General features: G+C 45.5%; 5 protein-coding genes across 6 annotated transcripts; 3 read left to right on the plus strand and 2 right to left on the minus strand.

Annotated features, from left to right (window-relative positions):
- Positions 1-13,898: 13,898 nt before the first annotated feature.
- On the plus strand, positions 13,899-19,924 carry LOC123084908 (transcription factor-like protein DPB). Of its 2 annotated transcripts, none has more exons than XM_044506440.1 (9): positions 13,899-14,324; positions 14,909-14,988; positions 15,238-15,281; positions 16,140-16,217; positions 16,291-16,437; positions 16,523-16,591; positions 17,504-17,602; positions 17,703-17,773; positions 19,585-19,924. In XM_044506440.1, the coding sequence occupies exons 1-9, from the start codon at positions 14,017-14,019 to the stop codon at positions 19,592-19,594; spliced, it is 906 nt and encodes a 301-aa protein (XP_044362375.1). In that variant the 5' UTR covers positions 13,899-14,016; the 3' UTR covers positions 19,595-19,924. The 2 variants fall into 2 exon arrangements, with proteins under 2 accessions (XP_044362375.1, XP_044362373.1); XM_044506438.1 differs by lacking the exon at positions 19,585-19,924 and adding an exon at positions 18,274-18,831 and having other exon boundaries at positions 13,907-14,324.
- Positions 19,925-31,903: 11,979 nt separating this feature from the next.
- LOC123081658 (peroxidase 44) lies at positions 31,904-33,661 on the minus strand. Its single transcript, XM_044504209.1, has 2 exons — positions 33,386-33,661; positions 31,904-33,245 (listed from the first exon to the last, which is right to left on the minus strand). Exons 1-2 carry the CDS (start codon positions 33,593-33,595, stop codon positions 32,289-32,291), a joined length of 1,167 nt encoding a protein of 388 aa, XP_044360144.1. The 5' UTR covers positions 33,596-33,661; the 3' UTR covers positions 31,904-32,288.
- A 2,844-nt stretch (positions 33,662-36,505) lies between these two features.
- Positions 36,506-38,194, plus strand: LOC123081659 (uncharacterized). Its single transcript, XM_044504210.1, has 2 exons — positions 36,506-36,752; positions 36,850-38,194. Exons 1-2 carry the CDS (start codon positions 36,612-36,614, stop codon positions 37,036-37,038), a joined length of 330 nt encoding a protein of 109 aa, XP_044360145.1. The 5' UTR covers positions 36,506-36,611; the 3' UTR covers positions 37,039-38,194.
- A 2,016-nt stretch (positions 38,195-40,210) lies between these two features.
- On the plus strand, positions 40,211-42,214 carry LOC123084910 (uncharacterized). Its single transcript, XM_044506442.1, has 5 exons — positions 40,211-41,095; positions 41,253-41,429; positions 41,512-41,606; positions 41,739-41,944; positions 42,074-42,214. The coding sequence occupies exons 1-5, from the start codon at positions 40,766-40,768 to the stop codon at positions 42,154-42,156; spliced, it is 891 nt and encodes a 296-aa protein (XP_044362377.1). The 5' UTR covers positions 40,211-40,765; the 3' UTR covers positions 42,157-42,214.
- LOC123084909 (4-coumarate--CoA ligase-like 1) lies at positions 42,167-47,087 on the minus strand. The gene is made up of 6 exons (XM_044506441.1): positions 45,872-47,087; positions 44,638-44,830; positions 44,071-44,213; positions 42,947-43,014; positions 42,706-42,808; positions 42,167-42,501 (listed from the first exon to the last, which is right to left on the minus strand). Exons 1-6 carry the CDS (start codon positions 46,895-46,897, stop codon positions 42,385-42,387), a joined length of 1,650 nt encoding a protein of 549 aa, XP_044362376.1. The 5' UTR covers positions 46,898-47,087; the 3' UTR covers positions 42,167-42,384.
- Positions 47,088-70,729: the final 23,642 nt, after the last annotated feature.

Below are 70,729 nucleotides of genomic sequence, written 5' to 3' on the forward strand. Positions count from 1 at the left end.
AATCACAAACGGTCTGCAGCACTTGTATGTGTGCGAAGGGGCTCCTGAACCGTTTGTGATAGAACATTATCGCAGACGGTAATTGTTGGAAAACGTGTGAGATGGAGTCTAGCATGGCAGACGGGTTACGCAGAAAACTCGTGTGCAATAGGGCACACATCTCACACAGTTCATATGTTGGCCAGTGTGCCTTACATACTGTTTCCCAAACGGTTCATTACGACAGACCGTATGGTTTCACTATGTCATTAGAAACGCTTAATCACCGGTACCACACGTGCGAAAGAATTTAGTGTGTGTTGCATCGCACATGATTACATTTTGGAAGGCCTCTGGATCACTGTTCCATATCCCCGACGGTTTCTAGGTCGTGTGGGAAGGACCGCCTATCGCACACACTCACTTGGCGACGGTTCTGAAGGCCGTCGCGGAAAGGGGTTAAAACCGTTTGTTTAGGACCGACGCGCACCAGTATATGTACACTGTCTTCTCCCGCCTTAATTTTTTTACATAGGCAGATTAGACCAAATAGAAGTATCATGCTAAATTTTGAAATTATTGCGTTTTCGTTTTACCTTTTTATACATTAATTGAGTTTCTATGCATTTAATGTGTATAATTCAAGTTTGAACTACAAGCACGTGCTCCAGTGCACCAAAGTTGTTTGAAAAATCACATGTGTGTCCTTGGGTGAATTTCTAGGTCCCATGCAAAATATGGGAGTGAAATTCAAACATCTGGGCGTCGTGGCTCGGTCGGAAAGATTGAAATACTTGGTTTTTAATTCCTGTAATTCCAAAACACGCGTGAAAATCATGAAACTTGGCATGGTCTCATGACATTGCACCAACATAATGCGGTAATTTTTTTGGCTGAATTGGGACAAGCTTTGGTGCAAGCTTCTTGCAAACCGGAGCTTCCCTCAAGAAGGATCGTGGTTCCGAGAGGGAATGTGTCACCTGCGTGTGCGAAACGACATATGTACACTGCCTTCTCCCGCCTTCATTTTTTACACAGACAGATTAGACCAAATAGAAGTACCGTGCTAAATTTTGGAATTATTCCTGGTTCGTTTGGCCTTTTTTATACATCAATTGAATTTCTGGGCATTTAATGTGCGTAATTCAAATTTTTACTACAAGCACAGGCTCCAGTGCACCAAAGTTGTTTGAAAAATCACATCTGTGTCCTTGGGTGAATTTCTAGGTCCCATGCAAGAGATGGGGGTGAAATTCAAACATCTGGGCGTCGTGGCTCGGCCGGAAAGATTGAGAAACTTGATTTTTTAATTCCTGTAATTCCAAAACATGCCCGAAAATCATGAAACTTGGCATGGTCTCATGACATTGCACCAACATGCTGTGATAAATTTTTTGGCCGAATTGGGACAAGCTTTGGTGTAAGCTTCTTGCAAACCGGAGCTTCCCTCAAGAAGGTTGTGGTTCCGAGAAGGAACGTGTCACCTGCGTGTGCGAAACGACATACGTACACTGCCTTCTCCCGCCTTCATTTTTTTACACAGTCAGATTAGACCAAATAGAAGTATCGTGCTAAATTTTGGAATTATTCCGGGTTCTTTTGGCCTTTTTTATACATTAATTGAGTTTATGGGCATTTAATCTGCATAATTCAAATTTGAACTACAAGCACAGGCTCCAGTGCACCAAAGTTGTTTGAAAAATCACATGTGTGTCCTTGGATGAATTTCTAGGTCCCATGCAAGAGATTGGAGTGAAATTCAAACATCTGGGCGTCGTGGCTCGGACAGAAAGATTGAAAAACTTGGTTTTTTAATTCCTGTAATTCCAAAACAAGCCTAAAAATCATGGAACTTGGCATGGTGTCATGACATGGCACCAGCATGCTGCGGTAAATTTTTTGGCCGAATTGGGACAAGCTTTGGTGTAACCTTCTTGCAAACCGGAGCTTCCCTCAAGAAGGCTCGTGGTTCCGAGAGGGAATGTGTCACCTTCGTGTGCGAAACGACATACGTACACTGTCTTCTTCCGCCTTCATTTTTTACATAGCCATATTAGACCAAATAGAAGTACCATGCTAAATTTTCGAATTATTCCGGGTTTGTTTGGCCTTTTTTATACATCAATTGAGTTTCCGGGCATTTAATATGCGTAGTTCAAATTTGAACTACAAGCACATGCTCCAGTGCACCAAAGTTGTTTGAAAAATCACATGTGTGTCCTTGGATGAATTTCTAGGTCCCATGCAAGAGATGGGAGTGAAATTCAAACATTTGGGCGTCGTGGCTCGGCCGGAAAGATTGAGAAACTTGGTTTTTTAATTCCTGTAATTCCAAAACACGCCTGAAAATCATGAAACTTGGCATGGTCTCATGACATGGCACCAACATGATGTGGTAATTTTTCTGTCCGATTTGCGAAGGCGCACACATTAACAATCAACAAAGTCATTTTAAAACAAGTGTTGTCACGTTACAAATCGGAAACATGAGTATTACTGAAACCGTGGGCGTTTGATTTGCCAATTACGTGCGGCTACGTGTCCCCTTTTTTATTGGCTAGGAGGTGTCGTGCGGGGTAGCTATTTGAGTATGGGAGGCGTGCGATCAGACCCCTACGCGTGCTCATAGGAAGGAGAGCCATTTGACCGCTACCCGCCGCGCACCTCCCTCCCAACGTCTCCATTAATGGCGCTCGAGCACCTGTTCTATGGCGTGGCTATATGTCTCACTTGAATGAGATTTAAGAGAGAGAAATGAAAATCTGAAAAGAAAGTTTTGCACGGATCTTGATGTAAGATCTGACGGGCCTATATAGCATTGACTGCGACTTATAGCAAGCATGATGAATATAAGGACGATGACAGTGGATAATAATTGTCTTACATATTTAGAAACATAATTAAAAAAGCCACATGCGGCAACGCTTGAAATACACAAGGGCAAAAGAAGAAGGAAGACAATGATCTGGCTCGCTGATCTCTATTTTCTTGATGCGTTGCTGCAGGCCGCGGGAACGAGTCTCCGCGGCGAGCGGCGACGAACTCTTTCTTGTCCTCAAGATGCTAGTTGAGAGCATCCACGAATTCCTCCACCAGCCTTCTACGCTTGATGCGCAGCATGGCATTCTCGTCCATAAATTTCTCGACGATGACGCTGGTCCTCTTCAACAAGGCAATGGTCTACTCCTGCTGCTCCGCACTTTCGACGATCTTCGCCCTCAGCAGGTCGCGCTCGGCCCGGTGCTTCGCATTGCTCTCATTTAGTTGTCGGATGACGTCGGTACACTGTTCAAATGAGGCTTTCAGGTCATCCTGTAACCTCGCCCACCTGGAGATCTGATCCATCTGCCTAAGGACGAAGGCACGCATGCGCCTGTAAGAGTTCTCGCCTGCCCGCGATGCATTTTCCCAGGCCGCCGCGGCACGGGAGGACATATCTGCTGCATTCGCGGCGCGGCGGGACATCTCTTTCTCTTCTGCGGCACGGCTGGACTAGTCTGCTGCATCGATGGCGGGGCGGGTCCTCCGTGCTACTTTGGTGGCGCGGCGGGACCTCTCTGCTGCTACGGCCATGCGGCGGGACATGTTGCTTGCTTTTGCGGCGAGGCGGGACATCTGTCGTGCTCCCGCTTCCAGGCTCGCCTCTCCCTGGTGGCAATCTCTCGACCCAGAATTCACGCTGGCCATGGCGGGTGCAAGGGAACGATGATGAATGACTTGTTTGTTTTTGACTTTTTGTGGATGAGGAGTTGAGGAGGAACGTGAAGTCATCTTAGGGTAGTAGTATTTATAACCGCGTAGTAATACGCTCCTAAGTGGGAAACCGTTTAGGTTTTGATCGGTGTGAACAGGTTTGCATTTTGGAATATGATGGGACGCGGCCTCCCTGTTCTTGTAAAAAAATTGTGACGGGACACATGCTCAAAATTTACTGATGGTTATAAGTGCGGCACTACTCCCGGAAGGCGTACCATGGGCACATACGCCTTCTCGGCCGCGTACGTGGCGTTTGCACCATAGGGTGCACCGCAATAGGCAATGTCAGCACACGTCTTGTTCCAACAACCGTGCGCGCTCATTATTACCATCGCGCACGCTTTTTTTTAATTAGAATGGGTGTGCCTGTCTAGCACACACACGTTGATCTATCTAACTATTTCAGTTTGTTATGGCTAATCGCAAACAGTTCATCCATGTGAAGTATATGCCATCAATCGCTGACACTTTGGTCTGGCTTACCCGTTTCTGTTCTGTTGCCTAATCGCAAGCAGTTAATCCTTCTGAAGCATATGCCCTCAATCACACACACCTTGATCTGGCTGACCATTTCTTTTGTGTTGCCTAATCACAAACAGTTCATCCGAGTGAACCGTATGATGTATATCACACACACCTTCATCTGGCTACCCGTTTTTTTTGTGTTGCCTAATCACAAACAGTTCATCGAGTGAACCACATGCTCTATATCGCACACGCCTTCATCAGGCTGCCCGTTTCTTTTGTTCCGCCTCATCGCAAATAGTTCATTGGACTGAACCATATGCCCTGGATCACACACGCAACTAAAATCTGAACTGTGTTTGATGCATCCTCCATTGCAAATGTTTTGCATCTTTTTGACAGTTTTTACACCCTCGTTTGTGATTAATGCATCGCACACAATTTCGTGAAAGGGTCTCTGATCGTAGTGTCGCGTTAGCAGCATCCTGCAGTAGTGTATATTTCCTAGTTCTTAATCATGCTTGGTTCGGACAAATGGGTTTTCCATGTGGCTTGAATTAATCTGATGAATCTGCAATGTGCTTATTTTTCATCAACATATTTTACTGATAGCATGTGAACTCTTACGTAACCTGATGACTAACTGCCTTATATGTGTTGCAGGGAAACAATGGGAAGCACTGAGGTTTACAATCGAGGTTAGCACGTGCATGGTCCGTTGTCTAATAGCACATTCTTGGGCAATTGTAGGAACCATTCTAATATTTAGGTTTTTAACAATTTAGTCTTGCACATGTAGGTCCTGCTGTCAGAGGTTTTGACCCACTGTTCGACCCTTTTTGCATATGGGGAAATGAGTTTTCCATGAATATCAGTCAGGTAAAGAAACTCAGAAAGATTGTTAGGATAAAGAAATTACGACAAAAAACAACAAGATCTTTGTCTGCACAATGAAGAAGACATCAGTTCACTACAAGATGGTACTAACTATTATACCTTGCCTTTTTATTCCTTTGCCCCATTTCCAATATAGAGAAGATATTTATGCACATCCTTGTTTTCAGACCTTTCCAAAGCAGTTCACTGATGATTACCTCTCAAACCACCTGTATGGTGCTACCTCTTGAGCATGTGTTGGTTTTCCCTTGAAGAGGAAAGGGTGATGCAGCAAAGTAGTGTAAGTATTTCCCTCAGTTTTTGCGAACCAAGGTATCAATCCAGTAGGAGACTACACACAAGTCCCCTAGTACCTGCACAAACAAATAAGAACCTTGCAACCAACGTGATAAAGGGGTTGTCAATCCCTTCATGACCACTTGCAAAAGTGAGATCTGATAAAGATAATAAGATAAATATTTTTGGTACTTTTGTTTTATAGATTGGAAAGTAAAGATTGCTAAATGGCGATAGAAATGGCTAGTTGACGGGAAATTAATATGATGTAAAGTAGACCCGGGGGCCATAGGTTTCACTAGTGGCTTCTCTCAAGATAGCATACATTACGGTGGGTGAACAAATTATTGCCGAGCAATTGATAAAAAAACGCATAGTTATGAGAATATCTAGGCATGATCATAAACATAGGCATCACGTCTGTGTCAAGTAGACCGAAATGATTCTGCATCTACTAATATTACTCCACACATCGACCGCTATCCAGCATGCATCTAGAGTATTAAGTTCATAAGAATAGAGTAACGCATTAGGCAAGATGACATGATGTAGAGGGATAAACTCAAGCAATATGATATAAATCCCATCTTTTTATCCTCGATGGCAACAATACAATACGTGTTGGTTCCCTTTCTGTTACTGGGATCGAGCACTGCAAGATTGAACCCAAAGCTAAGCACCTCTCCCATTGCAAGAAAGATCAATCTAGTAGGCCAAACCAAACTGATAATTCGAAGAGACTTGCAAAGATATCAAATCATGCATATAAGAATTCAGGGAAGAATCAAATATTGTTCTTAGATAAACTTCATCATAAACCCACAATTCATCAGATCTCGGCAAACACACCACAAAAAGTATTACATCAAATAGATCTCCAAGAACATCAAGGAGAACTTTGTATTGAAGATCAAAGAGAGAGAAGAAACCATCTAGCTAATAACTATGGACCCGAAGGTCTGTGGTAAACTACTCACACATCATCGGAGAGGCTATGGTGTTGATGTAGAAGCCGTCCGTGATCGAATCCCCCTCCGGCAAATCACCGGAAAAGGTCCCCAGATGGGATCTCACGGGCACAGAAGGTTGCGGCGATGGAAAAGTGGTTTCATGGCTCCCCTGGATGTCTTCAGGGTATAAGAGTATATATAGGTGAAAGAAGTAGGTCGGTGGAGCTACGAGGGGCGCATGAGGGTGGGGGGCACGCCGCCCTACCTCGTGGCCACCTTGTTGTTTCCTTGACCTCCACTTCAAGTCTCCTAGATTGCGTTTGTTCCAAAAAAGATCCTCGCGAAGGTTTCGTTCCGTTTGGATTCCGTTTGATATTCCTTTTCTGCGAAACACTAAAATAGGCAAAAAACTGCAATTTGCACTGGGCCTTCGGTTAATTGGTTAGTCCAAAAAATAATATAAAAGTGCATATTAATGCCCATCAAACATCCAAAACAGATAATATAATAGCATGAAACAATCAAAAATTATAGATACGTTGGAGACGTATCATATGGTCAGGAGGCAAGGAAGGTATTCATACAACACTCACGGTTCAATATTAAAGTGTTCCTGAAGAGGACGAAGGATGGACGTCAATCATCCACATGCACTGGCCTAAAGTTACAAAGACCTTCAACATCAATGAAGGCTCAATATTCGCCTTCTGCTTCAGCAGTTTCCTAGATGAGATACATCCGGCTATGTACCGTCTATGATGATAATTTCGAAAGGTTATAGATGTTACATGTGAAACTTGGTCCTGGTGTAGTTGTGTAATGGGGTAGCTGAGTGCTGAAGCTATATGATGTTGTACTCTGATGTATTTCAATTATGAAAATGAAATATATTGTGTGCTTAATATGAAATGTCAATTAGATTAATAAATGGATTATGAATAATCGGATAATTAGCCTGCTAATTGGGTTTTGCTATTGCAAATGGTTGTTGAAAAAATACCATGGGTGATGACCTCAGGCAACGCTCAGAGTTTCTAGGAATAAAACCGTGTTGGATCAATGAACAGTTACACACAAATTTCTTTTGAAAACTGTTTGCGTTAGGCCACCTTGCACAAACATTTACCACATAAAAATTGTGTGTGATGGACAACCTTTACCACACATTATCTTCTACGGACCGTGTGTGATACATTCAATAACACAAACGATTTAACGAGAAATTTTTTGTGTGATGTACCTGTGAACGGAAACGTTTTCCTTGTAGCGACTATGTGAGATATACATACGAACCGAAACATTTAGCGGAGACTGACTGTGTGGGATGTACTTGCGACTGGAAACAATTTTGTCATATAATTGTATTTTTTAGCTCTATTGTACATCACTACAAAGAAAGACACATCCTTGACATTTTGGGTCGAACGAATTTTTTTCCTGTCATGCTTATGACATTTCTATGATGATAATTGTGACAAAACCGGTATCATCATAGATGTGGTGGGCTCCTACTTCTATGACAAAAAATCGTGACAGAAAATTGGCTTTTCATCCTGGGCGGGCAGGAGACGCAGCTGCATGACATTTTTTGGATCGTCCATGAGGAGAAAACCATGGTAGAAGCGAGGGCGAGGAAAATATCGGGCGAATTCCCGGTTATGGTGGGTGGTCGGGGGCCGAGCGATGCGCGTTTCTCTCGTACGTACGCGCGTGTGTGTGAGGCGTTGCGCTCTAACTGAACCTGAGCGAGGCGTTGCGCCTAACTGAACTTGAGCGAGGCGTTACGCTCTAACTGAACCCGAGCGATTGCACTGTAGGCTACACATTACTGAATCCGAGCGATGATCGATCCCTTGCTGTTAACTGAACCCAAGTGATTCCTTCGCTACTGCTGCTAACTAAAGCCGATCGATGTTGCCTCTTGATGAACATTGAGTGTTGTTGGGGGGTTTGGATGAATAGTTCCCAGTGGGGGGTTGGATGAACAGGACCCCGTGGTAGTAGAGGCCGTTGCCGCTGGATGAATAGTACCCCGATCGATCGAGCCGGTGGATGAACAGGACCCCGTGGTAGTAGAGGCCGTTGCCGCTGGATGAACAGTACCCCGATCGATCGAGCCGGTGGATGAACAGGACCCCGTGGAGGGCTGGATGAATAGGACTCCGTGGAGGGCTGGTTGAACAGTAGCCAATGGAGGCTGATTGAACAGTAGTCGTTGGATGGCTGGATGAACAGTAGCCCGTGGAGGGGTGGTTGAACAGGACCCCGTGGAGAGGGCTGGTTGAACAGTAGCCGATGGAGGCTGGATGAACAGGAGCCCGTGGATGAACAGTCGTATGTGGAGGCTGGAGGAGGTCGACGGTGGATGAATAGTAGCCCATGGAGGCCGGAGGAGGTTGACGGTGGAGATGAATAGTATCTCATGGAGTCCCGTTTTGCGGTAAGCCACACCCCTCGCGATGAACAGGACCCCCGTATCGACCGTAGCGCTCCAACACAAGTCCGTTTCCTCCGTTTTACGGTACGCCACACCTCCCCGATCAACAGGACCCTGTTTTGACCATAGGAGGTCTGTTTCCTCTGTTTTACGGTACGCCAAACCCCTCCTGATGAACAGGATCCCATTTAGACCATGGCCGATCGAACACAAGGTCGTTTCCTTCGTTTTACGATACACTAGGCCTCGTTTCCATCGGCTGTTCCGTCCAAGCCGGTTGGCTCCCGATGAATAGCACGCGTTCCGTTGCCTCCCGGTGAATACGACACATTCTATTACCTCCCCATGAACACGACGACGACGCAGTTTCTCTGATCCGACCCAGCCATGCACATGAGCCCTGGCCATACGTATGCGCGAGTAGGCGTTTGAGACCCCGCCCGTATGTATGTACGTGGCCGTATTTAATTTCTTGCACCCTGGCCGCTGTACGTACGTGTACATGCTACGTGCGCGCCTCTACTACGACACGTGCCCTTCCTTACACGGCCACGGTTCATTGCTGCAACCTGCAGATAGACCGATTGTATGTACGTATACGTTCGCGACCAGAATGACAACGCTACGTATGCTTCGACCGGGTGGGTCCCGACTGTCAGGCACTTCCTTGCGTGCGAAGATGTAGCTGGTGGGTCCCAGCAGTCAGGGGGAAATGTTTTTTTTCGTGAAATACGATGGCCCGTCCGGTGGGTCCCTGCTGTCAGGTGGAGGAATCATTATTTTCTGCGTAATAAGGAGGCACTTCCTTGCTGCGGCCGTGGACCCAGCTGTCAGCCTCTCCACGTACAGTACTCTTTCGATGGAAGTCGTTCTTTGACCACGTTGACCACGCCGCGTCGAGAGCACCAAAGTGATGGACAATGGCGAGGCCTAGGAAGGGAACGACGTAGAGCCGGGGAAGACGCGACAGTGGATGCCCACGCGGAGAGGAATACGAGGGTTCACTGGTTCGGCTGTGGTGTGAGGCTGCCGTCGCCGCGGGTCCTGTCCAGCGGTGGGAGTTGTAGGGGGCTGTGAGGCGTCTGTGGCAGCACTACTGGCCATGGGAGGCGGGAGCAGGCGGCACGACCGGCGCTTCTTTGGGCGGCTGGAGCTAGAAGACCAGAGGTTAAAGAAGCACGATGGCCATTGGATGGACATTGTACGGTCACTGTAGCTAGAATCGTTTATATTGACTAAGTTGACAAATCCCTTGGTACGCGTCAACTTAGTAGGCCCACAAGTCAGCCTCCGAAACGGTGCGCCCCAGATGTCAGGGGAAGGAATCATTTTTTGGGCGGGTGAAGCTAGAATATCCGAGGTTGAAGAAGAAGCACGACATCCGTTGGATGGATATCCAACGGCCACTGTTGCTAAAAGCCATGTGTTGCCTATAAGTTGATAAAGCCTTGCATACGCGTCAACTTATTTTTTTGAGGAGTCGCATCAACTTAGTAGGCCCATAAGTGTGTGGCAGAGAACTTATAGCCCATTTGAGATTTGTAAGAATGTACAACCCATTTTTGAATTCTAATGGAATTTACTACAACCCATTTACAGTTTGTTAAAAATACAACCCATTTTCTAACTAGGACAACGATTAATAATTTCAACCAACTGTTCAAAACGGAATTCAATAAAATTTCCCACATTTTGATGGGATCCGAAATATTTTTATCCCAAAATTTCTAGTCAGATTAAATACAATTTCAATATAAATTTGTCTTACGTAAAAATCCAACGAAACATTACGCGTGCAACAATTAATGAAATTAAAATTTTCAAAATCCAAAAATATATCGATAATTTCAGTGCTTGCAAAGGATACCTTACTGAAAACCGCATGTCATTTCTTTCTGCTCCTCGTTGGGTTCGACACTCTTATTTATCGAAAGGACTACGATAGATCCCCTATACTTGTGGGTCATCATGGTTTCGTATCCTACAAGCAATTTCATATCATGTTCTCCGCGATAGGAACTTTGGAGTGACTTTTTGTTGCACGTTGAGGGATTGTTATATGATCTAATTGTGTTATCATTGTTGAGAGAACTTGTACCAGTGAAAGTATATATATGCACCCTATGCCTTGTTTTCAAGCATTGCAATACCGTTTTCTCTCACTTTTACTAGTTGCTACCTTGCTGTTTTTATATTTTTCAGATTACAAAAACCTATATCTACTATCCATATTGCAGTTGTATCACCATCTCTTCGCCGAACTAATGCACCTATACAATTTACCATTGTATTGGGTGAGTTAGGGACACAATAAACTCTTCGTTATTTGGTTGCAGGGTTGTTTGAGAGAGGCCATCTTTATCCTACGCCTCCCACGAATTGATAAACCTTAGGTAATCCACTTGAGGGAAATTTGCTACTATCCTACAAAACTATGCGCTTGGAGGCCCAACACGAGTCGAGAAGAAGAAGATTGCATAGTAGACATCAGGTATCTCTGGGCCCTCTCGGTAATACACATCATAAGCTTGCAAGCAAACGACTAAGGAGTTAGTCACAAGGTGATGTATTACCGAATGAGTAAAGAGACTTGCTGGTAACGAGATTGAACTAGGTATGAAGATACCGACGATCAAATCTCGGGCAAGTAACATACCGATGGACAAAGGGAATTATGTATGTTGTCATAACAGTTCGACCGATAAAGATCTTCGTAGAATATGTAGGAGCCAATATGGGCATCCAGGTTCTGCTATTGGTTATTGATTGGAGAGGTGTATCGGTCATGTCTACATAGTTCTCGAACCCGTAGGGTCCGCACGCTTAACATTCGATGACGATATAGTATTATATGAGTTATGTGATTTGGTGACCGAATGTTGTTCGGAGTTCCGGATATGATCACGAACATGACGAGGAGTCTCGAAATGGTAGAGAGGTAAAGATTGATATATAGGATGAGGGTGTTCGGACACCGGAAGTGTTTTGGGGGTTATCGGGTACTTATCAGGTCACCGGAAGGGGTTCTGTGCACCCCCGACAGAAGATATGGGCCTTATGGGCCAAGAAGGGAAACACACCAGCCACAAGGGGCTGGTGCGCCCCCATATGGGCCGGCCTAAGGAGGGGAAGGAAAGGGGAGAAGGGAAAGGAAGGTGTGGATTAGGATTCCCACTTCCCTCTCTCCCCCTCTTTCCTTCTCCCTCGGTTAAATATGGCAGGGGGGCACTTGGGGGGACCCCAAGTAGGATTCGGCCTACTTGGGGCGCCTCCTGGCAACCTCCCCTCTCCCTCCCACCTGGGGGGGGGGGGGCTAGCACACACCAGATCAATTGTTAGCCGTGTGTGGCGCCTCCCTCCACCGTTTACACTCCCGGTCATATTTTCGTAGTGCTTAGGCGAAGCCTTGCGGAGATCACTTCATCATCACCGTCACCACACCATCATGCCGACGAAACTCATCTACTACCTCGACGTCTTGCTGGATCAAGAAGGTGAGGGACGTCATCGAGCTGAACATGTGCAGAACGCAGAGGTGCTGTGTGTTCGGTACTTGATCGAGCACGAAGAAGTTCGACTACATCAACCGCGTTGTGAAACGCTTCCGCTTACGGTCTACGAGGGTACGTAGACACACTCTCCCCCTTGTTGCTATGCATCTCCATGGATAGATCATTGTGTGAGCATATAATTTTTTTCCATGCAACGATTCCCAACATGTGCATGTGTTGTTCATGAGGGTTAGCGTCATTTTCCTATTGGTTCGATAAACCTTGGATCTCACTGAGGGAAATATTTATCTCTACTGTACTGCATCTCATCTACTCTTCGGGGAAAATCCCAATGCAGCTCACAAGTAGCAATCTTTCTAGAGCTACTATGGTCGGATCAAATTATTTATTTATGAAGTCTAACTTTCAATGGAGCAACAAAAATAATAATGATCATGAACTTCAGTCTATGATTTAATCCAACTGATAAATGTGCAATGTACATTGATGTTACTAGCATGTTAGATCAGCTCAGCTAATGAAATGACAATGAAAGAGCCCACGTTCAGTGGTGCTTTGACGATTGCTATAGTAGGGCAAGTGTGGTGGCTAAATTGGTATCAATGCTAGATTCAAGTAGAAGCACCTAAAAACAATAAGGGAAAACTTTGTTTTTGCCACTCTAGTTTTACCCAACTTTGCTTATGTCACTCTAGAATTTGACATTTCACTTTTGTCACTCTTAGTTTTTGATTGCCACAGAATGGCAATTGTGATACATTCTCAAAATCTAAGAGTGACAAAAGTGAAATGAAAAATTATTGTTTTTGCCACGGAATGACATTTGTGATGTATTGTCAAAAACTAAGAGTAACAAAACTGATATGTTAAATTTTAGAATGACATAAGTAAAGTAGACAAAAATTAGAGTGGCAAAAACAAAGTTTTCCCAAACAATATTGCAAATTGGTACCTCTGCTGGAGCATGGGCACACGACACTCCAGCGAAGTCGGCAAGATTGAAAACTTCATATGCATCAATTTTCAAGCGACGGGACTTGTGACTTAGTCGGGATTTTGGTCGAGGGACTCGGGGACCTTTTATGTCAAAGGAGGGCAGTTTGGATGTAATCCGGGTCGGGCATATTGTGCCTACGTGCTTGAGCAGTTCTCATGTGTAGACACAGTAAGGTATATTTTCCTCGTTCTGTGTTCAACCTCAAATTTTTTTCGTGGGAAATTCACCCTCAACCCAAATTACCTTTGTAAAAAGAACATGAATAAATAGGTTGAGAATAAGATGAGAAAGGAAAAAAAACATGTGTAAATATAACCCGAAAGCATGAATTTGTGATCCATTTAGTACTTTGGTTCTGATACTGTCATTTACTATCCGAATCCATCTAATAATTTACCACAATTAAATTAGAATCGACGAGATGTATGAGAAAGAAAAATATCCAGCCCGCGAAGAGCACCATGACACCAGAGTCCGGCTGGGTGACGACCTTTCCCTTCGCCGCCCCGCCCGCCCGCCACGCAACCGCCAAATCCCAATCACAAAACCAAACGAGCCAAGGGAAAAAACTCAAAAAGGATTAAAGGCTTTGGGCTTCGCGTGTCTCCCCGCTCTCCCGAACGAGTTCCTCCTCTCCCTCCCTCCCTCCCTCCCTCCATTTGCCCCCCGACCTCGCCTCGCCCCGCTAGGGTTTCACAGCCCCGTCTCCTCCCCAATTCCGCCCGATCCCGCTTGATCCCGGCCTCCATGGTCTCCGGCGTCCCCCACCGCCCGGACGAGAACGGCGGGGGCGGCGGCCCGAGCTTCCCGCAGCAGCCGGCGCCCGTGGGCACGCCGCCGCCCTCCAGCGGCCCCGCGCACTCCGCCTCCACCAGCGGCGGCAGCGCCGGCGGCTCCCCGTCAAGCCGCAGCGAGCAGCAGGGCCCCGCCGCCGCCAACGGCGCGGGCCCGGGCCCCGCCGCGTCCACGCCCGCCAGCGACGGCACGGCCTTCCTCCGCCTCAACAACCTCGACATCAACGGCGACGACGCGCCTTCCTCGCAGGCCCCCATCAGGTTCGTGGACATCGCTCTGCTCGGGTTGCCTGACAGATTGAGTTTCCCCATCTGCCATCTACCGCGATCCCAAATTGCCTTCTAGCGACAGATGCTGCTGGATATTAGAGTTTTCGCTGATCCGTAGTGTTTTCCGTGGCTGTTCTTCGGATTACGTCTTGCACGCTAGCCTTGCTGTAATTGGAGTTAGATCCGATCCTTATTTCGTAGACTCATACTGGTGTGCACTGTTATGTTGATCAGTAAAATATCAGTCGTACGGTTTCTGTTCTGCCATATAGTTGCAGATTGTATAAGGTTGCATTGAAGTTAATGTGCAATTCTGTGTCTCTCTTCGGTTTACTCATCTAATATCCATCCTATATACGCTTATATTTACTTGGAATCATCAAATAATGGAAACTGCTGCTTGCCGCTTCGTAGTTAACTGTAGCTTAAACTTCTACTCCCTCCGTAAAGAAATATAAGAGCATTTAGATCACTAGAGAAACACTCTTATATTTCTTTACAGAGGGAGTACTTCTAAGGATACTTACCATAGCTGGCATCAATTGGTTTAGTGCACTAAGTGTTTTCACAAACAGCATCAAGAAGAAGAAGCGAAGAGCGGCAGCAGTTGGTCCTGATAAAGGTGGCCGGGGGTTGCGACAGTTCAGTATGAAAGGTCAGTCGAATTGTTCCCTTTCTGTATTAGTACCCTGTTTAATTCAAGGTATCATGTTCACATTTATAATTTGACCATTAACAGCACAAATGAAAGTTCAAACAATGAGCAGAGCTTGTTTTTATTGTCTATTTCCGTTTTGTTGTTCATTCATTTGTAGTCCATTCTAGAGGTCATGCCTATTGAGTAGAGGTACACTTTCTGCCAACATCAGAGGTATCACAATGTGTTCTGTTTGGTGTTTTGCAGTTTGCGAGAAAGTTGAAAGTAAAGGGAGAACAACATATAATGAGGTTAGTGCTTTATTAGTTTTTAGCTCAAAATTCCTGTTGTTATTTTTTCATCATTTGTGTGGGCTGCATGCGTTTTGCCATATATTAACCAGAAACCAGGCTGCAACTCGCCTGCATGAAGCAGGAATCGCTAGTAATCGCCGGTCAGCCATACGGCGGTGAATCCGTTCCCGGGCCTTGTACACACCGCCTGTCACACTATAGGAGCTGGCCATGTTTGAAGTCATTACCCTTAACCGTAAGGAGGGGGATGCCTAAGGCTAGGCTTGCGACTGGAGTGAAGTGGCCATAGTTTGATATGTGACCCTATTCCTTCGCATACGTTTTCTCGTTGCTCCATATTTAAGATCCAACCAGTTATTGAAATAGAGTAATGTGCATTTTCCACACAGTATAGGGGAGAACTAGCCATAACATTGAGTTGGCTTGCTCATGTGGTCCACCTGGTTTAATCAACGCAGCCCTATATCAGTTTGAGGGTGATTGGTTCTCATACTAGTTCTAATCAAACTTGCATGCCTTTGATATCATGAAACTGCAAACACAGATGCACACCATGGTGTAACATCACCATTTGATCACTAAGATCTTTTGTGATGAAAGTCATTGTAATCCGCTAGTCTTGTGAGTTATCCCCCATCTACTACTACTCTTTAAACTGGTATCCTACCTTCAATATATGCATTTTGATGTTTGGAGTTCCTTGAAACTGTGAAACCTATCCTGTTTCATTACTGTGCCGATAATGATATTTACATTTCTTTCTTTCTTTTTGTACTGGTTGCTTGAAATCTCTAGGATGTAGATTATTGATGAAACTAAAATGTTAGAGCTCATACATTTTACCTTTTTTGTCAGGTGGCAGATGAACTTGTTGCTGAGTTTACAGACCCCAATAACAATATTGAACCGCCAGATCCTGATAATCCGAATGCAGTTAAGAAATATGAATGCCCTTTGCATCAGTTAGTTGTTTTGTCGTGTATGTGCTCACTGTGTTAAAATGCAGCAACAATATGATGAGAAAAATATTCGAAGGAGGGTTTATGATGCACTGAATGTTCTGATGGCTATGGACATTATATCTAAGGATAAGAAGGAAATACAGTGGAAAGGCTTGCCTCGGACTAGTATAAATGATATTGAAGAGCTGCAGGTTGTGTCTATTTTCCCTCAATGGCTATTGACATTAGATGTACCTTCTGTAGTATTATTATTCATCAATTTGTGTCTATTTAAAGGCGGATCTCGCCGGAGTGAAAGCAAGGATTGAAAAGAAAAGTGCATATTTGCAGGAGCTACAGGATCAAGTAAGGATATGACTTCTCCTGTTTTCCTTTGATTATGTTAAATGAACTATATGAAATGTTCGGTGTACTTATTGTACTGTACTATTCAGATCATGTGGCTCTGACATAACATAATGTCCTAACAAAAAAGCATTTATTTGGTGTACCGTGTACCATTGTGTCTCAATATGCATGCTTAGCTCAAGTCCAATACTGGGGTCCACCTCATTGACCCAGTTCCCTGTCTACAGTTTTGAGTATGCCGCAGAATAAATATTTGATATATGTTAATAATAAGAGGATGTTCTCAACCTTTTAGGAATTGTTTATATGTCCGCCTGCTTTCTGTCAATTATTTACTCTTCACAGACCAGCATTCTGCATATTTTGTTTCTTTTTTTTGTGATGTTCCATGCTACTCAAAAACTGAAATTACGTTTGTTATGATCTTTGCTGCTTGAGATTAAGGAAGAAAGATCGAATTCACATGTAGTTCTGACCAGAGTTCAACAAACTAAAATTTGGCTGGTTCCTGGCCTTGACCTCTCAAAATCAATGGTCCTGACGTTCTAGCGTGAAGACCGGGACTCTGCAGTATTAATTAGATAATTCCATTCTTTCAGTAGTGGATAAATTGGAGTAACTTGTTAGTAGCCCACTGTCTTAAAAATGCAAATCCATCCCTTGGCTATTTCGACCATAAAATTGGCAGTAAGCGGCCGTTCCTACTCTCCACATGTTCTTATATTTCTTTACAGAGGGAGTAATAAGTAAGCAATACAAAGGCTGGTCTTAGGGTTTAATGTTGGAATAGAAAATGTTACCAAGGATTGTTGGTCTAGATTGAGAGTCAATCTTTCTTATTTTGAAATTTATTTATCTCATGGTCAAATTTGTGATTGATATATTTATGGATGTCTCTGGTATATGAAGTATCTAGGTATGCAGAACTTAATAAACCGAAATGAGCAGCTGTATGGTTCAGGAAACATTCCTTCGGGTGGAGTGGCCTTGCCATTCATCCTTATCCAGGTGAATAATTTTCAAATTACTTATTCTTTACTCTCTTATTTACAGTTCTGCTTTCTGTGCATAATGTCAGGCTAAATGACAGTTTTTTTGTATCCTGCAGACACGCCCTCATGCAACTGTCGAAGTTGAAATATCAGAAGATATGCAACTGGTGCATTTTGACTTTAATACGTAAGACAAGAATTCTGTTATTTACTTTCCTCTGGAGATAGAGCTTTCCAGTTTATCTAAGAATACCTGGCTTTTCTTTTTCTCTTGCCATGACTGGAAGGGCAGGCCTCTTATCACATTTAAAATATGGGAAGGATATAATGGGAAATAAAACCTCAGCTGTTAGATCAAAATTTGATGATAGCATAATGCAGTGATATGATTAAACTGGAGCGGCTTCTAGTAACCAGAAGGTGCCGCTGAAACAATTTTCAAGTTTAGACTTGATGCCAACTAATATTGATACACGTGTTTGGTCGGTCTCATGGTGGGTAGACAGATGGAAAAAGCCAAGTGGGGTTGTCGATTTTGTCTAAGAAGTGAAGAATAGAACATATCCAATCATCATATAATAAATTCTTTTGAAAGAAATGATTCACTATGAATCTATTATGTTTCTGTTTCTTAGATCAACACAAGGCGTCCTGACTATTTTGACACGTGCATTTCTGAATCCGTAGCACCCCATTTGAGTTGCACGATGACTCGTATGTGCTAAAAGCACTGAACTCGTATGGAAAAGAAGAGAATGCCGGTACTTCGGAGCCGATATCAAATGGATGCGAGGGCTCGAGCACGCCGAATATTTATCGGCATCAGATACAACAATCTGCAATGGCAAGTAATGGCACAAATAGATTACCAAGCTCACCACCACCCCCTGTTCCAGGCATTCTGAAAGGGCGAGTGAAGCATGAGCACCTGTACTAGCCAGGGCGTTTGTTTTGATTGTCATTGGTGTTTGGTAATATTATCATTTTTCTTATTTTCCTTTTTTTCGTGTAAAGAGCCTGTAAAGGGGAGAAGTAGGTCGATCAGATTTAGCTCTGCATTAGATTGATAGAGTGTGATAGGCCCTTGATCTGTGATGCTCCCATGTCCATGTGTAACTCCTAGCGGATTTTGAATCTGTTCCTTAGAGGTGTCGTTTCTCTCTTGATTGCCATGCAGTTGTGCAGAGCAATGTAAAATAGTTACCTTTTGATTTCTGTGAAAATGTCGTCAGTTCGCATGCTTCATTTTATTCAGGTTGTTTTTGGGTTCTTTCCTCTAGGGGAGGAGCTCCGCTGGAACCGCCATACGGCAGCACTCCCCAGATTAGATTATCCTATTGATAATACTAGGTCCATCGTGGAATGTCTGTCTTCTTCCAAGTGAATGGTAACTTCTTTTCATTCGATCGTTACTGTTACAGTATATACCATCTGAACAGATGCGACACTTGGGAGAGATGTGTCGGTTCGGCAGAGGAATAGAGATGCGTCAGTTGCATAGGCAAACTGACGGTTATGGAAGACTTTCATGATATAGCAGTACCACCATGTAGGAACACAAAGCCGGTCTCCGGAGTTGACAAGAAGGTTAAAATCCCCTACAAGCACCCAAGGCCCTTCATGGAAATCACTGATGGCTAGAAGCTCTTGCACGAATTCTACTTTGTGCTTGTTAGAGTGCGGACCATAAACCCCGGTAATTCACCACTCCGGGGCCCCAAACGGTTTCACTAGTGTTGTGATAGTGTTCTCATTGATATGAGAGTTTGACAAGTTAACCAACGTTGCATCTTGAAGGAGATTATGTTAAAATTGGGCTTCCAAGAGAGTTGGGTCAATTTTATTATGCAATGTGTTTCCACTATAGAATATCGATTAGGTTCAATACGGAAGAAACTACGAGCTTTAAGCCCTCCAGAGGATTACAATGAGACCCGTTATCTCCTTATTTATTATTGGTATGTACCGAGGGCCTAACCGCTCTCTTGTCACATGCAGAGGAGACTAGGAAAATTGAAGGTGTGAAGGTATGTACGGAGGCTCCATCTATGACGAATCTTCTATTTGTGGATGACTCATTGATGCTGATGAAAGCTAACATACACAGTCGGGGCGTTAAAAGCCATTTTGGATTCATATTGTACCCCCTCTGGGAAAATGGTGAGTGTTGATAAATCAAGCATATTTTTCAGCCCCAACACGAGAGTGAATATCAGGGAGAAACTTTGTACCACTCTTGATATTATGACTGAAGCGTCGAATGATAAATATTTGGGCCTACCGGCTAATGTGGGTATGGACAAGTCTGACTGTTTCCAGTACTTGATTGACCATATCATCATGAAGGTAAGTGGATGGAAAGAAAAACTTCTATCCAGAGGAGGGAAGGAGATCCTCCTGAAATCTGTTGTAAAGTGATCCCCACCTATGTGATGTCCGTCTTTAAAATTTCTAAAAAAACTTGCAAGAGAATCACTTTTGCGATGTCTCATTTTTGGTGGGGAGGCGAGGACAATCAGAAGCGGATGCATTGGATGGCTTGATGAAAAATGTGTGTACCCAAAAATCAAGGGAGGATGGGATTCCGGGATAGTCACGGTTTCAACCTGGCAATGTTGGAAAAACAAGTTTGGCGTATTCTTGAGAATCCAGAGTCCTTATGTGCTACCGTGTTGAGAGCTAAGTATTTTCCTGACGGTGATTTGTTGAATCCGAAGTTAAAGAAGGGACGATCCTCTTTTACTTGGCAAAGTATAATGACGGGGTTAATTGTCTATATCATGGTTATATATGGCGTGTTGGAAATGGTCACAATATCGATATTTGGGAAGATGCTTAGATCCCTAATAGTGCAAATAGAAAATTAATCACACCTTGAAGGAGTAATTTGATCTCAAGGGTAGGTGATATAATTGACCCTGCTAAACTAGGACAAAAATCTAGTTACACAAAATTTGTGGCCAGTTGACGCGTTCCTTGCAATTCCGCTTTCCCAACATGATATGTTAGATTTTGTTGCTTGGAGCTATTAAAAAAATGGAGTATTTTCGGTTCGACCAGCCTATGCTATGGAATGGGAACACCAACACGGGAGAAAACTTAGAAGAACTGATGATATGGGATGTTTAACTATTAATCCTATTTGGAGTGAGATTTTGAAGTTATCTTGTCCAGCGAAGGTAATAAAATTCATATGACGCACCTTGCACGACACTCTTCCATGTAGAGTTACTTTGGTGAATAGGCACATAAAAGCCCCCCGCCCCTAGTTCTCCGTCTTGTCCCTTGGGACCAGAGGATACAAAGCATATGTTATTCCAATGTCAGGAAGCAAAGGAGGTGTGGAGAGTGCTGGGACTATATCAGGTCATTAAAAGAACTTGGGAAGTTGATTATGCTCGTGAGGCGGTCCTCGAATTTTTACTCTCTATACCTGAAAATGAGCTAACTATTTTGGGTAGTCGGAATGTTTGTGAGATGATTGCAAAGACAACCTTGTATTTATGGTGGGAGAGGCGAAAATTAGTCCATAAAGAGAAAACCCAAGATGTCAACCAGATTTCTATGGGGATTCATGCTACTACGTTAAACTATATTATGACCATATCACCGAAGACTACTATCAAAAGAGGTGGATGGATACAACCTCCAAGGGGTTTGTAAGAGCATCTCCAGCCGTTGGCCCCCCAGAGGACGCCTAAAATCGCCGCCTGGGGGTGAGCCGGCGCAAAAATTGGGCCTGGGGGCGAGTTGGTCCCCAGCTGCCGGCCCCAGGGCCGCCCCCAGGCGCGTTTAAAAATAAAATTTGTATAGCAAATTTCGGCATAGTTCGGCGAAGTTCGGCTAAACACGATAAATTTTGGCAAACTTGGGCATATATTAGACATGTTCGCGGATTTTCATTACATAGCAAAATAGATAACTAATCTAAAAAAGAAACTAGCTGAACGCCGAGTAGTCACCGTCGTCGCCGCCATCGTCGCCGGCGTCGTCGGACTTCTCCTCCTTGACGCGGCCGTCCCTGGTGGACCCCAGACCGGCGTTGCCAACGCGGGCTGGTGGCGGCGGCGCGTCGTCGTCGTCGCTGTCGCAGATGACGACGACTCCGCCTTCGTCGCGGCCGCGTCGGCGCTCCGTGAAGTGGCGCAGGGCGGCGCACTGGCGCTTGCTACCTCTTAAGCTTGCGTTGGATTTCCCCGAAGAGGAAAGGATGATGCAGCAGAGTAGCGTAAGTATTTCCCTCAGTTTTTGAGAACCAAGGTATCAATCCACTAGGAGGCCACGCTCAAGTCCCTTGTACCTGCACAAAACGATAGATACTCGTAACCAACACGATTAGGGGTTGTCAATCCCTTCACGGTCACTTACGAGAGTGAGATCTGATAGATATAATATTTTTGGTATTTTTGGTATAGAGATGCAAAGCGAAAAGTAAAAGGCAAAGTAAAAAGTAAAGCAAGATTAAAGTGATGGAGATTGATATGATGAGAATAAACCCGAGGGCCATAGGTTTCACTAGTGGCTTCTCTCAAGAGCATAAGTATTCTACGGTGGGTGAACAAATTACTGTTGAGCAATTGACAGAATTGAGCATAGTTATAAGAATATCTAGGCATGATCATGTATATAGGCATCACGTCCGTGACAAGTAGACCGAAACGATTCTGCATCTACTACTATTACTTCACTCATCGACCGCTATCCATCATGCATCTAGAGTATTAAGTTAAAAACGGAGTAACGCCTTAAGCAAAATGACATGATGTAGAGAGATAAATTCATGCAATATGAAATAAACCCCATCTTGTTATCCTCGATGGCAACGATGCAATACGTGCCTTGCTGCCCCTTCTGTCACTGGGAAAGGACACCGCAAGATCGAACCCAAAGCTAAGCACTTCTTCCATGGCAAGAACTACCAATCTAGTTGGCCAAACCAAACAGATAATTCAAAGAGACTTGCAAAGATAACCAATCATACATAAAAGAATTCAGAGAAGATTCAAATATTATTCATAGATAGACTTGATTATAAACCCACAATTCATCGGTCTCAACAAACACACCGCAGAAAGAAGAATATTACATCGAATAGATCTCCACAAGAGAGGGGGAGAACTTTGTATTGAGATCCAAAAAGAGAGAAGAAGCCATCTAGCTAATAACTATGGACCCGAAGGTCTGAGGTAAACTACTCACACTTCATCGGAGAGGCTATGATGATGTAGAAGCCCTCCGCGATGACGGCCCTCTCCCGCGGAGCTCTGGAACAACCCCAAGATGGGATCTCATGGATACAGAAAGTTGCGGCGGTGGAATTAGGTTTTTGGCTCCGTCCCCGTTCGTTTGGGGGTACGTAGGTATATATAGGAGGAAGAAGTACGTCGGTGGAGCTTCGGTGGGCCCACAAGGGTGGGGGCGCCTGGGGGTATAGGGCCCGCCCCCTACCTCGTGCCCACCTTGAAGCTTCCTTGGCGTAGGGTCCAAGTCTCTTGGGTCATATTCGGGAAGGAAATCACATTCCAGAAAGGTTTATTCCGTTTGGACTCCGTTTGATATTCCGTTTCTTCGAACACTGAAATAGGCAAAAAACAACAATTCCGGGCTGGGCCTCCGGTTAATAGGTTAGTCCCAAAAATAATATAAAAGTGGAAAATAAAGCCCAATATAGTCCAAAACAGTAGATAATATAGCATGGAGCAATCAAAAATTATAGATACGTTGGAGACATATCAGGCATCCCCAAGCTTAATTCCTGCTCGTCCTCAAGTAGGTAAATGATAAATAGAGAATTTTTGATGCGGAGTGCTACTTGGCATAATTTCAATGCAAATCTTTTTAATTGTGATATGAATATTCAGATTCGAAAGATTCAAGACAAAAGTTCATATTGACATAAAAATAATAATACTTCAAGCATACTAACAAAGCAATTATGTCTTCTCAAAATAACATGGCCAAAAAAAGTTATCCCTACAAAATCATATAGTCTGGCTATGCTCTATCTTCACCACACAAAGTATTTAAATCATGCACAACCCCGATGACAAGCCAAGCAATTGTTTCATACTCTAACTTTCAATCTTCACGCAATACATGAGCGTGAGCCATGGATATAGCACTATATATGTGATAGAATGGTGGTTGTGGAGAAGACAAAAAGAGGGGAAGATAGTCTCACATCAACTAGGCGTATCAACGGGCTATGGAGATGCCCATCAATAGATATCAATGTGACTGAGTAGGGATTGCCATGCAACGGATGCACTAGAGCTATAAGTATATGAAAGCTCATCAAAAGAAACTAAGTGGGTGTGCATCCAACTCGCTTGCTCACGAAGACCTAGGGCATTTTGAGGAAGCCCATCATTGGAATATACAAGTCAAGTTTTATAATAAAAAATTCCCACTAGTATATGAAAGTGACATAACGAGAGACTCTCTATCATGAAGATCATGGTGCTACTTTGAAGCACAAGTGTGGTAAAAGGATAGTAACATTGTCCCATCTCTCTTTTTCTCTCATTTTTTATTTGGGCCTTTTCTTTTTTTCCTTTTATGGCCTCTTTTCTTTTCTTTTTTTCCGGAGTCTCATCCTGACTTGTGGGGGAATCATAGTCTTCATCATTCTTTCCTCACTTGGGACAATGCTCTAAAAATGATGATCATCACACTTTTATTTTTCTTACAACTCAACAATTACAACTCGATACTTAGAACAAAATATGACTCTATATGAATGCCTCCGGTGGTGTACCGGGATATGCAATGAATCAAGAGTGATATGTATGAAAGAATTATGAACGGTGGCTTTGCCACAATACGATGTCAACTACATGATCATGCTAGCAATATGACAATGATGGAGCGTGCCATAATAAACGGAACGGTGGAAAGTTGCATGGCAATATATCTCGGAATGGCTATGGAAATGCCATGATAGGTAGGTATGGTGGCTGTTTTGAGGAAGGTATATGGTGGGTGTATGATACCGGCGAAAAGTGCGCGGTATTAGAGAGGCTAGCAATGGTGGAAGGATAGGAAAAAGTGCATATAATCCATGGACTCAACATTGTATAGTCATAAAGAACTCATATACTTATTGCAAAAATCTAGAAGTTATCAAAGCAAAGTATTACACGCATGCTCCTAGGGGGATAGATTGGTAGGAAAAGACCATCGCTCGTCCCCGGCCGCCACTCATAAGGAAGACAATCAATAAATAAATCATGCTCCGACTTCATCACATAACGGTTCACTATACGTGCATGCTACGGGAATCACAAACTTTAACACAAGTATTCTTTAAATTCACAACTACTCAACTAGCATGACTCTAATATTATCACCTTCATATCTCAAAATAATTATCATGCTTCAATCTTTTCTTAGTATTCAACACACTCAAAAGAAAGTTTCACAAATCTTGAATACCAAGCATGTTATTATTAAGCAAATTACCATGCTATTAAGAGACTCTCAAAATAATTTAAGTGAAGCATGAAAGATCAATAGTTTCTTTAAAACAAATCCACCACCATTCTCTAAAAGATCTAAGTGAAGCACATAGAGCAAAATTATAGCGCTCAAAAGATATAAGTGAATCACATAGAGCAAAACTACTTAGCTCAAAAAGATATAAGTGAAGCACATAGAGTATTCTATCAAATTCTAATTCATGAATGGCTCTCTCAAAAGGTGTGTAAAACAAGGATGATTGTGGCACACTAACAACCAAAGACACAAATAATACAAGACGCTCCAAGCAAAACACATATCATGTTGGTAAATAAAAATATAGCTCCAAGTAAATTACCGATGGAAGTGGACGAAAGAGGGGATGCCTTCCGGGGCATCCCCAAGCTTTGACTTTTTGGTGTCCTTGGATTATCTTGGGGGTTCCATGGGCATCCCCAAGTTTAGGCTCTCGCCACTCCTTATTCCATAATCCATCAAAAGAATTCACCCAAAACTTGAAAACTTCACAACACAAAACTCCATAGAAATCTCGTGAGCTCCGTTAGAGAAAGAAAATGAAAGACCACTTCAAGGTACTGTAATGAACTCATTATTTATTTATATTGGTGTTAAACCTACTGTATTACAACTTCTTTATGGATTATAAACTATTTTACTAACCATAGATTCATCAAAATAAGCAAACAACACACGAAAAACAGAATTTGTCAAAAACAGAACAGTCTGTAGTAATCTGTAACTAACGCAAACTTCTGGAACCCCAAAAATTCTAAAATAAATTGCTGGACGTGAGGAATTTATCTATTAATCTTCTGCAAAAATAATTAACTAAATATCACTCTCCAAATAAAAATGACAGCAGTTCTCGTGAGCGCTAAAGTTTCTGTTTTTTACAGCAAGTTCAACAAGACTTTTCCCAAGTCTTCCCAACGGTTCTACTTGGCACAAACATTAATTAAACACAAAAAACACAACCAAAACAGAGGTTAAATAATTTATTTATTACTAAACAGGAGCAAAAAGTAAGGAATAAAAATAAAATTGGGTTGCCTCCCAACAAGCGCTATCGTTTAACGCCCTTAGCTAGGCATAAAAGCGAGGATAGATCTAGGTATTGCCATCTTTGGTAGGCAATCCATAAGTGGCTCTCATGATAGTTTCATATGGCAATTTTATTTTCTTTCTTGGAAAGTGTTCCATGCCCTTTTTTAGTGGAAATTGAAATCTAATATTCCCTTCCTTTATATCAATAATCGCACCAACCGTTCTAAGGAAAGGTCTACCAAGAATAATAGGGCAAGAAGGATTGCAATCTATATGAAGAACAATGAAATCTACGGGCACATAATTCCTATTTGCAACAATAAGAACATCATTAATCCTTCCCATAGGTTTCTTAATAGTAGAATCCGCAAGATGCAAGTTTAGAGAGCAATCATCAAAATCGCGAAAATCTAGCAAATCACACAAAGTTTTGGGGATAGTGGAGACACTAGCACCCAAATCACACAAAGCATAAAACTCATGATCTTTAATTTTAATATTAATAGTTGGTTCCCACTCATCATAGAGTTTTCTAGGGATAGAAACTTTCAACTCAAGTTTTTCTTCATAAGATTGCATCAAGGCATCAACAATATGTTCGGTGAAGGCTTTCTTTTGACTATAAGCATGTGGAGAATTTAGCATGGATTGCAACAAGGAAATACAGTCAATTAAAGAGCAACTTTCATAATTAAATTGCTTGAAATCCAATATAGTGGGTTTAGCAACATCTAGATTTTTATTTCTTTCAATCCTACTTTCATCAATTTCATCATAAAGATCTAAATACTCCGAATTTTTAGAACGCCTTCTAGGTAAAGGAAGATCATATTCAGTTTCATCAAGATTCATATTGTAAAACAAAGATTTGATAGGAGACACATCAATAACTTTTAGATCTTCATCTTGATTTTCATAGGAATTGGAAGAACACGCTTTAATAAAGGCATCTTTGGAAGAACGCATCCTAGCGGTTCTTTCCTTGCACCCATCAATGGAAATTCTCATGGCTTTAAGAGACTCATTGATATCATGCTTAGGAGGAATAGATGTAAGCTTTAAAGAATCAACCTCAAGAGAAATTCTATCAACGTTCCTAGCCAAATCATCAACTTTAAGCAATTTCTCTTCAAGCAAAGCATTAAAATTCTTTTGTGAATTCATAAACTCTTTAACACTATTCTCAAATTCAGAGGGCATCTTATTATAATTTCCATAAGAGTTGTTGTAGGAATTCCCATAATTATTAGAAGGATTACTAGGATATGGCCTAGGATTAAAATTCCCTCTATAAGCGTTGTTACCAAAATTATTCCTACCAACAAAATTCACATCCATAGATTCATTGTTATTCTCAATCAAAGTAGACAAAGGCATATCATTAGGATCAGAAGAAACACTCTTAGTAGCAAATAATTTCATAAGTTCATCCATCTTTCCACTCAAAACATTGATTTCTTCTATCGCATGCACTTTTTTATTAGAAGATCTTTCAGTATGCCATTGAGAATAATTAACCATAATATTATCTAGGAGTTTAGTAGCATCTCCTAAAGTGATTTCCATAAAAGTGCCTCCCGCGGCCGAATCTAAAAGATTTCTAGAAGCAAAATTCAATCCGGCATAAAATTTTTGTATAATCATCCACAAATTCAAACCATGAGTAGGGCAATTACGTATCATTAATTTCATTCTCTCCCAAGCTTGTGCAACATGTTCATGATCAAGTTGCTTAAAGTTCATAATATCGTTTCTAAGAGAGATGATCTTAGCGGGAGGGAAAATACTTAGAGATAAAAGCATCTTTGCACTTGTTCCAAGAATCAATACTATTTTTAGGCAAAGACGAAAACCAAGCTTTAGCACGATCTCTAAGCGAAAAAGGAAATAGCTTCAATTTAACGACATCATTATCGACATCTTTTTTCTTTTGCATATCACATAAATCAACGAAGCTATTCAGATGAGTAGCGGCATCTTCACTAGGAAGGCCGGCGAATTGATCTTTCATAACAAGATTCAACAAAGCAGTATTGATTTCACAAGATTCAGTATTGGCAAGAGGAGCAATCGGAGTGCTAAGGAAATCATTATTATTGGTATTGGTGAAGTCACACAATTTGGTAGTATCTTGAGCCATCGCGACAAACAAGCAATCCAACACACGGGCAAACAAAAAGGCAAGCGAGAAAAAGGCAAATGGAGAAAGGAGGAGGAGAAGGAGAAGGAGAAAGAGAGGGCGAATAAAACGGCAAGGGTGAATTGGGGGGAGAGGAAAACGAGAGGCAAATGGCAACTAATGTAATGCGAGAGATAGGGATTCTGATGGGTACTTGGTATGTTGACTTTTTGCGTAGACTCCCCGGCAACGGCGCCAGAAATTCTTCTTGCTACCTCTTGAGCTTGCGTTGGATTTCCCCGAAGAGGAAAGGATGATGCAGCAGAGTAGCGTAAGTATTTCCCTCAGTTTTTGAGAACCAAGGTATCAATCCAGTAGGAGGCCACGCTCAAGTCCCTTGTACCTGCACAAAACGATAGCTACTCGCAACCAACGCGATTAGGGGTTGTCAATCCCTTCACGGTCACTTACGAGAGTGAGATCTGATAGATATAATATTTTTGGTATTTTTGGTATAGAGATGCAAAGTGAAAAAGCAAGTAAAAAGCAAAGCAAGATTAAAGTGATGGAGATTGATATGATGAGAATAGACCCGGGGGCCATAGGTTTCACTAGTGGCTTCTCTCAAGAGCATAAGTATTCTACGGTGGGTGAACAAATTACTGTTGAGCAATTGACAGAATTGAGCATAGTTATAAGAATATCTAGGCATGATCATGTATATAGGCATCACGTCCGTGACAAGTAGACCGAAACGATTCTGCATCTACTACTATTACTCCACTCATCGACCGCTATCCAGCATGCATCTAGAGTATTAAGTTAAAAACAGAGTAACGCCTTAAGCAAGATGACATGATGTAGAGAGATAATTTCATGCAATATGAAATAAACCCCATCTTGTTATCCTCGATGGCAACGATGCAATACGTGCCTTGTTGCCCTTTCTGTCACTGGGAAAGGACACCGCAAGATCGAACCCAAAGCTAAGCACTTCTCCCATGGCAAGAACTACCAATCTAGTTGGCCAAACCAAACGGATAATTCGAAGAGACTTGCAAAGATAACCAATCATACATAAAAGAATTCAGAGAAGATTCAAATATTATTCATAGATAGACTTGATCATAAACCCACAATTCATCGGTCTCAACAAACACACCGCAAAAAGAAGAAGATTGAATCGAATAGATCTCCACAAGAGAGGGGGAGAACTTTGTATTGAGATCCAAAAAGAGAGAAGAAGCCATCTAGCTAATAACTATGGACCCAAAGGTCTGAGGTAAACTACTCACACTTCATCGGAGAGGCTATGATAATGTAGAAGCCCTCCGCGATGACGGCCCTCTCCCGCGGAGCTCCGAAACAGGCCCCAAGATGGGATCTCGTGGATACAGAAAGTTGCGGCGGTGGAATTAGGTTTTTGGCTCCGTCCCCGTTCGTTTGGGGGTACGTAGGTATACATAGGAGGAAGAAGTACGTCGGTGGAGTTTCGGTGGGCCCACGAGGGCGGGGGGTGCGCCTTGGGGTATAGGGCGCGCCCCCCAACCTCGTGCCCACCTCGAAGCTTCCTTGGCGTAGGGTCCAAGTCTCCTGGGTCATATTCGGGAAGAAAATTACGTTCCAGAAAGGTTTATTCCGTTTGGACTCCCTTTGATATTCCGTTTTTTCGAAACACTGAAATAGGCAAAAAAACAGCAATCCTGGGCTGGGCCTCCGGTTAATAGGTTAGTCCCAAAAATAATATAAAAGTGGAAAATAAAGCCCAATATAGTCCAAAACAGTAGATAATATAGTATGGAGCAATCAAAAATTATAGATACGTTGGAGACGTATCAGCGCTCCTTCGCCTTCTCCAGGCGCTCCTTCTCCATCGCTATGGAGTCACTACGCGCCCATTCCAGGGCCGCGTCGTCGTCGTCGAGCTCCGTCTTCACCGGCGCGGCCGGCTCCTTCTTCACCGGCGCGAGCCCCGGCTCCGTCTTTGGCTTGACGAAGCGTGGAGGAGGAGCCGACGAGGAGGCGCGCCGACCGCCCTCGTTGATGACGATGCCGGCGCTGCGAGTGCGCCGGCCGAGCGGCGTCTCCGCCGCGGGCTCGGCCTTGATGCCGAGCAGAACCGGAGTACCGGAGGAGTGCGAGGAAGATCGCGAGGAGGAAGAAGAGAAGGAGGACCCGAACCTCCTTGGCGCCCATGGCCCGGCGTGTCGGTGGTGCGCCGGGGCGGCCATCCTCGCCGGGTACGCCAACGGCGGGTCGTTGCTGCCCTCAAGGTACGTCAGCACGCCCTCGAGTGTGCGGCCGGGGACGCCCCACCACAGGTGGCGCCCCTCACTGTTCTTCTGGCCGCCGACCACCGACGCGTCGTTGGTGGACGCCAACCGCTGCTGCTGGCGGCGCTCGAAGTACGCCGCCCAAGCCGCGTGGTTGTCGGCGGCGTACTAGGGGAGGGAGAGCTGGGCGTCGGTGAGGGAGGCGCGTACGACCTCGACCTCCTCGGCGAAGTATTTGGGCTTGGCCACGGCGTCGGGCAACGGGGGAATGGGCACTCCCCCGTCGCTGAGTCTCCACCCCGTCGGCCCGGCGCGCATGTCCGGCGGCGCCGGGATGTTCGCCTGGAACAGGAGCCAGGACTCCTGTTCGCGCAGCGAACGACGGCCGAAGCCGTTGGCCGCCGCCTCGTCTCCGGGGAAACGCGCTGCCATGGCGACGGACTCGGGAGAGGTAGAGAGGGAGAGGGAGGGGCTGGGCGGCAGCGCTCGGGAGAGGTAGAGGGAGGGGCTAGGCGGCAGCGCTCAGGAGAGGTAGAGGGAGGGGCTGGGCGGCGGCGAGGGGCGGGGCTGGTGTGGGCACAGGCGAGTGAGGCCACCAGCTATATAGCCGCGCCGCGCCCGTGTGAACGCGTGCGAGGGAGGGGAGGCGAAAATCGGGCTCCTGGGGGCGCGACTGGGCCATTTTTTTGGCGCCGGCGCGAGAAAATCGCCTGGGGAGACCTTCCTGAGACGCGGCTGGAGATGCTCTAAAACTTATATGGATGCCTCTTTTAATCATAACCTACTTTGTGGCACGACCGACATTGTTTTCAGGGACGATAAAGGAAAGCTCATTGCAGGGGTGAATTGGAGAATTGATTAGTGCACGGATGTCCTGACGGTGTAAACTTTGGCGCTTAGATATGGTCTATCCATTGCTCAAAGGGCGGGTTGCGACCGTATTGCTATAAACTCAGATAGCCTGGAGGTCATTGAAACCATGAGCAACGGAGGACGGACGGCGAGTACATTGGCGGCAGTGTTTGACGATTGTTACGTTTTGGCTTGTGAATTTCTCATTACTAGATTCAAGAGCACTGTAATAAGGAAGCAAATAAGGTTACCCATGAACTTGCTAAGTTAGCTAAATTTTCTACAACTTTTGACTGGTTTGAGGAGTCTTTGAGTGAAATTGTACCACTCTTCATAAAAGATGTAATTGTTATTGGAAATGAATAAAGATCTGTGTTTTTTCATTAAAAAAAGAAGTTGCATCCCAAGCCAACAAGATGTCTCCTCCTGCTTATCGTCAATGAAGCCAGCCAAAGCTGGATCTTTAAAGAGAAAAAAAACATAATAATACACAAAGTAAGTGTATCCATCGAAACAAGAACACTGCACAATGTATGACTATGCATAAAAGGAAGCCAAAAACAAAACTGGTACAATATAATTCGGCACCCAGCCAAAAAAACTTGGTTACAAGAACAAATACAACAAAAAATTAAGACAAACTGGAGTGCTACGGTCGCTGTTAAAAACTCGACGCGATATTAGTTTCGAAAGAAAAAAATCAACCAAGCATTAAGTAACTAGCCGAAGTATGGTAGTACGTCACTCGTTCCTTCTACAATCAAGGAAGAGAGTACCGCGAGGAAGAAGAAGAGTAATTCAAAGCGCAATTAATCAATTTGATGGAGACGCTGCTGGATGGAGGCCTACGTGCGTCGCCGGAGAGGTGGGCGGGGCGACAGCTCGTAGTTACGTACGTACGCGGTGTGGCAGTGACGCGCTCACGCGCACTGCTTCTAGTCGCTGCGGAGCTTGTGCTTGCCGGACGCCTTCTTGTGGGGCTTCTCGGCCTTAGCGTCCGCGTTGCCGGCGGCGGCATCCGGCTGTCCGTCCTCGTGCCCCTGCGAGACGATGCTTGACACCTGCTCCTGCTTGTTGCCGGCCGCCAAGCCGTCCAGGTCCTCAGGGTCGACGGAGCTGATCCGTATGACCGAGGGGCCGTCGCTGGACATGGGGTTGTTGAACTCGTTGCATGCCTTCCTGACCTCGCCGTCCTTGCCGGTGATGGCCTTGAGCACGGTGAGCTTCTCCATGGCCTTGCCGAATGCCGACGCGAAGTCCTCTTTGGGCTTGTTGAGCATGTCCTTGAGTATGGGCCCCGTCTTCTCGTCGATGGCGAGGAGGCGGTCGATGGTGAGCGGCATCTTCTCGGCGATGGCGTTGGCGAAGGAGGAGTTGTCAATGGTGTTGGGGTTGGACTGGTCCATGTTGACGAAGCCCGGTTCCCGGTTGGGCCCGTCGCAGAGCTTGCTGATGCTGGCGCGATAGCCCGGCTCCATGGGCGAGGCGTCGGGCTCGATGAAGATGCACCTGACCTTGCCGATGCTGTGGCCGCCGGCGAGCAGCAGCACCATCTCCTCGGCGGTGAAGCCGGCCTTCACGAAGTCGGCTGTGACCTGGGGCACGGGGATGTCCGGGCCGGGCAGGTTGTCGTCGGAATCCTCGCGGTTGGAGACGAGCGAGTCGCGGCGGCCCGTGGGGACCGCGTAGTCCGGGCCGCCGGAGAGTTTCACGGAGTCGCGGGTGGCGAGGGAGATGATGTCGGCGCAGGACACCGTGTTGGGGCACTTGGCCTCCAGCTCCTTCTTGGCCTCGTCGATGATCTCGTAGCCGCGCACCGAGATGTTGGGCCCGGCCTCCTTCTCGGAGCTTTGGTTGGACAGCGGGTCGATGAGGATGGACGCGTCGCACCCCTGACATAACATAAAAACACCCATGCATGCATGCACGCAGAGGCGGCAGATCAACCCACATTTTCTCTCCATCGAGGACGGATTCCAATCAAATCTCTACCCTAACTAATCAAAGAACCAAACGAGGGCGGCGTGCGTACATTGGCGAAGCAGTCGTGGAAGAGGAGGCGGAGGAGGCCGGCGGCGGTGCCGGGGTCGTCCTTCATTTTCTTCTCGATGACGGCGGCGACGATCTTCTCGGCGTCCGGGCAGGACTCCTTGTAGAAGTCGGGGGCGAGATCGGCGGAGGCCAGCGGCGCGGCGGCGGCCGCGAGGAGGCCGAGGGCGAGGACCAGGCGACAGGCGTCCATGGTTGTGGATCCAATGCAAGCAAGGTGCGCGGGTGTGTAGCAAGGCCTTGCCGTGCTGGAGCACACGGCCGGCCCGCGTTTAATACCCTGGCGGTCAACGAGGAGCCCCGCGCGCCGCGGCCAGGGCGCGCATCAGTGGGTGGCTGTCGCCTGTCACTCACTTTCGACTTCCTGGTCTGTCTAATAATAGCAAGGGGCCGTGTCTTCCCTCCGTTTGCTCCTCTCTTCTCCATCACCATCGGCATGCCGCATGTATATGCATGTACTACCAGCTATAGATAAAGAGCCCTGCTACACGGACGACGATTGACGGACGATTTCAGCACGACACTCCATATCTCACCATCCATTCAAAACGCTAATGTACAGGAAGTTGTTGGATTAGGCATCAGCCCAGGATCGTGCAAGCACATGTCGTCCATGAAGTAGTTCGTATAGATAAATCTTGAAAAAGTAGTAATCCGGAGACAATTATTTTTTCAGACAAATGATGAATTTTATTGACTCAAAATGAAGCAGCAAGGTAATACAAGAGAAATGATTTTAAACATTTTGTAATACACAATGGACACTTTTATAATACACCATGAATTTTTTTAAATGGACGAACATTTAAAAAATACATGGATATTTTTTTAGTTTCTTTATTCATTAATTTTTTTACAACACATGAATATTTTAACACTTTAATTGATTGTATATAAATTACAAGATAAGTTGATTATGTGTAACTAGATTGAAAAAGTTTAATTGATCTCTAAACTTATTATTTATTTTCACACGCAAAAATAGAGAAATAAAAAAAGGTGAAATAAAAAGGAAAATGCTTAAAATCAGGGGGGGTCGCAGATCCATGTCCGCTGCCCTTCTATGCATGCCACGTGCCCCATGTCCGTCACCACTAGTTTTTTGCATTTGGCTCCTTCTTGCATATTTTAACACTTTAATTGATTATCAATAAATTATTAAGATAAGTTGACTCTATATAACTAGATTGTAAAAAATTCACCAATCTCTAAACTTATTAGTTATTTTCACAAAAAAAAAGAGAAATAGAAAAAAAAGATGAAAATGCTTTAAATCATCGGGGCGGGGGGGGGGGGGGGGGGGTTGTAGATCCGTGGCCGCCGCCCTCTCTGCATACGACGTGCCCCATGTTCGCCACCACTAGTTTTTGCATTTGGCTCGTTCTTGCAATCTTTCTCATCGCAACAATGGGTCTGTTGCGGGATCTGGATACTTAAGAGAAGTCGCCTCTCGTGCTCTTCATGAGCTTCCGTCGAGTAGCCACCTCCCCGCGTTGTTTTGACTGTGAGCTCCTGTCGAGTTGCCGCCTCCCCGCGTTGCTTCGACCGTCGCCACCAGCTAGCACGCGCGACAAGCTTCCCTGGCGAGCTACACGTTGTTACAACGCATGCAAGCCAGCGGCGCTCCTCCCGAGCTCCTGTCGAGTCACCGTCTCCCTGCGCTGCTCCGACTGCCCCGAGCTCCTGTCGAGTCACCGCCTTCCCGCGCTGCTCCGACTGCCCCGAGCTTCCATCGAGTCACCACCTCTCTGCGCTGCTTGCCACCACTAGCTCTCGCCGCTGACTAGCACGCCGACGAGCTTCTCTAGCGAGAGCGCTCTGTTGCAAGGTGTGCAAGCCACTAGCACTTTGGCGTCGGCAAGCACGCCGACAAGCTTCTCTGGAGAACTTCTCCAGCGAGCTTCTCCGATGAGCTGCACACAACTACCATTAGAATGCTCTCCGCAACATGTCCGGTGCTGCAAAAGGTTTTCTATAACATGAGCTATGTTGCAAAAATTACTGTAGTAAATGATCAACAAAATTAAATGCTTTAAGGTGATTGCAACAACGATCCTGTTGCAGAGGGCCTTCTGCAACATCACTTTTGTTGCAAAAGAGTGGCTGCTTACGTGGGTAGATCCAACGTCCATTAGCAGGCAGCGGATCTTTTCTCATTATCCGCCCGTCGCCCGATAAATAAAAGGAAAGAAAGAATTAAACAAGAAAAAAAACTGCCCTACTTGTGCCGGCCCATGAGTGCGCGCGTTAGCAGCCCGAGTGTACCGCTCGCAGCGGGCGCCACATAGCAGCTCCCCCTCTTAAACCTGGCCAAACGGGCCTGTTAAATGGGCTGGCACGAAAGCCCGCGTGCCTGGCCCGTCATGGGCCGGCACGGCATGAGGCAAAGTGGGCCGTGCCTGGCACGTGGCCCGGCTAGGGCCGTGCCTGGGCTGCTATGCCCGGCACGCGTGCCAGCCCGGCACGGCACACACAGTAATGGGCCAGGCACGAGCACGGCCCGGCACGGCACGGCATGCACGGCACGGGAGGGGTTCCATCGATCGATACGATAGCAGCGGAAGCAGAAAGAGCCGTTGCTCATCTGGTCAGGGAGGAGCGAGGGGGGAGCGTGTGACGTGCCCTCCTCCGGTGGCAGCGATGGGTGGGGTTTAGTGGGGGGTTAGAGGGGTTTAGTGGGGGGTTAGAGGGGTTTAGGGGGGGTTAGAGGGGTTTAGGTATGTTTTGTCTCATTTTTGAATATTTGAACGTTGTAGGGCAAATTAGGTCCAAAAAAATGTCAGAATTTTGCTATAAAAAGGGCTGCCCACCCCTCTCATATTCACACTCAAACCTTCTCTCCCTCTGATTTCTCACACTGACTCAAACATCGGGCCACCCCGTGCCGGCGGGCCACCTCAGGCCAGACGTGCCTACGGGCCAGCACGATTAGCCAGGGGCCATGCCTGGGCCTCGAAGGCCAGCACGCGTGCCAGCCCGGCACGGCCCGAGTAGTTCGCGTGCCTGAGCGGGCCGTGCCGTGCCGGGCTGGCCCATTTGGCCAGGTTGCCCCTCTACGCCCCCCTAAAGAAGGCCTCTAGAAACCAATCCGTCTCCCCCAAATTCTCATTCGAAAAAGCCAACGCCGTTATCGTCCTTCCTCCGCAATCCGCCGCAGAGAACATCGGAACCCTCAGGAAGCTTCTAGAAGCCGCCCGCGCGGAGCCCCCATGGAGAAGGAGAAGCAGAAGCAGGGGGCCGACGGCGCCCTCCTCCTCGCGCTGCGCTGCTCCAGGGCGTCTCTCGTCCTCTCCTCCCTCCGCCAGCCACCCCCCTCGACGGCGACGACCCGCCGGACCTCATCCTCCGTGGTAACCCGGAACGCCGCGCCTCCTCCGCTTCCCCGTGGCATGCGCGACGCTTAGCTCCGACGCGTCTGTCTTACCGTCGCGCTTTCTCTCGTCGCAGGAGTTCGACCTCCGGAACGCGCGCCTCCTCGACGCCGAGCTCGCGGCGGCGCGGCGCGCGGCTGCCAGAAGCGCGCGGACATCCGCCGCTGAGATTCTCTTCGTCGTTGCTCTGGCCCCCCTCCTCATCCTCTTCGTCGCGCTTCTAGCGGCGGCGCTGGCGGAGGCTGCCGCGGAAGGGGTGGCTTGACCCGCTTGCCGACGACGTCATGAGATGATGCGGCGACTGAACCCAAACCCTCCGTGTTAATTCCCCCCTTCCGGGCTCCGTAAGTTGACTCTGTTTCTCTTCAGCTGAGAAAGGAAGCTGGTATCTCGATTGTGGTACGGGCCTGTTTGGTGTTTTCGGTCTGTACGGTAGGTGTTCGACCAAATGCATGTTCCTTCGTAGTTGTGTGCACAGAGTAAGGCTAAGGTTGTAGTGATAATTAAGAGATCAGACGAAATCATAGGGTGATGAATGGTGCCTGTCTCATTGAGTTGCATTGTTCTACTGTTTTCTGATCGAATTATGCTGATGGAATGGTAGATGCAGGGATATGCCTTGCAGTGTTGCTGCTTGTGTGCCATGATCCATAGATTGTGAAAAGGGCACTGGCGATGAAATTTCACGATGGGTGTTATGTTGCTAGTCTATGATTATTCTTTCAAGTGAAAAGTAAATGTGTTTGAGCTTAGTCAATTGTTCATTGCATTTAGGCAGCATCCTCATCAGGATCATGCATTGCTTTATTTCTCCTTTGTATGAGTAAGGGTGGCCCATGCATTTGCGCTGCTAGACTTTTCACGTGTTTTACTTTGAGAAGCTGATAGAAAGGTAGACATGTAAAATTATAGATAAACTTGTGGTCGAAATGTATGAAACTCATTTGGCATTGTTTTTTAATGAACTGCTTGCCCCCTGCAAGTTGCTTATGTATTTAACTGTGAAAACTCTCTAGTCAAGTGTTTATATAGTTTAGCCATGTACGCTAATGTATTATCCGTGTATGTTGGCTTAGAATTGCTAAAGCCTTTCTCACTAAGGCTGAATTTGATACTGGTGTAAATTATCATAATCTGGTGTTTTCAACAAGCATTTGTCTACTTACCGTATGAATAAGCCACTGTCCTGCTTTCGAGGCTATTTATTTAGTTATAATATACAAGGTCAACACAATGTAATGTAGCAACACTAAACCGAGCCTAAGGTGATGGATGAATGTTTTCAGAAGTAGGGTTTTTGTTGTCGATTGTGTAATGCCTTCAATGTACTAGTTTGTTTATTTATTATGTTATGCAACATTGGATGATGTTTAAAATGTAATATCATGAATTTCTTACTGTTGATGCTTTGCATCAACCAACCAACCTTGCTTCTTATTACCGTACGCATATACATGTTGATTAATAATTCAGGGTTTTAGACACTTGTGCCACTGCGTGTGCTAGCATCACTTACTGAAGGTCAGAAAATTTTGTTGTTGCCACTCTAGCTCTTGTCCGTATTCCCTATACCACTCTTAAATTTGACATTCCACCGTTGCCACTCTAGCTTTTAACAATGCTTCACAATCTGCCACTCTGTATAGTCAATGCTCCGTTTTGACCAAACGGAGTAGGGAAAAGACCATCTTGCACTCAGTTTTTTGTTTTTCTTTTGCCACCAGTTTTCGCCAATTTTGATCTTGCCATTGGAGCAACTTCTGAATGATTTTATTAGTGCTAATTCAGTCTCAGATTTTGGCATGGCCTATTCAAAAATCTGACATCACATGTAATTATACTATTTTTCCTTTTGTATGGTTGCAACTTAACTTGATGCTGTTTTTTTTTAATATGCAGTATGCAATATGCATAGCCTGGTGAAAGAAATACCCTTATGAAACCGTGATACTCGAAACTGGGCGAAGGCCGATCAATTTTTTCCATCATGAGGAACATTTGCGTCATCTTATTGAATTCTTCTGTGGTCCTAAATTTCTGTCAGGACAAAAAGGATAGCACAAATTAACCGGGTGTTTTAGAAAAACCATTGTCTTGGTTTCACGGCGCACATCCAGTTGCTGCAACCTGAGCCAACTATACGTTTCCCAGCTATCCAAGACAGCATTGTGGTATCCGCTCAAGCACACTATCAAAGATCCAAAACTGCTCTCTAATGGCCACGGAACACAGCAGCACATATTAATTGCACGTACTAAAGGCTCTGCTTCCGATTACTTGTGGTAGCACCTGGATATGTCATACAGTATATCCTAAGATCGGCTAAAGTAACAAGAAAATTTTCTAGAGTGATGATATACATAATACCACAAGTTTTTTTTTCACCAATAGCAACGGTCAGGTTTCATCGGATAGGACGATGGTGCCCCTCTTCAAACACTAAGAATACCCGAGGTCCGGTTCCGCGGATCTCTCTTTCTCCCACTATCGCATTCCTAATTGGGATTGGCATCTTTTTTTTTCTCCCTGATGAGGTGGTGCGAGAAATTTCAGATGTACTAATTTCTAGAAGCATTTGTTCTGATACTTTTACATGGGATCTTCTGTTCACTCTGACGAGCTTCGGGCAAAACCAATTCCCAAGGTGTGACGGGCGGTGTCGCGAGTTTGCAGAGATGAGAACCATGAAAAGCAAGATCTTGAATAAGAAAACAGAAACCAAGGAAGATGAAACGGACACTAACATCAGACAACTCTCAAATGGATTTGGTTGTCTATGATGAGCAAGTAGAAGCAACTTGCTTACTCACCTAGGGTCGGTCCAGCTCCCCCTACTACTCCTACTTATCCTTCTCACTTGCCAAACCATAGCTCTAATTGAGTCAAATTCCACAATTTCAAAGAATAGTATGCTTTTCCCCCCTCCATTTTTCACCGTGAATGTTCTCTCAATCCCTCCCTACTCCTTTCTTTCCCGAGCACAGACTTACCCAACTCATGAGGACCTGTCTATTCAATAAAGGACGGAATCAACGTGAGCCTTAGGGTCCAAAAATATTCCATTGGTGTCGGCTATTAGCGCCCACCAGAAAATTAATAAGAACATAAATCCAGTAGCCCGAAAGGAAGGTTATGTCCAAACTCATTTCATATTCGATAACCCAGCCGTACATGAAAGAGGGTACTGGTTGACGATAGCCCTTGATGAATCCATTGTCTTAGTTGCTCGTGGTGTCCGCGGTTTAGAATGGGGATGTTGAACGTTGTGTTTGGTATGGGGCGTTTCTCAGGGCGTGGGCATTCGGGGCGCAATATGCAACATCGTCGACGATTCTTCCATGACTTCTTTCCTGGGCGTGGTCAGGTCCTACAACCCACTTGCCGACTCCTCTAGACGTTAAGAGTGTACATTGATCCGCTCGGTTTTGGAGTCGTGGTTGTGTGGTGGAGGTGACCCGCATTGGCCTGGACACGGTCTAGGTGAAGAAGCTAGCTTCAAGTCTTAGAGCTCAAGATCAGTTCGGTTGGCGATGGCCACGACCAGACGAGCCTACCAACCTCCAGCTCTTCGTCCGATCGAGTTTAGCTTCACAGGACGTGGAGAAAATATCAGGTGATACAAGAGTTTAGGTGCTACCATGATACGGGTTTTCGTGAGCCATTGGATCAGAGATCTAAGGGTGACAGCCATCCTTTTGGACTTGCACGTAAATATCAGATTCTGAAAGCTTCACAGGACGTGTCGTCCCGTCACACGGTACCTATATATACCCCGGCCCCACTAAAGTGCAGCCGCACCAACCGCAATCCCAATTCGCAACGGCACCAACAGACACACGCACGGGCGCGCGCGCGGCCGGCAGCACGGCAAGTCGGCGACTCGTGCGCCCGCCGGACACCGGCCGCGCTACAAACGCGTCGTACGTCTACGCCCGCGTGCCGACGCAGGCTTCCGCTTTTCTTCCCTCCCCCCGCCCGCTCCTCCTCCCCCCATGCGCGGGCGCCGCACCGCCCCCCGGCGGCCAGACGAGATGACGGACTCCACCGACTCGCCGTCGGAGCACGCCGGCGGCACGAACGGCGACGGAGCAGGCGGGCTGTGCCAGTACCAGCACGGCGGCCCGGCCAGGGCGCCGCGGCTGGGGCTCGAGATCCGGGAGCCCTTCCTGCGTCTGATCACGTCCATGCGAGCCGCGCTCGACCCCGCCCCCGACGACGGAGGCGCCGGCCCAGAGGAGGAGGGGGCGCCAGCGGGGAAGAATCAGGGCCAGCGACGGCTGACGCGGGTGGGACTGCGGGCGCTCCAAATCGGCGACAGCAAGGTTCATACTTCCTACTCATTACTCAACTATACTCCGGCTGCACACCGATAGAATCGCATGCTCTTGGTTTCTTTGCGTTCCTTTCTTTCTTGGCTATCTTGTTTTGTTGATTGTTATTACTACCTTCTATGTACTCGCTCATGGCCATATCTTCTAGATCGATCGAACGGACGAGGCCGACATAGCGGCCAAGTTCCAGTACAAGAAGCCCAAGAAGATCGTGCTCCAGCTGCACCGGGCCGACGCCTTGGTCAAGATCGACATCCTCTGGTCCAACATCCTGGCCATGTCGGCGCGCTTCGACGACGCGAGATTCGACACGCTCAGGATCCAGGTATGATGCAATGATGCACCCTTTCAAACAGAGAGGATCATCATGATCATGGTGATGTGACTAACAATGTTCGTGCGTGCAGGTCAAATGCGCGTCCGAGCGGTTCAGTGCTACACAACCTCCAGCAGCAAGCAGAATGCATCTCCGATGGCAGCGCTGCGGCGATGTTATTCCAAGGTAATAATACTAAGCCAGGCATGGTTGATCTTGATTTCTCCATCTTAGGTTTCGATCTTAGGCTACCGTGCAGAAGGTGACTGACTGGCTACTACCAGCGCTTCACCTGAACCATTGTTGTTCGATCTCCAGGACCTTTTTGCTCTGGTTTGACAAGGGGACGCTGGAGAGGGGCTACGGCAAGATGATGTACGCCGACCCTTCGCTGCTTCTACTGCCGCCGCCGCCTCCGGGACAAGGAGAGGAGGAGGAGGAGGAGGAAGAAGCCCCGTCCCCGCCATTCCTCGGAGGCGCGACGCCGAGCACGGTGATGATGATGACAGGCTCGGCAAACACAGGTAAACGGCTAAAATTCTGGTCATTCTCCAAGACTCCCAAGTGGTCGGAGACTGCCTCGCCGCAGTTTTGCTCCTGCCCTTCTTCAGCTGAACCTGAACACAACGCACGGTTTTTTCTACGTTTTGCAGGGGCCGCCGATCCCGCGGCGTATCATGAGTACTGGGGCACCCAGTTCCAGGACTCGGCACATATCCGTTCCTTGTACAGATAGCCGTTATTCATTGATATTCATGTTCTTCATTCGTTGTATAGATGTCATGCACGGTACATTCGAACAATGGTCTTGTCACATACAATCTTTTGTACAATGTTGAGATTGACATTTATGTTGCGCCATATAAACGAAAACGATGCCCCGGCAAAAGGAATTTTTAAGCCTCGGCATCGCCCAATGGTAGTAGATTTCTGGAAATGTAGCACGATCTCGAAGCGGATTTTCCTACAACTTGGACGATCTGACCTGGGCAATGAGCTCTCTTCTCAAGATCTTGCCTGCGGCTGACTTTGGCACGCTCTCCACGAAGGTGACCCGCCTCAGTCTTTTGTAGTGCGTGACCTGAAATGTAGATCAGAGTTAAAGCTGGATTAGAATGCAGTTGTGAAAGAACAAAAAAAAAACATTGCTTGTTCAAGTGTGTATTTTCATCCTAGTGATGGTGAGTCGTCCACAAGTTCTGCTGCTATTTGAGTTTTGGAATTTATAAGGTAGAGGTACTCTGATCTGATGTCGCGATTTAGCAAGGTTTGAAGTCAGCCTCACCTGCTTGGCGATAAATTTCTGGACGTCCACTTCGGTTAATGAACTGGCAGGTGACCTCACCACATAGGCAATAGGAACTTCCCCAGCTTCATCATCAGGGAACCTTGGAAACAAGCAGAGCTCCCAGTCAATCAAGAGATAAGAAACAGAAGACAAAAGAAGTCCAAACCAAGAAGGCTGCAAGAATTATTTTATACTCAAAAAGCCGCTAGAATCACTTAACGTTTAGGAGGCAACTTACGGGATAACGACGGCATCCAGAATCTCTGGATGAGATAGAAGTAATCCTTCAAGCTCAGCAGGTGCAATCTACCAGTTAAACAAACAAAAGATCAGAGGGGTTTATGTACAGAGGACAAAGTATGACGTATGTTCGAGCAAGAAAAAAAGCGCAAAAGGACGGGTTTCCATCATGATTCTTAGATTGGATACGAGCAAAGCAAGGCTTCTATTCAGACAGTAAACAAGAACCCAACTGCTTAAGTTAACATGATGAATTGGCTTTTGGTAAGATGATAATAATAATAAAAAAGGCTTTTAGTGAACTTTAAGCTCGGTAGGCGAAGAAGAAGGATTTCCAAAAAATAAATAAATGGGAGGCTAAGATTTGCAACACAAATAGTGTTAAGGTATATGATGAATAATGTCACACATTACTCCTCCCATTGGATCAGGTGTGGTGTTATCCTATCTAGAGGTACGAATATCAAAGTTTATTAGCCTGCTATAGTGTCTCTAGAGCTTTTAGAGAACCCTCCCGCTAAAGCTATGCACTTTTAGCGTTAAATTGAAAATGATGTTAATAGCTCGCTTTTTCCCGCTATAGCAGTAAATTTGGAGTCATTTAGCGCCACTGCAGCCAGAGGAGGGACGTAAGTGAGTTCCACAAAGCCATCCATCTACCCAATTGTTTTCTGATATATATGATACATTGATGCAAAACTTAGTTATTATTGAATTAGGATGCTTGATCAATGCCTGTTTTTTTATGCCTGAACATGTGTATGCCAAATATATGTGACAAAAATTTCATGATTTAAGACAAACGACAAGCTTCGCTGTAGCTCTGTTTTAGCGTTTCATAGCTTCTGTCAGACCCGCCACTAAATGGCATAGCCCGCTATCTTTAAACTTTGAGGAATATGCTTGTGGTGAACTCTGGATAACTCCGATATGTCATTCATTCGACAATATTACACACACCCTATCAGTGTAATGGTTGGCTACATACGAAACAAACATAAGGAGAAGCAAGGGCCCTGCAGAGGCTTGCTAGAACTGTCCTTGAGAAAGCGCTCTCTGTTCACAAGTCGAAGACTCTAGCAACCATTAGAAAACTAAATAATACTTTGCAAAAAAAATTACCTGGAAACCTTTGTACTTAATCAGCTCTTTTAGTCTATCAACGACAAAAAGCTGGCCTTCATCATCAAAGTATCCAAGATCACCAGTATGCAACCATCCTTGCTTGATTGTAAAATCAGTGGCCTCCACATTGTTGAAATACCCTACAAATAATCAACTCATATAAGGAGAATTTCTGGCCTTCTAATCCCTTCAGGACAGGATACATGGAAATTTAGTTGATTTCTTGCCAGTAAAGAATATTATATAGAAATAAAATAGTACTGGATGCCTGATAGTCACTAGGGTTTCAAATTAAGAAAAAATCACTAGCCTTGATAAACCATGCAATGTTAATAATGCGTGAAAGAAATGGTAATATCAATTTTTACCACATTTTGTAACACAACGACATTACCAATGGCTACAATTCCAATCTAGTAATAACTAATATCATTTACATTGAGCTCGGTAAGTATGTAATGTTTGATCAAGCAAAATATGTATGTTCTATGGAATAATGGCTTGTTTGGTATCAAAAGGCAGGGAAGAAGAACAAAAACCTAACGCACATGTTCGAATTTTTACCTTCCATTATTTGTGGTCCCCGGATACAGATTTCTCCTAGTTGACTTGGTGGTAGATGTTTTTGCGTCTCTACGTCAACCACTTTTGCTTCAACTCCAACGACAAGTGTTCCAGTTGACCCGAACTGACGAGCTTGTCCCTTTTCTGGGTATTCAAGCGATATGATCCCACACGTCTCAGTCATACCATAGCCCTGCGAACCATAAAATCACAACGCGCAATACAACTTGAGATATGAAATACTTAAGCCTGTTTACAGGTATCAATCAGGTATCACCATGAGAGAATAAAGCCATATTACTACATATAAGGAGGGCCGTGTAGCAAACCGCTGAACCATAGCAGCATAGTTTCGAAATTGCCTACAGAATTTGCTAGCATGAGATTCTACGCAGTTATCTGAAAATAAACATCTTCCTGTAGATTTGTAGATAGATAGATAGGTATATTACATAATGCATGATACGAAAGGCAAACAACTGTGATCAGGTACTTTCTACGTTCACAAATATAAGATTTTTTTGGATATTTCAAAGTGAATTACATACAAACTGAAATGAGTGAACAAACACACTAAAATGTGTTTGTATACATCTGATTCAGAAAAAAGTTAGAACATCTTATATTTGTGAATGGAGGGAGTATCTGATAAAAGTAATACTAGTTTAGATAAATAAATAAACAAAAATATAGTATTATATCTATAGAATAACGTGATTCGGAAGGTAAGAGTGGTACTAACGTGTAAGTGATACAGGAATAGTTGACTTTGTCATTTCGCTCTAAAAACACATAGTTGACTTTGGGCATCACTGTTGCAACAGTACAGAATTGTTACAAATCAACGAACAGTAATCTGAGACAAAAAAAAGCTGTAACACGATAAGGGGATTCTGATGCCGATACTTGTTCAATGCAGTTTTCTGTATTCTGTAGATTCGATTCATTATGCACTGTATAAAATATTGGAATCCACCGTCAAAATCAAGCATAGGAAATCTAGCTGTTTGCATACTGCTGTGTACTCGCAAGCTCTAATCACCATAAAAAGGAGGGAATCATGTCAGCAGAAACCCTGTCTTAATCACCTGATTAGATAGCCTTTCTAAGGAAGCGACAAGAGCAGAGAGATTGAGTCCCCACAAAAGCACAACAAAAAGACTACTCTCTGTCACTACAACAGCAGACGAAAAGTGCAGAGCAGCTGGCTGGCTGATTGGTTAGGTTTGGTTACCTGAACGATCTCGGCGTCGGGGAAGTTCCTGGCCACCGCCTCCATGACGTCCCTGCCGAGCGGCGCGGCGCCGGAGCCGATGAACCTGAGCGAGCTGAGGTCGTGCTTGCCGGCCCGCCCGTGCTTGGCCAGCGCGATCATCACCGGCGGCACGCAGAAGACGTGCGTCACCCGGTGCTGCTGCACGGCCCTCATCACGGAGTCCATGGCGAACCCCGACATGACCACCACGGCGTTGCCCCGCTGCAGCTGCGCGAAGGTGAGGACGGAGAGGCCGAAGATGTGGAACATGGGCAGGAAGCAGAGGAACACGTTGGGCGGCTCCCCGCGCTCGTCCTGGTCCGACGTCACCATGGTCGCCGCCGCGATGAAGTTGCGGTGCGTCAGGACCACGCCCTTGCTCTCCCCCGTCGTGCCGGAGGAGTAGAGCAGCCCCGCCGTGTCGCCCTGCTTCGTCGGCGGGCGGCGGTAGGCCGACTCGTCCGCGCCGGACACGAGGTCGGAGTAGAGCGTCACTGTCACGTCGGCCGTCGCCGGAGGGGCGGCGTCGTCGAGGAGGATGACGGGCAGGCGGAGGGCGGCGACCTTGGGGAGCAGCTCGGCCACGGTGACGACGAGCTTGGCGCGGGCGTCGGACGCCTGCTTGGCGATCTCCCGCGGGGTGTAGAGCGGGTTGGCGGTGCTGGCGACGGCGCCGGCGGCGGTGACCGCGAAGAAGCAGACCGGGTAGAGGACGCAGTTGGGCGCGAGGAGGAGCACGGCGTCGCCGGGGCGGACGCCCGCGCGGGAGGCGAGCGCGACGGCCGTCGTCAGCACCGCGGAGCGGAGGCCGGCGAAGGTGAGCGCGCGGCCCGTGGCGGCGTCGATCAGCGCGGGCGCGTCCGGGCACGCGTCGGCGCGGCGCAGGAGGAGGTCGGCGACGGAGAGGCCCGGGTCGGACGGGATGCGCGCCGGCGGGCGCAGCGAGCGGTACACGCCGTCCGCGCCGTACCCGGCCGCCGGCGCCGCCGCGGTTGTCGTCGCCATCTCGGGGTTGGGGTTGGACTCCTTGCCTGGCGTGTGCGATCGCGGCCGCGAAAGATTTGGCCGCGGCGTCGAGTCCAAATCCGGGCCGCTGGGATGGGATGTGATGATGGGCGAGGCGTGGAGAGGAGCGCTGTGGCGAGCTTTGCTCCGCGGAGTCCTGACGCTATCGCGTTTGCTGTACTCTTGTCCTGCTGCGTGCTCTCTACTTATTTGTCTCTGTGGTACGCGTGATTTGATCCATCTGATTTGGGCACGCTCCGTTGACAATCACACATGCAAGGCTATCATTTTTTTTAGGCAATACTCTACATGCAAGACTATCTGTGTCAGCATATTCTCTCTTTGTAGTTCAAGGAATAATTCATGTCTGAATAGAGAAAATGGAGGGTGGGCTGGGTGCCTATTTCATGCGAATATATGTTGTGTTGGGCTCACAAATAGCTGGATTGGGCCTTTAAACTAGTAATAAAAACTAATTTTGCAAAGCTGGAGGGGGGCTTAAGCCTGTTAAAGCCCCCCTAGTAGATTCGCCATTGCATATGCACATACACTCATCCCTATGAGCATCTTCCTCTCGTCCCACTAAAAGTGCATCGTCAGAAATCTTGAAATAAATTTAGGAATAATGCGAGTATAAGGATTTGAATTCTGGTGGGCTGGGAATACCGCTGTCCCTCTAACTATCCAACCACAGGTTGGTTTGCAATAGATTAGCAAATTGATAATACTATTAATAAATCATGAAATACATTTTCATATGATATATGTTTGATATTGTAGATATAAAACAGTATTCTCAGTAAATTTCACATAAAATGTGAACCTTGACTTTCATGAAAATCACTATGCACATTATTATGGGGCAGAGAGAGTACCATGTTAATAAAGGATCAAAGATATGTTTCAGAATTGTGTCAATATAAAAAATCATTTCCTTTGAACTCAAGGAGTATTAACATATTTTTACGTTAAAATAAGGACATTCTTGTTTTTTTTTCTTTTGATAGAACAGTCTGTGTGGAGATGACATTCAGCTTTACCTCATGCTCTAGCTGTGCAGTTTATCTCCATTTGTCATCTGAGTTTTGAACATGACAATTTCCTCCATCAAGTGTCTTCGATCTAGAGGTTTCAATGCTACTGGTTTGCGTCTCGGGTCGGTGGTGGCCATGACTAATGCAGGAGAGCTCGGCGTTGGTTGATTTTTTTCTCTAGCTACTAAGATGTTTCACCTTGCCAGGTTATCTCTTGCCTATTCATGGATTCATCATACGGTTTTAAAGGCTAACCTATTTGGGTAGGGTTAATTATCCTTTTGCCCTCAGTGGTGTCCATGTACTCAGTTTTGCCCTCAGATGCGAATTGTGCTCAGTTTTGCCCCTAGTCCGTGCGCACCGACTCGTTCCGTGAACTCTGCCGTCTCCGTCAGGTCAACCTTTTGACTCGGCCCTTACAGGTGGGACCAGGCGACAGAAACGACCAATTTTATTCAGACCGTTGCACGCGTGGCTTGTGGGACCCAGCAGAGAACCGTTGAGCAGAGAGCTGTTGGCGGGTGTGCTATATAAGCGGGCGACAGCGGCGGTGACCACGGCGACAGAGAGCACGACAGTGACCACGGCGAGAGAGAGAGAGAGCACGGCGGCGGGAAGCTAGTTGTGGAGGGCGCGGCGGTGGGAAGCTAGCAGTGGAGGGCGCGGCGGCGTTGAGATCCCTTCGGCTCCGAGCTCCATGTCTTCCTCAAACTCCCGCGCCACCTCGCGGATGCAGAGCCGGGCGCGTGTGGACATGCATGTCTTCGTCTGTCCGCGATGCCGGGCGGGCGTTGATCGGAGGGTTTCTCAGACACCGAGGAACCAGAATCGTCCCTTCTACGTGTGCAGCGAGAATGGGGTAAGAATCGGGGCAATTGCGCCATTTTCTTGGTCGGGATCTTTGAGCAATGGGTTGATCTGTTTGGTGTTCATGCAGGTGACATGCTTCTTTCTTTGGGCCGATGCTCAGGCCAAGACTCTGATGAATGAACTGCAAGAAGAGCATGAAGAATGGTTGTGCATGCTGCCACGAACGGCAGTGGCCGCACCACGAGCTCCGGAAGAAGGGATGGAGGGCGAAGCACGCACTGACAGAGAGCTAGCTGTTGAGCTTAGGATGTTGAAGAAGAAGGTTAGGAAGCTTGAAGATCAAGCACTACCAATACCCATTTGCAAATACTTTTGGGCATTTGTAGGTATGGTAATCGCACTGGTTGTAATGTTGAAAATGTATGAAAAGGCATGAATTATGGAGGAATTTGTAATCTTGATATTGTTTGAGAAATCCACCTAGTTTAAATGTTGGTTAAAATTGTTTAAATGTTGAAACAAAAAGAGAAGAAGTGACCAACATTTAAATATGTTGGAAAAAAGAGAAGAAATTAGGAATTCAGAAACTTTTGATCAATGAAATGCAGCTCTCTGCTCTGCCTTTCTGTCCAAAAAAAGGTTGCTCTTGGGCCAAATTCAGAGCGTAGAGCCAAGTGCAGGCTAGACTAATGGGCCAACTGCATCCAATTAGGCCCATTCGGGGGTTCTCTTGCGTATTTTTCTGTTTTCTATTCTGATTTAATTTAGGCAGTAAATCATAATGCTGGAACTTTTTGTGGAAGCTAATTGAATTATTCCAGAGCCAAACAATTAAGGTTAGAAATTTTTTCAATTAATCCAATTCAAATACACCGTGATTTAAATCAAAGACCAAAATGTCATGGAAAATGTGCCTCAACTCTAGTAGAGGTTTACGCCAAGTGCCAAAATAAATGAACAATTTTTAAGGGCATTACATTGAGAAAAACATAATTTGTCTAAAAAATGAAGGGTGGAAAATGCACAAAAAATTGGTGTGGCTGGGGACTCGAACCCAGGACCGCGTGGGTTTGTGGTGTTTAGGGCTGCGCTGGTAACCGCTAGGACAAATGGCAAGACTTTGACATGGATAGGGAAGGAAGGTATACATAGTGAGATTGTGAATTTTTTTTAAAAAAAATAGTGAGACCGTGAATGTTTGCACACGCGTGAGAGTGGTTTTCCATTGTTTTGCACTTAAATTTTGGAGGGTTGGAAGGTTGAAAATGTATGTTGCACTACCACATGATTTTGGTCAGAGTGGCACTTGGTTTAGGGTTAGAGTGGCACTTGGTTTGGGATTTAAATGGAATAAATTTGCATGTTAGTTCATGACTTTTTGTTTGAATGAAACAGAGGGCTTCTCACCCCCTCCGATTTTCATTAATGAAAACCACAAGTTCTCGAACTTCATGACTTGTTTAGGGAAGAAATGATATGTTTGGGCACGGACATTTTTTAACACACATAATAAACCCTAATAACTTAGATAAGATGGAACACACCGTACCATTGCAATAACTTAGATAAGTTCACGGACAGTTCACAGACACATGACGAAACATGACACGACACGACACGACATAGAAAAGCAACAAAATAAAAAACGAAACATGACGAGCTTGACTCCGGGCTTGAACATCTTCATCTTGACCTCCTTCTTCCACCTTGGCCGCGCGCGCCCCTTCAACACCGTCTTCATCTTCACACCTCCTCCTCCTCGTCGTAGGGAAGGGAGTGCATCTGGCCTGGAGCGGGGAAGATGCGCTCGTAGTTGGTGTAGATGTTGTAGACGGTGAAGAAGATGGCCTCGCAGCCGCACCAAAAGACTTGGCCGAGGAGCTCGCGCGCGTCAAACGGGTTGGTGAAGGTGACCGTGAGCAGTAGGAGGATGCCGCCGCGGTCACGAACCTCGTTGAGGGTGAACATCCTCGGCGAGCCCCGTGGGAGGTGGGCATAGCCGGCTCTGAGGAAGGCGCGGGTGAGTTCGACGGAACCCCTCCACCTTGAAATAGCCCACACACGGAGCTCCCTCTCCACGAGCACGCCCGGTGGGTAGCGCAGCTCCGGCACGACAGGCGGACGGTTGAAGGTCGGCCCGTTGAACTGCATCTTCACTTGGTCTCGCTTGGGGAGGGCTCGGTCGCTTGGGTGTTTGAAGTTGGAGAGGATCGGATCTGGCTTGTGGGTGGGAGAGGAAGAGAGGCACCCCATTTATAGGCCTGTGCGTGGGAGAGGAAGAGAGAAAGGATGAGAACGGTGCGTGTGTGAATCCGGACGTGTGTTGTATCCGTTACGTTTTGCACACTTAAATTTTTGCACGAAAACGATGCATGGGGCGCGTGCGTGCATCTGAATCACTGCATAGCTCTTTGACCGGGCGGTGCATGTGAATCGCTGCCCTGAACCACTGCACTGAACCACCTAGCTCGCCTCGCTAGCCTAGCTCACCTAGCGCGCCTCGCTCGCCTCGCTCGCATGCATGCACGTCGCCGCCTCCCGCGCATGCAAACCCACGTCGCCGCCTCCATGCATGCAAGGCCTGGAAAGGCTGAGACGGGCTATTTACTGCGGTCTCAGGCCCAGACAACGAGACGGCCCAACGGTCCATCCAGCGCGCCCGGTATTTGTTAAAAAACAATCTCCCAGCCAATCAGATTGCATCTCGCGGATCGCCCCCCTCCTCCCCGCAGATTCCTTCTAGAAGGGTTAGATCGACGGCCCTTGATCGCCGCTAGGGTTAGATGAACGGTCCTTGTTCAGCGCTAGGGTTAGCGGGGTTTGGGAGGGGTTTGGAGCAGTCAAAGCTATGTTTGACCAGATTTCAAATGAGCATAATAAATTAAATAAAAATCAGAAAAATAAAAAACCTGCGCACATAGTCTTCTTATGTCATATACTAACGATTTAAGTTGATAAACAAGCTTTACATACATTTAAATGATAAGTTCATGTGTATTGTATGATATCTCGAGTATCTCAAACTCTCTTGTATGAAGTGAAGAGAAGTGTTTTGGGGAAATGAACATGAAAATTTCAAAAAACTCACCACAGCTTCATTTTGGAGTGACTAAGAAGGATCCAGGCTTAGTTTTTCATTTTGATGTTTTACACTTGTTTAAATCTTGGTCAAAGTTAAGTTTGACCAGAATTCAAATGAGCAAAACAAATTTAAAAAAATCAAAAAATGGAAAAACCAGCGCACATAGTCTGTACATATAGAATATATGTGTAGGAAAGTTATTTGGCTGATTTAGACAAGGTCGAAAAACTTTTGCTTAGAAATGAGGCCGTTTACCCTACCTTTGGACCCCTCTTTTTAGCACATTTTTCATGAAAATTTCAAAAACCTCACCACAACTTCATTTTGGATTGACTAAGAAGTATCCAGGCTTAGTTTTTCATTTTGATGTTTTAGACTTGTTTAAATCTTGGTCAAAGTTAGGTTTGTCCAGAATTTAAATGAGCAAAACAAAATTCAAAAGAATCAAAAAAGGAAAAACCATGTGCTCATTCAAACATCATCCAACAGATATTTAAACATCATGTCAAACATACTTCTAACATAGGTCCAACATCTTCCAACAAAAATACAACATGTCAAGTGATAAATGTTTCATAATACAACATCATCCTTTATTATTCATAATGTTTCATAATTATTCATAGATAACGTTGGGGCTTCTGTCTGTTCCTTGAGCTTCTTGCCATCACTTTGCTCCTCGTGCACCTTGTTCTCATTGTTTCTTCTCTTCTTCTCTTGGTTGTCGGTACGTTGCGCGTCTTCTTCAAACCTATCATAGAGCTGTGCAAAACATAAACGGTAATGAGATCATGTCAAGTGATAGATGTACAGTAGTATTTGACCCTTGCAAGATTTACATACCTAGCAGAACTCACAACAACAGAAGGTTGGTCACCATTTGGAGCCTCACTTGGATCATCATTTGGAGCCTCACTTGAATCACCATGATCACCATTTAGAGCCTCACTTGGATCACCATTTGGAGCCTCACTTGAATCATTATTTGGAGGATATTTTGGATCATCGTCAAAATCATGCGGTTGTTGACCATCATCGTTTGGAACCTCGTTAAAATCCTCATCTGATGCAACCGGCTGTTGACCATCATTTTCATCATCTGTTGAGGCAACCGGCTGCTGACCAACATTTTCATCGAATCCTTCATCGAAACTCTCTCCGAACGCTGGATCTACTGTGTTATCACAATACTTACCAAAATGACCAGACCCACCACACCTTGTGCACTTACGCTTCCTTGCTCCAAGTCCAGCTCCTTCGCTGCGAGGTCTGATTCGACTCTTTCTTGGTCTACCTGCTGCTCTCTTCAGAATTGGAGCGCAAAGCTTGAATTCAGGGTCCACCATGTCCCATTGTTGTTTTCCCTCCATAGCAGGCAAGGCATAAGCATATGTGGCTTTGAACCTTGCAACAGAGTAGTAATCATGCACATACTGTTGTATGTTCCCTGCTGGACCTGGGAGAGAAGTGATGAAAAACAAGGCATGAATGCATGGCAACCCAGTTATCTGCCATTGCCTACTGAAGGAAATATGCCCTAGAGGCAATAATAAAGTTATTATGTATTTCCTTATATCATGATAAATGTTTATTATTCATGCTAGAATTGTATTAACCGGAAACATAATACATGTGTGAATACATAGACAAACAAAGTGTCACTAGTATGCCTCTACTTGACTAGCTCGTTAATCAAAGATGGTTATGTTTCCTAACCATGGACAAAGAGTTGTTATTTGATTAACGGGATCACATCATTAGTTGAATGATCTGATTGACATGACCCATTCCATTAGCTTAGCACCAGATCGTTTAGTATGTTGCTATTGCTTTCTTCATGACTTATACATGTTCCTATGACTATGAGATTATGCAACTCCCGTTTGCCGGAGGAACACTTTGTGTGCTACCAAACGTCACAACGTAACTGGGTGATTATAAAGGAGCTCTACAGGTGTCTCCAAAGGTACATGTTGGGTTGGCGTATTTCGAGATTAGGATTTGTCACTCCGATTGTCGGAGAGGTATCTCTGGGCCCTCTCGGTAATGCACATCACTTAAGCCTTGCAAGCATTGCAGCTAATGAGTTAGTTGCGGGATGATGTGTTACAGAACGAGTAAAGAGACTTGCCGGTAACAAGATTGAACTAGGTATTGGATACCGACGATCGAATCTCGGGCAAGTAACATACCGATGACAAAGGGAACAACGTATGTTGTTATGCGGTCTGACCGATAAAGATCTTCGTAGAATATGTAGGAGCCAATATGGGTATCCAGGTCCCGCTATTGGTTATTGACCGGAGACGTGTCTCGGTCATGTCTACATTGTTCTCGAACCCGTAGGGTCCGCACGCTTAAGGTTTCGATGACAGTTATATTATGAGTTCATGAGTTTTGATGTACCGAAGGAGTTCAGAGTCCCGGATGAGATCGGGGACATGACGAGGAGTCTCGAAATGGTCGAGACGTAAAGATCGATATATTGGACGACTATATTCGGACATCGGAAATGTTCTGAGTGATTCGGGTATTTTTGGGAGTACCGGGTAGTTACGGGAGAAGCAATGGGCCTTGATGGGCTTTAGTGGGAAGAGGAGAAAGGGCCAAGGGGCTGCTGCGCCCCCCCTCCCCTCTGGTCCGAATTGGACTAGGGAAAGGGGGGCCGACCACCTTTCCTTCTCCTCCACTTCCTTCTCCCTTCCTCCCCTCTTGGTGGACTCCTACTAGGACTTGGAGTCCTAGTAGGACTCCACATCCTGGCCGCACCAAGCCTTGGACGGCCTCCTCCTCCTTTAGTCCTTTATATACGAAGGCAGGGACACCCCAGAGACACACAAGTTGATCCACGTGATCTATTACTTAGCCGTGTGCGGCGCCCCAGCCACCATAGTCCTTGATAATATTGTAGCGGTGCTTAGGCAAAGCCCTGTTGCAGTAGTACGTCAAGATCGTCACCACGCCGTCGTGCTGACGGAACTCTTCCCCGACACTTTGCTGAATCGGAGTCCGGGGATCGTCATCGAGCTGAACGTGTGCTAGAACTCGGAGGTGCCGTAGTTTCTGTGCTTGATCGGTCGGATCGTGAAGACGTACGACTACATCAACCAAACACTTCCGTTGTCGATCTACTAGGTATGTAGATCATACTCCCCCTCTCGTTGCTATGCATCACCATGATCTTGCGTGTGCGTAGGAATTTTTTTGAAATTACTACGAAACCCAACAGTGGCATCCGAGCCTAGGCTTTATATGTTGATGTTATATGCACGAGTAGAACACAAGTGAGTTGTGGGTGATATAAGTCATACTGCTTACCAGCATGTCATACTTTGGTTCGGCGGTATTGTTGGACGAAGCGGCCCGGACCAACATTACGCGTACGCTTACGCGAGACCGGTTCTCCCGACGTGCTTTGCACAGAGGTGGCTTGCGGGTGACAGTTTCTCCAACTTTAGTTGAACCGAGTGTGGCTACGCCCGGTCCTTGCGAAGGTTAAAACAGCACCAACTTGACAAACTATCGTTGTGGTTTTGATGCGTAGGTAAGATTGGTTCTTGCTTAAGCCCGTAGCAGCCACGTAAAACTTGCAACAACAAAGTAGAGGACGTCTAACTTGTTTTTGCAGGGCATGTTGTGATGTGATATGGTCAAGACATGATGCTAAATTTTATTGTATGAGATGATCATGTTTTGTAACCGAGTTATCGGCAACTGGTAGGAGCCATATGGTTGTCGCTTTATTGTATGCAATGCAATCGCGCTGTAATGCTTTACTTTATCACTAAACGGTAGCGATAGTCGTGGAAGCACAAGCTCGGCGAGACGACAATGATGCTATGATGGAGATCAAGGTGTCGCGCCGGTGACAATGGTGATCACGATGGTGCTTCGGAGATGGAGATCACAAGCACAAGATGATGATGGCCATATCTTATCACTTATATTGATTGCATGTGATGTTTATATTTTATGCATCTTATCTTGCTTTGATTGACGGTAGCATTATAAGATGATCTCTCACTAAATTATCAAGTAGTTGTTGGAAATATGCCCTAGAGGCAATAATAAAAGTGTTATTATTATATTTCTTTGTTCATGATAATAGTCTTTTATTCATGCTATAACTGTATTATCCGGAAATCGTAATACACGTGTGAATACATAGACCACAATATGTCCCTAGTAAGCCTCTAGTTGACTAGCTCGTTGTGATCAACAGATAGTCATGGTTTCCTGGCTATGGACATTGGATGTCGTTGATAACGGGATCACAACATTAGGAGAATGATGTGATGGACGAGACCCAATCCTAAGCATAGCACAAAGGTCGGTTAGTTCGTTTGCTAGAGCTTTTCCAATGTCAAGTATCTCTTCCTTCGACCATGAGATCGTGTAACTCCTGGATACCGTAGGAATGCTTTGGGTGTATCAAACGTCACAACGTAACTGGGTGACTATAAAAGTGCACTACAGGTATCTCCGAAAGTGTCTATTGGGTTGACACGGATCGAGACTGGGATTTGTCACTCCGTATGACGGAGAGGTATCTCTGGGCCCACTCGGTAATGCATCATCATAATGAGCTCAAGGTGACCAAGGTGTTGGCCACGGGATCATGCATTACGGTACGAGTAAAGTGACTTGCCGGTAACGAGACTGAACAAGGTATTGGGATACCGACGATCGAGTCTCGGGCAAGTAACGTACCGATTGACAAAGGGAATTGTATACGGGGTTTGATCGAATCCTCGACATCGTGGTTCATCCGATGACTTCATCGAGGAGCATGTGGGAGCCAACATGGGTATCCAGATCCCGCTGTTGGTTATTGACCGGAGAGTCTCGGTCATGTCTGCATGTCTCCCGAACCCATAGGGTCTACACACTTAAGGTTCGGTGACGCTAGGGTTATTAGGAAGACAAGTATGTGATTACCGAATGTTGTTCGGAGTCCCGGATGAGATCCCGGACGTCACGAGGAGTTCCGGAATGGTTCGGAGGTAAAGTTTTATATATGGAAAGTTGTTAAACAGGCACCGGAAAGTTTCGGGGTCATACCGGTATTGTACCGGGACCACCGGAAAGGTTCCAGGGGTCCACCGGGAGGGACCACCCCTCCCGGGGGGCCACTTGGGCTGCGTAGGGATAGCAGCCAGCCCCTAGTGGGCTTGGCGCGCCCCCCCTTGGGCCCATGCGCCTAGGGTTGGGGGGGAAACCCTAAAGGGGGCGCACCCCCCTTGCTTGGGGGGCAAGCCCCCCACCCCTTGGCCGCCGCCCCCCCTAGGGTTTTCCCTAGAGGGCCGGCCCCCCTTGCCCCTTCCCCTATATATAGAGGGGTGAGGGGAGGGCTGCAACACACCACAACTCAAGGCGCAACCCCTCCCCTCCCCAACACCTCTCCTCCTCCGTACGTGCTTGGCGAAGCTCTGTCGGAGTACTGCTGCACCAACTACACCACGCCGTCGTGCTGCCGTTGGAGCTGCCTTCCTCAACCTCTCCTTCCTCCTTGCTGGATCAAGATGGAGGAGATGTCTCCCGTCCCGTACGTGTGTTGAACGCGGAGGTGCTGTCCGTTCAGCACTTGGACATCGGTGATCCGAATCACGTTCGAGTACGACTCCATCATCACCATCCCCTTGACAAGCTTCCGCTTGTGATCTACAAGTGGTATGTAGATGCAAACTCTCTCCCTTGACTCGTTGCTTAGATGAACTCATAGATGGATCTTGGTGAAACCGTAGGAAATTTTTTAATTTTCTGCAACGTTCCCCAATAGTGGTATCAGAGCTAGGTCTATGCGTAGTTCTCTTTGCACGAGTAGAACACAATTTTGTTGTGGGCGTGGATCTTGTCAACTTGCTTGCCTCTTCTAGTCTTTTCTTGCTTCAGCGGTATTGTGGGATGAAGCGGCCTGGACCAACCTTACACGTACGCTTATGTGAGACCGGTTCCACCGATTAACATGCACTAGTTGCATAAGGTGGCTGGCGGGTGTCTGTCTTTCCCACTTTAGTTGGAGCGGATTCGATGAAAAGGGCCCTTATGAAGGGTAAATAGAAGTTGACAAAATCACGTTGTGGTTATTCGTAGGTAAGAAAACGTTCTTGCTAGAACCCAATTGCAGCCACGTAAAAGATGCAACAACAATTAGAGGACGTCTAACTTGTTTTTGCAACGATTGATCATGTGATGTGATATGGCCAGAAGTTGTGATGAATGATGAATTGTGATGTATGAGATCATGTTCTTGGAATAGGATTCACGACTTGCATATCGATGAGTATGATAACCGGCAGGAGCCATAGGAGTTGTCTTTATTTTTGTATGACCTGCGTGTCATTGAAGAACGCCATGTAACTTACTTTACTTTATTGCTAAACGCGTTAGTCATAGAAGTAGAAGTAGTCATTGGCGTGAAAACTTCATGAAGACACGATGATGGAGATCATGATGATGGAGATCATGGTGTCATGCCGGTGACAAGATGATCATGGAGCCCCGAAGATGGAGATCAAAGGAGCTATATGATATTGGCCATATCATGTCACTACTTTATATAATTGCATGTGATGTTTATTATGTTTTATGCATCTTGTTTACTTAGGACGACGGTAGTAAATAAGATGATCCCTTACAAAATTTCAAGAAGTGTTCTCCCCTAACTGTGCACCGTTGCTACAGTTCGTTGCTTCTAAGCACCACGTGATGATCGGGTGTGATGGATTCTTACGTTCACATACAACGGGTGTAAGACAGTTTTACACAGCGAAAACACTTAGGGTTAACTTGACGAGCCTAGCATGTGCAGACATGGCCTCGGAACACGGAGACCGAAAGGTTGAACACGAGTCGTATGGAAGATACGATCAACATGAAGATGTTCACCGACGATGACTAGTCCGTCTCACGTGATGATCGGACACGGGCTAGTCGACTCGGATCGTGTAACACTTAGATGACTAGAGGGATGTCTAATCTAAGTGGGAGTTCATGATTTGATTAGAACTTAATTATCATGAACTTAGTCTAAAATCTTTGCAAATATGTCTTGTAGATCAAATGGCCAACGCTCATGTCAACATGAACTTCAACGCGTTCCTAGAGAAAACCAAGCTGAAAGATGATGGCAGCAACTATACGGACTGGGTCCGGAACCTGAGGATCATCCTCTTAGCTGCCAGGAAACAATATGTCCTATAAGGACCGCTAGGTGACGCTCCCGTCCCAGAGAACCAAGATATTATGAATGCTTGGCAGTCTCGTGCTGATGATTACTCCCTCGTTCAGTGCGGCATGCTTTACAGCTTAGAACCGGGGCTCCAAAAGCGTTTTGAGCATCACGGAGCATATGAGATGTTCGAAGAGCTGAAACTAGTTTTTCAAGCTCACGCCCGGGTCGAGAGATATGACATCTCCGACAAGTTCTATAGTTGTAAGATGGAGGAAAATAGTTCTGTCAGTGAGCACATACTCAAGATGTCTGGGTTGCACAACCGTATGACCCAGCTGAATATTAACCTCCCTGATGAGGCAGTCATTGACAGAATCCTTCAGTCGCTCCCACCAAGCTACAAGAGCTTTGTGATGAACTACAATATGCAGGGGATGGTAAAGACCATTCCTGAAGTATTTTCTATGCTGAAGTCAGCAGAGGTTGAAATCAAGAAAGAACATCAAGTGTTGATGGTCAATAAGACCACTAAGTTCAAGAAGGGCAAGGGTAAAAAGAACTTCAAGAAGGACGGCAAAGAGGTTGCCGCGCCCGGTAAGCCAGTTGCTGGGAAGAAGTCAAAGAATGGACCCAAGCCTGAGACTGAGTGCTTTTATTGCAAGGGGAAGGGTCACTGGAAGCGGAACTGCCCCAAATACTTAGCGGATAAGAAGGCCGGCAACACCAAAGGTATATTTGATATACATGTAATTGATGTGTACCTTACCAGTACTCGTAGTAACTCCTGGGTGTTTGATACCGGTGCCGTTGCTCATATTTGTAACTCACAGCAGGAGCTACGGAATAAACGGAGACTGGCGAAGGACGAGGTGACGATGCGCGTCGGGAATGGTTCCAGAGTCGATGTGATCGCCGTCGGCACGCTGCCTCTACATTTACCTACGGGATTAGTTTTGAACCTTAATAATTGTTATTTAGTGCCAAGTTTGAGCATGAACATTGTATCTGGATCTCATTTAATACGAGATGGCTACTCATTTAAGTCTGAGAATAATGGTTGTTCGATTTATATGAGAGATATGTTTTATGGTCATGCTCCGATGGTCAATGGTTTATTCTTAATGAATCTCGAGCGCAATATTACACATGTTCATAGTGTAGATGCCAAAAGATGTAAAGTTGATAACGATAGTCCCACATACTTGTGGCACTGCCGCCTTGGTCACATTGGTGTGAAGCGCATGAAGAAGCTCCATGCTGATGGACTTTTAGAGTCTCTTAATTATGAATCATTTGACACATGCGAACCATGCCTCATGGGAAAAATGACCAAGACTCCGTTCTCCGGAACAATGGAGCGAGCAACCAACTTGTTGGAAATCATACATACCGATGTGTGCGGTCCAATGAGCGTTGAGGCTCGCGGAGGATATCGTTATGTTCTCACTCTCACTGATGACTTAAGTAGATATGGGTATGTCTACTTAATGAAACACAAGTCTGAGACCTTTGAAAAGTTCAAAGAATTTCAGAATGAGGTGGAGAATCAACGTGACCGAAAGATAAAGTTCCTACGATCAGATCGTGGAGGAGAATATTTAAGTCACGAATTTGGCACACACTTAAGGAAATGTGGAATCGTTTCACAACTCACGCCGCCTGGAACACCTCAGCGAAACGGTGTGTCCGAACATCGTAATCGCACTCTATTGGATATGGTGCGGTCTATGATGTCTCTTACCGATTTACCGCTATCATTTTGGGGATACACTCTAGAGACAGCTACATTCACTTTAAATAGGGCACCGTCTAAATCCGTTGAGACGACACCGTATGAATTATGGTTTGGGAAGAAACCTAAGCTGTCGTTTCTAAAAGTTTGGGGATGCGATGCTTATGTCAAGAAACTTCAACCTGAAAAGCTCGAACCCAAGTCAGAAAAATGCGCCTTCATAGGATACCCTAAGGAAACTGTAGGGTATACCTTCTACTTAAGGTCCGAGGGCAAGATCTTTGTTGCCAAGAATGGATGCTTTCTGGAAAAAGAATTTCTCTCGAAAGAAGTAAGTGGGAGGAAAGTAGAACTCGATGAAGTACTACCTCTCGAACGGGAAAGTGGTGCAGCTCAGGAAAATGTTCCTGTGATGCCCACACCAACTGAAGAGGAAACCAATGATGATGATCAAGGTACTTTGGATCAAGTTGCTACTGAACTTCGTAGGTCCACAAGGACACGTTCCGCACCAGAGTGGTACGGCAACCCTGTCCTGGAAATCATGTTGTTAGACAACGGTGAACCTTCGAACTATGAAGAAGCGATGGCGGGCCCAGATTCCAACAAATGGCTAGAAGCCATGAAATCCGAGATAGAATCCATGTATGAAAACAAAGTATGGACTTTGACTGACTTGCCCGATGATCGGCGAGCGATAGAAAACAAATGGATCTTTAAGAAGAAGACGGACGCGGATGGTAATGTCACCATCTATAAAGCTCGACTTGTCGCTAAGGGTTATCGACAAGTTCAAGGGATTGACTACGACGAGACATTCTCTCCCGTAGAGAAGCTTAAGTCCGTCCGAATCATGTTAGCAATTGCCGCATACTATGATTATGAGATATGGCAGATGGACGTCAAAACGGCATTCCTTAACGGGCATCTTAAGGAAGAGCTGTATATGATGCAGCCGGAAGGTTTTGTCGATCCTAAGAACGCTAACAAAGTATGCAAGCTCCAGTGATCCATTTATGGGCTGGTGCAAGCATCTCGGAGTTGGAATATTCGCTTTGATGAGATGATCAAAGCGTTTGGGTTTATGCAGACTTATGGAGAAGCCTGCGTTTACAAGAAAGTGAGTGGGAGCTCTGTAGCATTTCTCATATTATATGTGGATGACATACTCTTGATGGGAAATAATATAGAATTTCTGGACAACATTAAGGCCTACTTGAACAAATGTTTTTCAATGAAGGACCTTGGAGAAGCTGCTTATATATTAGGCATCAAGATCTATAGAGATAGATCGAGACGCCTCATAGGTCTTTCACAAAGCACATACCTTGATAAGATTTTGAAAAAGTTCAAAATGGATGAGTCCAAGAAAGGGTTCTTGCCTATGTTACAAGGTGTGAGATTGAGCTCAGCTCAGTCACCGACCACGGCAAAAGATAAAGAAGAGATGAGTGTCATCCCCTATGCTTCAGCCATAGGATCTATTATGTATGCCATGCTGTGTACCAGACCTGATGTAAACCTTGCCGTAAGTTTGGTAGCAAGATACCAGAGTAATCCCGGCAAGGAACACTGGACAGCGGTCAAGAATATCCTGAAGTACCTGAAAAGGACAAAGGACATGTTTCTCGTTTATGGAGGTGATAAAGAGCTCGTCGTAAAGGGTTACGTCGACGCTAGCTTTGACACAGATCTGGATGACTCTAAGTCACAAACCAGATACGTGTATATGTTGAATGGTGGAGCAGTAAGCTGGTGCAGCTGCAAGCAGAGCGTCGTGGCGGGATCTACATGTGAAGCGGAGTACATGGCAGCCTCGGAGGCAGCGCATGAAGCTATTTGGGTGAAGGAGTTCATCACCGACCTAGGAGTCATACCCAATGTGTCGGGGCCAATCAAACTCTTCTGTGACAACACTGGAGCTATTGCCCTTGCCAAGGAGCCCAGGTTTCACAACAAGACCAGGCACATCAAGCGTCGTTTCAACTCCATTCGTGAAAATGTTCAAGATGGAGACATAGAAATTTGCAAAGTACATACGGATCTGAATGTCGCAGATCCGCTGACTAAACCTCTCTCGCGAGCAAAACATGATCAACACCAGAACTCTATGGGTGTTCGATTCATCACAATGTAACTAGATTAGTGACTCTAGTGCAAGTGGGAGACTGTTGGAAATATGCCCTAGAGGCAATAATAAAAGTGTTATTATTATATTTCTTTGTTCATGATAATAGTCTTTTATTCATGCTATAACTGTATTATCCGGAAATCGTAATACACGTGTGAATACATAGACCACAATATGTCCCTAGTAAGCCTCTAGTTGACTAGCTCGTTGTGATCAACAAATAGTCATGGTTTCCTGGCTATGGACATTGGATGTCGTTGATAACGGGATCACAACATTAGGAGAATGATGTGATGGACGAGACCCAATCCTAAGCATAGCACAAAGGTCGGTTAGTTCGTTTGCTAGAGCTTTTCCAATGTCAAGTATCTCTTCCTTCGACCATGAGATCGTGTAACTCCTGGATACCGTAGGAATGCTTTGGGTGTATCAAACGTCACAACGTAACTGGGTGACTATAAAAGTGCACTACAGGTATCTCCGAAAGTGTCTATTGGGTTGACACGGATCGAGACTGGGATTTGTCACTCCGTATGACGGAGAGGTATCTCTGGGCCCACTCGGTAATGCATCATCATAATGAGCTCAAGGTGACCAAGGTGTTGGCCACGGGATCATGCATTACGGTACGAGTAAAGTGACTTGCCAGTAACGAGACTGAACAAGGTATTGGGATACCGACGATCGAGTCTTGGGCAAGTAACGTACCGATTGACAAAGGGAATTGTATACGGGGTTTGATCGAATCCTCGACATCGTGGTTCATCCGATGACTTCATCGAGGAGCATGTGGGAGCCAACATGGGTATCCAGATCCCGCTGTTGGTTATTGACCGGAGAGTCTCGGTCATGTCTGCATGTCTCCCGAACCCATAGGGTCTACACACTTAAGGTTCGGTGACGCTAGGGTTATCAGGAAGACAAGTATGTGATTACCGAATGTTGTTCGGAGTCCCGGATGAGATCCCGGACGTCACGAGGAGTTCCAGAATGGTCCGGAGGTAAAGTTTTATATATGGAAAGTTGTTAAACGGCCACCGGAAAGTTTCGGGGTCATACCGGTATTGTACCGGGACCACCGGAAAGGTTCCGGGGGTCCACCAGGAGGGACCACCCATCCCGGGGGGCCACTTGGGCTGCGTAGGGATAGCAGCCAGCCCCTAGTGGGCTTGGCGCCCCCCCCCTTGGGCCCATGCGCCTAGGGTTGGGGGGGAAACCCTAAAGGGGGCGCACCCCCCTTGCTTGGGGGGCAAGCCCTCCACCCCTTGGCCGCCCCCCCCCTAGGGTTTTCCCTAGAGGGCCGGCCCCCCTTGCCCCTTCCCCTATATATAGAGGGGTGAGGGGAGGGCTGCAACACACCACAACTCAAGGCGCAGCCCCTCCCCTCCCCAACACCTCTCCTCCTCCGTACGTGCTTGGCGAAGCTCTGTCGGAGTACTGCTGCACCAACTACACCACGCTGTCGTGCTGCCGTTGGAGCTGCCTTCCTCAACCTCTCCTTCCTCCTTGCTGGATCAAGACGGAGGAGACGTCTCCCGCCCCGTACGTGTGTTGAACGCGGAGGTGCTGTCCGTTCAGCACTTGGACATCGGTGATCCGAATCACGTTCGAGTACGACTCCATCATCACCATCCCCTTGACAAGCTTCCGCTCGTGATCTACAAGTGGTATGTAGATGCAAACTCTCTCCCTTGACTCGTTGCTTAGATGAACTCATAGATGGATCTTGGTGAAACCGTAGGAAAAATTTTAATTTTCTGCAACGTTCCTCAACAGTAGTGTTCTCCTCGAGTATGCACCGTTGCGAAAGTTCTTCGTGCTGAGACACCACGTGATGATCGGGTGTGATAGGTTCTACGTTCAAATACAACGGGTGCAAAATAGTTGCACATGCAGAATACTCAGGTTATACTTGATGAGCCAAGCATATACAGATATGGCCTCGGAACACGGAGACCGAAAGGTCTAGCGTGAATCATATAGTAGATATGATCAACATAGTGATGTTCACCAATGAAACTACTCCATCTCACGTGATGATTGGACATGGTTTAGTTGATTTGGATCACGTGATCACTTAGAGGATTAGAGGGATGTCTATCTAAGTGGGAGTTCTTAAGTAATATGATTAAATTGAACTTAAATTTATCATGAACTTAGTCCTGGTAGTATTTTGCAAATTATGTTGTAGATCAATAGCTCACATTGTTGCTTCCCTGTGTTTATTTTGATATGTTCCTAGAGAAAATTGTGTTGAAAGATGTTAGTAGCAATGATGCGGATTGGATCTGTAATCTGAGGTTTATCCTCATTGCTGCACAGAAGAATTATGTCCTTGATGCACCGCTAGGTGACAGACCTATTGCAGGAGCAGATGCAGACGTTATGAACGTTTGGCTAGCTCAATATGATGACTACTTGATAGTTTAGTGCACCATGCTTAATGACTTAGAATCGGGACTTCAAAGACATTTTGAACGTCATGGAGCATATGAGATGTTCCAGGAGTTGAAGTTAATATTTCAAGCAAATACCTGAGTTGAGAGATATGAAGTCTCCAACAAGTTCTATAGCTAAAAGATGGAGGAGAATCGCTCAACTAGTGAGCATGTTCCCAGATTGTCTGAGTACTAGAATCGCTTGAATCAAGTGGGAGTTAATCTTCCAGATAAGATAGTGATTGACAGAATTCTCTAGTCACCATCATCAAGTTAGTAGAACTTCGTGATGAACTATAATATGCAAGGGATGACAAAAATAATTCCCAAGCTCTTCGTGATGCTGAAATCGACGAAGGTAGAAATCAAGAAAAGCATCAAGTGTTGATGGTTAACAAGACCACTAGTTTCAAGAAAAGGGCAAAGGGAAGAAGGGGAACTTCAAGAAGAACGGCAAACAAGTTGCTGCTCAAGTGAAGAAGCCCAAGTCTGGTCCTAAGCCTGAGACTAAGTGCTTCTACTGCAAAGGGACTGGTCACTAGAAGCAGAACTACCCCAAGTGATTGGCGGATAAGAAGGATGGCAAAGTGAACATAAGTATATTTGATATACATCTTATTGATGTGTACTTTACTAGTGTTTATAGCAACCCCTCAGTATTTGATACTAGTTCAGTTGCTAAGATTAGTAACTCGAAATGGGAGTTGCAGAATAAACAGAGACTAGTTAAGGGTGAAGTGACGATGTGTGTTGGAAGTGGTTCCAAGATTGATATGATCATCATCGCACACTCCCTATAATTTCGGGATTAGTGTTGAACCTAAATAAGTGTTATTTGGTGTTTGCGTTCAGCATGAATATGATTTGATCATGTTTATTGTAATACGGTTATTCATTCAAGTAAGAGAATAAATTGTTGTTCTGTTTACATGAATAAAACCTTATATGGTTACACACCCAATGAAAATAGTTCGTTGGATCTCGATCGTAGTGATACACATAATCATAATATTGAAACCAAAAGATGCAAAGTTAATAATGATAGTGCAACTTATTTGTGGCACTGCCGTTTAGGTCATATTGGTATAAAGCGCATGAAGAAACTCCATGCTGATGGGCTTTTGGAATCACTTGATTATGAATCAGATGATGCTTGCGAACCATGCCTCATGGGCAAGATGACTAAGACTCCGTTCTTCGGAACAATGGAGCGAGCAACAGATTTGTTGGAAATCATACATACTGATGTATGTGGTCCGATGAATATTGAGGCTCGCGATAGGTATCATTATTTTCTGATCTTCACAGATGATTTGAGCAGATATGAGTATATCTACTTGATGAAACATAAGTCTGAAACATTTGAAAAGTTCAAAGAATTTCAGAGTGAAGTGAAAAATCATCGTACAAGAAAATAAAGTTTCTACGATCTGATCGTAGAGAAGAGTATTTGAGTTACGAGTTTGGCTTTCAGTTAAAAACAATGTGAAACACTACTCACGCCACCTGGAACACCACAATGTAATGGTGTGTCCAAACGTCATAACCGTACTTTATTTGATATGGTGCGATCTATGATGTCTCTTACCGATCTACCACTATCATTTTGGGGTTATGCATTAGAGACAGCTACATTCACGTTAAGTAGGGCACCATCTAAATCCGTTGAGACGACACCGTATGAACTATGGTTTGGCAAGAAACCTAAGCTGTTGTTTCTTAAAGTTTGAGGTTGCAATGCTTATGTGAAAAAGTTTCAACCTGATAAGCTCAAACCCAAATCGGAGAAATGTGTCTTCATAGGATATCCAAAGGAAACTATTGGATACACCTTCTATCACAGATCCAAAGGCAAGACTTTTGTTGCTAAATTCGGAAACTTTCTAGAGAAGGAGTTTCTCTCGAAAGAAGTGAGTGGGAGGAAAGTAGAAAACTTGATAAGGTAATTGTACCTTCTCCCTTATTGGAAAGTAGTTCATCACAGAAATCTGTTCTTGTGGCTACTACACCAATTAGTGAGGAAGATAATGATGATGATCATGTAACTTCAGATCAAGTTACTACCGAATCTCGTAGGTAAACCAGAGTAAGATCCGCACGAGAGTGGTACGGTAATCCTGTTCTGGAAGTCATGTTACTAGACCATGACGAACTTGCGAACTATGAGGAAGCGATGATGAGCCCAGATTCCGCGAAATGGTTTGAGGCCATGAAATCTGAGATATGATCCATGTATGAAAACAAAGTATGGACTTTGATGGATTTGCCCGATGATCGGCAAGCCATAAAAATAAATGGATCTTCAAGAGGAAGACGGATGCTGATAGTAGTGTTATTATCTACAAAGCTAGAATTGTCGCAAAAGGTTTTTCGACAAGTTCAAGGTGTTGACTACGATGAGAGATTCTCACTCGTATCTATGCTTAAGTCTGTCCGAATCATGTGAGCAATTGCCGCATTTTATGAAATCTGGCAAATGGATAAACAAAACTGAATTCCTTTATGGATTTATTGAAGAAGAGTTGTATACGATGCAACTAGAAGGTTTTGTCAATCCGAAAGGTACTAACAAAATGTGCAAGCTCCAGCGATCCATCTGTGAACTGGTGCAAGCATCTCGGAGTTGGAATATATGCTTTGATGAGTTGATCAAAGCATATAGTTTTATACAGACTTGCGGTGAAGCCTGTATTTGCAAGAAAGTGAGTGGGAGCACTACGGCATTTCTGATAAGTATATGTGAATGACATATTGTTGATCGGAAATAATGTAGAATTATTCTGTAAAGCATAAAGGAGTGTTTAAAAGGAGTTTTTCAAAGAAAGACTTCGGTGAAGCTGCTTACATATTGAGCTTCAAGATCTATAGAGATAGATCAAGACGCTTGATAAGTTTTTCCAATGAGTACATACCTTGACAAGATTTTGAAGTAATTCAAAATGGAGCAGTCAAAGAAAGAGTTCTTGCCTGTATTGCAAGGTGTGAAGTTGAGTAAGACTCAAAGCCCGACCACGGCAGAAGATAGAAAGAGAATGAAAGTCATTCCCTATGCCTTGGCCATAGGTTCTATAAAGTATGTCATGCTGTGTACCAGATCTATTGTATACCCTGCACTAATTTGGCAAGGGAGTACAATAGTGATCTAGGAGTAGATCACTTGACAGCGGTCAGAATTATCCTTAGTGAAATAAGGATATGTTTCTCGATTATGGACGTGACAAAAAGGTTTGTCGTAAAGGGTTACATCGATGCAAGTTTTTGACACTGATCTAGAAGACTCTAAGTCTCGGTCTAGATACATATTGAAAGTGGGAGCAATTAGCTAGAGTAGCTCCGTGCAGAGCATTGTAGACATAGAATTTTGCAAAATACATGCAGATCTGAATGTGGCAGACCCGTTGACTAAACTTCTCTCACAAGCAAAACATGATCACTTTTTGGGTCTTAATCACATAGCGATGTGAACTAGATTATTGAATCTAGTAAACCCTTTGGGTGTTAGTTACATGGAGATGTGAACCAATCACATAAAGATGTGAAATCACATGGCGATGTGATCTAGATTATTGACTCTAGTGCAAGTGGGAGACTAAAGGAAATATGCCCTAGAAGCAATAATAAAGTTATTATTTATTTCCTTATATCATGATAAATGTTTATTATTCATGTTAGAATTGTATTAACCGGAAACATAATACATGTGTGAATACATAGACAAACAAAGTGTCACTAGTATGCCTCTACTTGACTAGCTCGTTAATCAAAGATGGTTATGTTTCCTAACCATGGACAAAGAGTTGTTATTTGATTAACGGGATCACATCATTAGTTGAATGATCTGATTGACATGACCCATTCCATTAGCTTAGCACCCGATCGTTTAGTATGTTGCTATTGCTTTCTTCATGACTTATACATGTTCCTATGACTATGAGATTATGCAACTCCCGTTTGCCGGAGGGACACTTTGTGTGCTACCAAACGTCACAATGTAACTGGGTGATTATAAAGGAGCTCTACAGGTGTCTCCAAAGGTACATGTTGGGTTGGCGTATTTCGAGATTAGGATTTGTCACTCCGATTGTCGAAGAGGTATCTATGGGCCCTCTCGGTAATGCACATCACTTAAGCCTTGCAAGCATTGCAGCTAATAAGTTAGTTGCGGGATGATGTATTACAGAACGAGTAAAGAGACTTGCCGGTAACGAGATTGAACTAGGTATTGGATACCAACGATCGAATCTCGGGCAAGTAACATACCGATGACAAAGGAAACAACGTATGTTATTATGCGGTCTGACCGATAAAGATCTTCGTGGAATATGTAGGAGCCAATATGGGCATCCAGGTCCCGCTATTGGTTATTGACCGGAGACGTGTCTCGGTCATGTCTACATTGTTCTCGAACCCGTAGGGTCCGCACGCTTAAGGTTTCGATGACAGTTATATTATGAGTTTATGAGTTTTGATGTACCGAAGGAGTTCGGAGTCCCGGATGAGATCGGGGACATGACGAGGAGTCTCGAAATGGTCGAGACGTAAAGATCGATATATTGGACGACTATATTCGGACATCGGAAAGGTTCCGAGTGATTCGGGTATTTTTCGGAGTACCGGGTAGTTACAGGAGAAGCAATGGGCCTTGATGGGCTTTAGTGGGAAGAGGAGAAAGGGCCAAGGGGCTGCTGCGCCCCCCCTCCGCTCTGGTCCGAATTGGACTAGGGAAAGGGGGGCCGGCCACCTTTCCTTCTCCTCCACTTCCTTCTTCCTTCCTCCCCTCTTGGTGGACTCCTACTAGGACTTGGAGTCCTAGTAGGACTCCACATCCTGGCCGCACCAAGCCTTGGCCGGCCTCCTCCTCCTTTAGTCCTTTATATACGGAGGCAGGGACACCCCAGAGACACACAAGTTGATCCACGTGATCTATTCCTTAGCCGTGTGCGGCGTCCCAGCCACCATAGTCCTCGATAATATTGTAGCGGTGCTTAGGCAAAGCCTTGCAGTAGTAGTACGTCAAGATCGTCACCACGCTGTCGTGCTGACGGAACTCTTTCCCGACACTTTGCTGGATCGGAGTCCAGGGATTGTCATCGAGCTGAACGTGTGCTAGAACTCGGAGGTGCCGTAGTTTCGGTGCTTGATCGGTCGGATCGTGAAGACGTACGACTACATCAACCAAACGCTTTCGTTGTCGATCTACTAGGTATGTAGATCACACTCCCCCTCTCGTTGCTATGCATCACCATGATCTTGCGTGTGCGTAGGAATTTTTTTGAAATTACTACGAAACCCAACACCTACAACTGCAAGTTCTAGCTTCTAAATCCACTGGATATCTCCATTCCCTCTTCTCTTTATCCAAATATGATATCTCTGCTATGGTACCCAAGCAAAGCGTCATGTTCATTTCCAAGCCTGTTGTCTTCTGCTT

This window comes from Triticum aestivum, chromosome 4A (genome assembly GCF_018294505.1).
Source record: "Triticum aestivum cultivar Chinese Spring chromosome 4A, IWGSC CS RefSeq v2.1, whole genome shotgun sequence".
Classification (NCBI taxonomy): domain Eukaryota; kingdom Viridiplantae; phylum Streptophyta; class Magnoliopsida; order Poales; family Poaceae; genus Triticum; species Triticum aestivum.

What these genes read in the sequence shown, in the direction of transcription:
- LOC123084908 (XM_044506438.1), top strand. Translation starts at nt 14,017, where the DNA reads ATGGTCTCCGGCGTCCCCCACCGCCCGGACGAGAACGGCGGGGGCGGC. An exon ending in TCCTCGCAGGCCCCCATCAG is followed by an intron (nt 14,325 to 14,908) that starts GTTCGTGGACAT and finishes TTTCACAAACAG; the next exon opens with CATCAAGAAGAAGAAGCGAA. An exon ending in GGAGAACAACATATAATGAG is followed by an intron (nt 15,282 to 16,139) that starts GTTAGTGCTTTA and finishes CTTTTTTGTCAG; the next exon opens with GTGGCAGATGAACTTGTTGC.
- LOC123081658 (XM_044504209.1), bottom strand. Translation starts at nt 33,595, where the DNA reads ATGGACGCCTGTCGCCTGGTCCTCGCCCTCGGCCTCCTCGCGGCCGCC. An exon ending in TCCACGACTGCTTCGCCAAT is followed by an intron (nt 33,246 to 33,385) that starts GTACGCACGCCG and finishes ATGTTATGTCAG; the next exon opens with GGGTGCGACGCGTCCATCCT.
- LOC123081659 (XM_044504210.1), top strand. Translation starts at nt 36,612, where the DNA reads ATGGAGAAGGAGAAGCAGAAGCAGGGGGCCGACGGCGCCCTCCTCCTC. An exon ending in GCCGGACCTCATCCTCCGTG is followed by an intron (nt 36,753 to 36,849) that starts GTAACCCGGAAC and finishes CTCTCGTCGCAG; the next exon opens with GAGTTCGACCTCCGGAACGC.
- LOC123084910 (XM_044506442.1), top strand. Translation starts at nt 40,766, where the DNA reads ATGCGCGGGCGCCGCACCGCCCCCCGGCGGCCAGACGAGATGACGGAC. An exon ending in TCCAAATCGGCGACAGCAAG is followed by an intron (nt 41,096 to 41,252) that starts GTTCATACTTCC and finishes CATATCTTCTAG; the next exon opens with ATCGATCGAACGGACGAGGC. An exon ending in TGCGGCGATGTTATTCCAAG is followed by an intron (nt 41,607 to 41,738) that starts GTAATAATACTA and finishes TTCGATCTCCAG; the next exon opens with GACCTTTTTGCTCTGGTTTG.
- LOC123084909 (XM_044506441.1), bottom strand. Translation starts at nt 46,897, where the DNA reads ATGGCGACGACAACCGCGGCGGCGCCGGCGGCCGGGTACGGCGCGGAC. An exon ending in GGGACCACAAATAATGGAAG is followed by an intron (nt 44,214 to 44,637) that starts GTAAAAATTCGA and finishes GATTATTTGTAG; the next exon opens with GGTATTTCAACAATGTGGAG. An exon ending in TTAAGTACAAAGGTTTCCAG is followed by an intron (nt 43,015 to 44,070) that starts GTAATTTTTTTT and finishes TTTAACTGGTAG; the next exon opens with ATTGCACCTGCTGAGCTTGA.